This window comes from Pistacia vera, unplaced genomic scaffold, assembly GCF_008641045.1.
Source record: "Pistacia vera cultivar Batoury unplaced genomic scaffold, PisVer_v2 Contig71, whole genome shotgun sequence".
In the NCBI taxonomy this organism is placed as follows: Eukaryota; Viridiplantae; Streptophyta; class Magnoliopsida; order Sapindales; family Anacardiaceae; genus Pistacia; species Pistacia vera.
This window is the reverse complement of record NW_022196568.1, coordinates 45,849-117,463: the sequence shown is the minus strand read 5'-3', so window position 1 is coordinate 117,463 and position 71,615 is coordinate 45,849. Positions and strand designations below refer to the sequence as shown.

The window sequence follows — 71,615 nt, the reverse complement described above, 5'->3', positions numbered from 1 at the left end:
AATCCTTTATTGTTTTGGTCTACAACATTAGGAATTTGTTGAATCTTTATTTCCAAAATCGTCGTCCAACTTGAGTACTTGACTACAATAATGGGTTAAGGGAGTACAAGATTACGAAACATTTAACTTTGATCTCACAAGTTATGTTCGTTACGACAATTTTTTTCTTCATTACGATGAACTAAAACTATGGGTGTTCAAAAAAATGTAAAAACGAAACCAGATTTTCGGTTCAGTTACTGATTCGGGAAAAATTTAAAAAGGGTTAATCGAAACCGGTTTAAAAAATAATAAAAAAAATAAAAATATATATTATATATTAAATAAAAAAATTAATTTTATTTAATATATAATATATATTTTTATTTTGGATTTTTATTTGTATCAATTTTTAATGTATTGTTAGTAGTGATCAATAGATATGTACGAATGTTTAATTTTTATTTAGATATGTATTGTTTATATTTATAATTTAATTTAGGAAAAAATTAAAAAAAAAAGTTTTATAAAAAAAAAGGGAAAACCGGTTAACCGAAAAACCGATTTTCCCTTCAAACTGGTTTGATTTCGGTTTGAAAATTTTCCCGAACCAAAAAATCAGTTCGGTTCAAAAGAGCAATTAACTGGTTTGGTTAACCGCTTTTGAACACCTCTAACTAAAACTCTACGAGCTTCAAGATACCTCACTGAAAAAATAAAAATAAAATTCTTTCAAACTTCTCTCTTTAGACATTATAAATGGAGTTCATGTGTGGGAAAAATATTACACTATCTTTAAGGATTCCACATTAGACCTTTAATTATTATTAAATTTTTAATAATAATTTTATCCACTAATAGTTATACATATCTGAAAATTTTGATTTCCTCATACAATCATAAACCTTAATTCAATAAACCCTAATTTTATTTTCAAACAATAAAGACGGAATTTATGAAATTAAAAAGTTTAATCAAGATCATGTAAGAAGTCACTAAGAACGATAAAAATGAAATTTATGGCTTGTATTTGTAGGTTATTTTGTTTTTTCTTCACTTTCTTCTTCTTATGCACTCCTCCAAAATTTATAAATTAGTTTGATGCATTCAAATTTCTTTACCATTTTAGAAGTAAAAACACATGAATTGATTTCATTTCTGAACATTATATTTAAAACAAGAAGCATAAAAAATATTGAAAATATAAATAAAAAGGGTATTTTTGATGGTTGGAGGGGTTAAATTTGCATATGTTTAAATATTTTAATGGGTAAACTTAGAATTAAAGTCTTGAAAGATAAAATATGGGACGCCAATAGCATCACTCTTATGATAATTTTTGTATATTTTATCAATTGGTCTCTCAAAATTTAAAAGTTATCATTTTACCTAACTATATTAGATTAATATTTGAATTATAAGTAATACTAGACACACAAAAAAATCTTATGGGCGTGTTTGTTTTATTATTTTGAGTAGTATTTTTGAAAAAGTTGAGTTAGATTATTATTATGAGGATATGATTTGAATTTGAAAATGTGTTTGGTAAAATTATTTTTTAATCCCCTATATTTTTTAATTTAGTTAAACACCTCTTACAATAAAAGTTTTAAAATTAACAAAAACATCTCCACCCACCCATTAAATGCCGGCTGCTGGGAATATGTGAGTGAGTGAATGTGTTTTTGTTAATTTATAAACTTTTATTGTTGGGGTTGTTTAGTTAAATTAACAAACCCAAGGGTTTAAAAATTTTAAATATTTTGAATTAAATAAAATAAGATTGGATTTTGAGAATAGTAAAATAAACATATATTTTGAATATGACAGGAATAATAAAACAAACACACTTATATTTTTACAATAATGCTACGGACACCGGGACTCTACACCGAATTACGTGTCCCGTGACTCACACCAACCACATTTTACGTTCACGAATATTTTGCTAGTAAACGGCCGTTCATCAACTATGGACGGTCGTTCACTTACGATGGAATCATGTCCATATTATATGGACGGGAGTCTATTTACTATGGACGAGAGTCCACATTTAAAAGACACCCGTTTATCAGTAAATGGAAAAAACAATATAAACAAAAATAATGGATGGCTGTTCATAGGTTATGGACGGTCGTCCCTAAATAAATGACGGGCGTCCACATATAATTGATACCTGTCCAATCTTTAAATAATAAAATTTTTATAAACAAAAATAATGGACGGGCGTTCATATGTTAATGGACGCCCGTCCATTATTAATGGTCTTAAAAAATTAAAAAAAAAAAATATTAGGGACACCCGTTCATCATTTATGGACAGTCGTCCCTGAATTTTGGACGGGCGTCCGCAAATAAGGGACACCCATCCATAATGTAAATTAAAAAAATAAAACAAAACAAAATTTTGGACGGGCTTCCCTAACTTGTAGACGGGCATCCCTAACGTGTGGATGTCCGTCCATAACCTATGAATGACCGTCCTTTATTTTTGAACGGGTGTCCGTACTGTAAATTAAAAGAAAAATTAAAAAAATTAAGGTTAAAACACAATTTTGGGGGAAGTTTTTAAAATTAAAACACATCCCCTTCTTCTTCGTCTTCATTCCCCATCTCCGCTCTTCTTCTTCGTCTTCATTCCTCATCTGCACTCTTCTTCTTCTTCGAAGTTCTCNTATTTTCAAACAATAAAGACGGAATTTATGAAATTAAAAAGTTTAATCAAGATCATGTAAGAAGTCACTAAGAACGATAAAAATGAAATTTATGGCTTGTATTTGTAGGTTATTTTGTTTTTTCTTCAATTTCTTCTTCTTATGCACTTCTCCAAAATTTATAAATTAGTTTGATGCATTCAAATTTCTTTACCATTTTAGAAGTAAAAACACATGAATTGATTTCATTTCTGAACATTATATTTAAAACAAGAAGCATAAAAAATATTGAAAATATAAATAAAAAGGGTATTTTTGATGGTGGGAGGGGTTACATTTGCATATGTTTAAATATTTTAATGGGTAAACTTAGAATTAAAGTCCTGAAAGATAAAATATGGGACGCCAATAGCATCACTCTCATGATAATTTTTGCATATTTTATCAATTGGTCACTCAAAATTTAAAAGTTATCATTTTACCTAACTATATTAGAGTAATATTTGAATTAAAAGTAATACTAGACACACAAAGAAATCTTATGGGTGTGTTTGTTTTATTATTTTGAGTAGCATTTTTGAAAAAGTTGAGTTAGATTATTATTATGAGGATATGATTTGAATTTAAAAATGTGTTTGGTAAAATTATTTTTTAATCCCCTATATTTTTTAATTTAGTTAAACACCTTCTACAATAAAAATTTTTAAATTAACAAAAACATCTCCACCCACCTATTAAATGCCGGTTGCTGGGAATATGTGAGTGAGTGAAGGTGTTTTTATTAATTTATAAAATATTATTGTTGGGGTTGTTTAGTTAAATTAACAAACCCAAGGGTTTAAAAAATTTAAATATTTTGAATTAAATAAAATAAGATTGGATTTTGAGAATAGTAAAATAAACCTGTATTTTGAATATGACAGGAATAATAAAACAAACACACCTATATTTTTACAATAATGCTACGGACACCGGGACTCTATACCGAATTACGTGTCCCGTGACTCACACTAGCCACATTTCACGTTCACGAATATTTTGCTAGTGAACGGCCGTTCATCAACTATGGACGGTTGTTCACTTACGATGGAATCCTGTCCATATTATATGGACAGGATTCCATTTACTATGGACGAGAATCCACATTTAAAGGACACCCGTTCATTAGTAAATGGAAAAAACAATATAAACAAAAATAATGGACGGCTGTTCATAGGTTATGGACGATCGTCCCTAAATAAAGGACGGGCGTCCACATATAATGGACGCCCGTCCAATCTTTAAATAATAAAATTTTTATAAACAAAAGTAATGGACGGGCGTTCATATGTTAATGGACGCCCGTCCATTATTAATGGTCTTAAAAAATTAAAAAAAAAAAATTAGGGACGCCCGTTCATCATTTATGGACAGTCGTCCCTGAATTTTGGATGGGCGTTTGCAAATAAGGGACATCCGTCCATAATGTAAATAAAAAAAAAAAAAAAACAAAATTTTGGACGGGCGTCCCTAACGTGTGGATGCCCGCCCATAACCTATGAATGGTCGTCCTTTATTTTTGGACAGGTGTCTATACTGTAAATTAAAAGAAAAATTAAAAAAAATTTAGGTTAAAACACAATTTTGGGGGAAGTTTTTAAAATTAAAACACATCCCCTTCTTCTTCGTCTTCATTCCCCATCTCCGCTCTTCTTCTTCGTCTTCATTCCTCATCTGCACTCTTCTTCTTCTTCGAAGTTCTATTATGCTACGCTCTTCTTCTTCGTCGAAGATCCTCATTTGCCGTGATTCTTCTTCAAGTTCCTCATCTGCCATTATTATTATAAGGTAATTAGTCACTTTGGTTTCTCAATTTTTCTTTATTTTTTATTTTTTATGTTGGATGAATGTGTTGGATTTGAAATTTGTGTTGAATGGAGTTGGGTTGGAATATTATTTGTGTTGTGATTTCTTGAATTGAGTTGATAAAGAGAAATCTAGTCAATTTGGTGGGACTGGTTTGTGTGATTGATAAATAGAAGTCTTCACAGTTTGTAGTTGTGTTTTCTTGCATTATCTCACCTCAAAATCCTCCCAATGTGTTGTCAAATAACAACCTCCAATTGTGATTTGTAATTTTGCTTTTAAAAGCCACTTCAAAGAAATTTATCTCTTTTAAGTGTTTTTGGCTTGGAAAAAGCTTAGATTGTGTTTACTGTAGTGGTTGAATGAGTCAGGTGAGGTTGCACATTGATGTATGTGGGCTTATGCCCTTTTATTGGCACACTGCGGTAACCTTATCCCAATGGAGTTGGCACTAAAGATTGCCAGTAAAATTAGAGCTAATAAGAGATTTGTAGTGTATGTTATCATACCTATGTGGCCTGAAGGTGATCCAAAGACTAATACCATGCAAGAAGTTCTGTATTGGCAGGTTTTGTTCAGGCATATGTCCCAAAACTTATGGCCTGGAATTATTAGTTGCATATAAAATTTGAATATCAAATGGACTCATATTCTTGTTTCACCAACCTTGTTCGCTAGCATCTTCGAAAATGTATTATCTTGTATTGCTTTGAAATTGTCTTAGCATTGAGATATTTATGATAATCATGCTTCAAAGAATTTACCTACATAAATATGTATAGTTTAACCATTGACATGATATTGAATATAATGACTGTCTTGCATGCAGATTTATATTGTTGAACTTTTACTTGTGGCGTGTACGGGATTTTTTTTTTTTTTTTTTGTGAGGTTTTCTCTTTTTGATAATCTAGGGAGGTATATAATATTTTTCAATAATAGAGGTTACTTTTTTATTAAGTGATCTCACCAGGGATACATGAAATAAGCCCTTTCAAGAAACTATATATTAGTTAGATCTTGAAGCATTCCATATTTCACCATATCTAATATGCAGCAATAATTTATTACAAATATGTTGGCATTTATGGGAATATTTACTTTAATATTTTGAAGAATTTGTGGACCATCAATATGAAATTTTGAAGCAGTAGATTTTGGGATCAGGGTGGCAGTTGAAATATGAAGTTCTCATAGTTTCTGTTCCTGCCTTGTGTAGACCTAAATAGAACTTCATGATTTTCATTTTTACTACCAAATGGATACATTGAGAAGACCTCTATATGTACATGAATTTTATACTTTATCAAAGAATTTGGTTCAATTTTCTTAGCTTTCTCAGCGAATTTTTGTTTAGGCTAAGGCTGGAAAACCTCATTACTTACAAGTCTTAATTTTTTCTCTTTTATATATATATAATTAACAAAATTGACAATTGAGCATTGGTGTTACGATTATTAAGAAATATTCTGTGGTGGTTAATATGAAAAGAAATAAACCATATTTTTTACCACATTATTGTATAATCAATACTGCAAGTATACAAATTACAAAGTTAAGGGTTCAATAATATGTGCCTGTTCCACATCACAAATTTTCTGGGCAGCAAGAACGCCCATTCTTCTCCAAGGAACGTCGTTTCTTGAAGGCACGTGAACAGTACCTTCACCAAGTTTAAATTACGGCAGTAACACTGTATGTAATTATTTTCAAGTTTTGTTTTGCTTCATAGTTGCCTTTTTTTCTCGTTATCTGTGTGAGGTGGCACTTCCTTTAAATATTAAGCTGGTGATTATAGCTATATGATAGGTTATAATATTTCCTATTAATATTTATGTCTATGATGAAGTTCAATTTTCAATAATTATATTATGGTATGATCTTTTGTCCTCAAAATTTGTGCCAANTGATTTCTTGAATTGAGTTGATAAAGAGAAATCCAGTCAATTTGGTGGGACTGGTTTGTGTGATTGATAAATAGAAGTGTTCACAGTTTGCAATTGTGTTTTCTTGCATTATCTCACCTCAAAATCCTCCCAATGCGTTGTCAAATAACAACCTCCAATTGTGATTTGTAATTTTGCTTTTAAAAGCCACTTCAAAGAAATTTATCTCTTTTGAGTGTTTTTGGCTTGGAAAAAGCTTAGATTGTGTGTACTGCAGTGGTTGAATGAGTCAGTTGAGGTTGCACATTGATGTATGTGGGCTTATGCCCTTATATTGGCACACTGCGGTAACCTTATCCCAATGGAGTTGGCACTAAAGATTGCCAGTAAAATTAGAGCTAATGAGAGATTTGTAGTGTCTGTTATCATACCTATGTGGCCTGAGGATGATCCAAAGACTAATACCATGCAAGAAGTTCTGTATTGGCAGGTTTTGTTCTGGCATATGTCCCAAAACTTATGAACTGGAATTATTAGTTGCATATAAAATTTGAATATCAAATGGACTCATATTCTTGTTTCACCAACCCTGTTCACTAGCATCTTCGAAATGTATTATCTTGTATTGCTTTGAAATTGTCTTAGCATTGAGATATTTATGATAATCATGCTTCAAAGAATTTACCTAGTGAAATATATATAGTTTAACCATTGACATGATATTAAATAGAATGACTGTCTTGCATGCAGATTTATATTGTTGAACTTTTACCTGTGGCGTGTACGGGATTTTTTTTTTTTTTTGGTACTTTTATGAGGTTTTCTCTTTTTGATAATCTAGGGAGGTATGTCATATTTTTCAATAATAGAGGTTACTTTTTTATTAAGTGATCTCACCAGGGATACATGAAATAAGCCCTTTCAAGAAACTATATATTAGCTAGATCTTGAAGCATTCCATATTTCACCATATCTAATATGCAGCAATAATTTATTACAAACATGTTGACATTTATAGGAATATTTACTTTAATATTTTGAAGAATTTGTGGACCATCAATATGAAATTTTGAAGCAGTAGATTTTGGGATCAGGGTGGCAGTTGAAATCTGAAGTTCTCATAGTTTCTGTTCCTACCCTGTGTAGACCTAAATAGAACTTCATGATTTTCATTTTTACTACCAAATGGATACATTGAGAAGACCTCTATATGTACATGAATTTTATACTTTATCAAAGAATTTGGTTCAATTTTCTTAGCTTTCTCAGCCAATTTTTGTTTAGACTAAGGCTGGAAAACCTCATCACTTACAAGTCTTAATTTTTTCTCTTATATATATATAAATAATTAACAAAATTGACAATTGAGCATTGATGTTACGATTGTTAAGAAATATTATGTGGTGGTTAATATGAAAAGAAATAAACCAGATTTTTGACCACATTATTGTATAATTAGTACTGCGAGTATACAAATTACAAAGTTAAGGGTTCAATAATATGTGCCTGTTCCACATCACAAATTTTATGGGTAGCAANTGCCCTTCTTTTCTGTTTGCCTTTGGCTTGAACAAGCAAGTTGACATCCTGTAGAACTTTTAAAGTAGCTAAGATTTTCAAAAATCAGCTTTGTTTGTAATTGTTGCTCTGGAAGATATGATTGCTGTAGCATAAGCATCCGATAGCTTTAAAACAGTTTTGCTTTGATGAAAATATGATAGTAAACCTATCATCTTTTATGTTAATACTTTCTAAATGCATATTTTGACTTCCAGTTGTAAACCCTTGAACTGTAGTTTGACTAAGATTTGATTCTTAAGACTCTGCATACAAACATGTGAAAATTTTACCTATTAAACTAGATAGCAGCCATGCCTATTATCAGATTTCTTGTATTTTGCCACATTTATCTGTGAAGTAGATATTTTGGAAATGACATCCATCAATGAAGAAACATGATGCGCTCAACTATTTGTGAATGTTGGATTCCGATAATTGCTGAACATTCTATAATTGTAATTCTGCCGTTGTGTGTGGTATATACATAATGTGGCCAACATGATAAAATGTGCTTGTGCAGATCTATGGATATAGGAACTCACTTTGGGCAGAGCATCTTGGTGAGCTAGAGGCTTGCTTCGAGGAGCCTGAAAGTTTGGAATGTGTAAGGACAGTAAACCAGATCGCAGGAGACAACTGGGATAGATTCACCACTGAGAATTTCACGCGACTCCGTGGCCACCTTCTAAAATATCCTCTTAAGGTAGAGGCTGATGGGAAATTAATCTCCCTACCTGGACATGACCAATTTCCAGATACAGGTGGTAAAGTTATTGGAACTCACTTCCTGTATTTAAATGATATGTTGACCACATAATTCACATCTTCATTTGAAACACTGCTGGAAGAACATCGGAAAGACAATAAGGTTTTTTTATTTTGTTAAATGAATGTAGTAGGTTCAGGTTGTAATATTAATTTCTTGTATTTTTACTCCATTGGTGGCTGAATTCGGGTGTGTAAATCTGTAATAGTTTGTAAATTTGTGTTGGATCATGGATGTGGGTGAATTCTGGGAAGATGATGATGTGGCATAGTGGCTTGTATTAGTAACATTTGCTGTATTATTTGCTTTTTATGTATCTTTTTAGTTTGAACTTTGAAGAAGTGAATTCCTTGGCTGATTTATGATAAAAAAAAATGAATTTGATCCTGATTTGATATTTATATATGGGTTTGGATCTTTTAACTTAAATAAGGTGACAATGAAAATAACATCTCCGGTTTTTATCTAACATCGGTTAGATTGTAATAAATTAAATCAATGGTCATGAATTTGTTTTAACAATTTAAGTAATGAATTTGTTTTAACAATTTAAGTAATAAATTAAAGTTAAAAGATCACATCCCATTATATAATGGGTAATACTAGGTTTATAAACTTTTTTCATTAATTTGTTTTCATAAATGTGATGTGACAGTTTGTAACGAGATTAGTTGTCCAATAAGTCTTGTTTGACTAATTGCAGAGTTGTTACGTTAAGTTTGGGAGAGAAAATTAGTGAAAATTGTTTGTCAGTTTATCTATAGTGTTATATAATGAATAGGATAACACTATGCTAATAAACCATTTTCACTAATTTTCTTTAATAGTTCACAATTGGTTAACTCGCAATGGGTCCTGTTTGTCTAACAATGGATCTTGTTTGACCAATTACGAGTTGTCACTTCGCATTTGTGAGAAAAAGTAAATGAGAAAAGTTTGTCAACCTATCTTTATTGTAACGAATAATACCTCATTGATAAACTTTTTATACAAAATTTCTCAAATAAAAGATGATAGAATAATTTTAAATTAAAAATACAATAATATTACTCACTAACCATTCTCACTAACTTTCTCTCACAAACGTAACATATCAGTTCGTAATTGGTCGGCTCGCAATGAGTCTCGTCTACCCAATAATGGGTCCTACCTGACTAAATGCAAACTGTTATTTCACGCGTTATGAGAGAAGTTTGTGAAAGCCTATCTTTATTCTTAAAAATAACTTTTAGTTATTCACTTTTGCCCATCAATTTGTACGAGAAAGTTTGTAAGTTTATTATACTCTTATATAATAGGGTTAGAGATTCATTTAGAGTTTTTGAAATAATAAAATTTTAATCATAAGGTTTTTATAAACCTTACTTTTAACTCTATAATAGAAGTAAATATTTAAAATTTTTATATTTTTTAATATCCAAACCACTTACGTAAGTAAATCGTGACGTAAAAGTATTTAGATAAATCATAATCGAAACTACGCAAAAATATTTGGGTAATCATAATCGAAATTTGGAGTATAGGTTAACACATGCACAACCCATTTGGTTTGTCCTACACAAACTTTAATGTAAAATATTTTGAGATTAAATCTAAGATTTCTCATTCTTTTTGGTATATGTTACATTAATTTAAATTTCCAAAATGCCATAATTATACCTCCTACAACATATTATAATTATATTTTTTTCATTTTTACATAATAAAAAAGAATTTATTCCTATAAGCATTCCCTTGACACGCAATTTTATCCTTTATATACTTGCATAATAAATCAAATGCCCTTTTAATAATAATAATAAAATGTAAAGTAAATGTTAAAGATAGATTTTTCTTTGATGTCGGTGCACTGTCTGTTCCACTGTTATACCATATGCGGCAATGTATAGATAACTGACTTCTTTTATACAACTTTACCCCTACATTGGCATTTCTAACGAACCCCGTACGTTATCTGAAAAAAGAAAAAAAACCCTAATATTGCTCTCTAATTGGCGTTTGAAATGGTAAGCCTTTTCTTTGTTTATTTTATTTAATTTTTCCAACCTGTAATTACTGAAATCTGATTGCTTCTTCATTTTCCACAGGCTGATTCTCCTCGCAAAGTAAGCTCTAAATCCATTTCTCGTATCTGAAATCGCATTGATTTTGTCAGTTTTCATTCAAGATTTATTTGTTTATATTTATGTTTTGGTTTACGCTCGGAGCATGTTTACTTTTCTTTCGATTGAGGAATTCGAATTGGTCGGTGTATATATTTTTTAGATATTTGTCCTTTTTTAAGTTGAAATTGTCCATTCTGAGTATTTTTATGCGCGAGAATTATATGCAAACTGTCGCCTGATTTCAAATTGGATATTTTGAAGTAGGCTTGTTGAAGAAATTTATAAATTTTTGTTTTAGGTTGCTTTAAATGTTATAAGTATGCTTTATGAAATTTGCTACGTCAAAGTGAGCAAAGATAACTTTAAAGAGCTTCATTTTAAACATAGTTACACACACACACACCACATATTAATGTGTGTGTGGTGTGTGTAACTATGTTAAATGAGCCTTTAAAGTTATCTTTGCTCACTTTGACTTATATATATTCCTCGTTTTTGATGTGTTGCTGTGCTGTATCAATTATGCGGTCGCCTTCCCCTTTGAGAGAACGTCTAGTCTAGATCAGATCAAGGTCTAGGTCTAGGTCAAGATCCTGGTCTAGGCCAAGGCAGAGATCACGGTCCCGAAGTCGTGGAAGTTTTGTCGTTTGGCTTGGTTTATAGTCATGATACTTGTTCAATCCTGTTTCTGCCATATCTGACATTGATATTTTGTGAATGTTCTTCTCATGTGGATAATGTTCTCTGATCCAGATCAAGGTCCAGAAGCCGTGGCAGGTTAGTTTTTTTTTGTGCTGATGCCTACCACACTTATTTTTCTGTTTTAGCTTTTCTTGCCATGCCTGATGTTCTGATACCGTTCTAAAGTCCTGCATACTGTGGGCTTGTTTCTCTGTTACTCTTATTTTTTAATGATCTGGCAGGGTTGATATTACTATCCTGGAACACACTTTACGTGACTGCCTATCTACAAGAGTCACAGAAAGGGAACTCGAAAAGCATTTCTCGAAGGAGGGAAAGGTTTTTCTTTTTACACAAAACTTAGTATTGATTGGATTTTTTTCCAATTGTTTTCTTGGTCTATTTGAACGGATTATGTCCTATCTTTCTTCTATAATTTTTTAGCTTTTGTGTTAGGTTGCTTCATGTTTTCTTGTTGTGGAACCCCGTACGCGCATCTCTCGAGGTTTTGCTTTTGTCACAATGGACTCTGTTGAGGATGCCACCCGTTGCATTAATTATCTCAACCAGTCAGTTCTCGAGGGGCGATATATCACTGTAGAGAGGGTAATGTGATTTCACCCTTGGTGGTAAACTTAACCAGTTTTGATTGGTTATCTTTCTTCTTAACTTGAGGTTTTCTGGTTATATTCAGAACACCTTGCATCAGCTATGTTGGCACGAATCAAAGAGGATGAGTTCATCCATGTCAACTTTAGTGAAACAGCTTGACAATGCCGCTTAAACAGCTTTTCAAATGCATGTGATCAACTAAACATAGCAACTATTTTGCCCAACAACTATACAACCTCGCATCACTTTCAACTCTATCAACTAATCACCGACATTAGCAACAAGTTTCTAATCAGGATTTTATGTATTTCATACCTGCTTCATTTAGTGGGCAATAGTTGTGTGTCTAGATATTTTGTTATTCCCTCCTCGGTAGCTGCTATTCTCCCATATTTGGAATTTTCCTAATGAAGATTTTTCTTTTGTTTTTGAGGATGACTTATCAAATGTTACTTGTGGAAATGATGCCTGATCGTGTTCCTTACCATTACTCAGTCGTTATTTAGTAAATTTTATAATGGATAACTTTATAGAGGTGATTTTTTTTATCTTTCAGTCTCGGAGGAAACGTCCAGAACTCCAACACCTGGACACTATCTTGGGCTGAAAAGTAGTAGGGACTATGGTCATGGTGGTATAATATGTTTAGATATTCCATCCTTGGAATGATTCATTGGTTCATGGGCATCCTAACTGAATTGTTTACTGGTAAATTTGCTTCCTGCATTTGTGAAAGGTTCTCGTGGTGATCGTTATTAGGTATCGTTCTAGCCGTGATGATTATGGGTATCGTAGGTCTCCTAGCGCTCACCATATCGAGGAGGTCGTGATTATTCTCCTGTGCACTCTCCTCACGGTGGAAGATCCAGGAGGACAGATCCAGGTCGCTGCCTCATTCCCCTTACGGTAGCCCAGTAAGGAGGTACTCACGTGGTTCTAGTGTGTCTATTTGTTAATTTTTCATGTGCTCTTTCAAGGGATTGATGAAACTTTGAAATTGAATGTATTGATGTATTGATTCTCGGTTGCGACTAAACTAAGAGACGCAAATGGTTGTTTGGGATGGTTTTGTTCTCTAGGCAGTGACGTTTCTTAATCCTGTAGCTTTTTGTGCTGCTCGTGCTGGGGAGCTTTGCTAAACAAGTTAATTCATACTTCATGGCCAGATACGTTGTTATGAATGTAGATCAAATGTTTTTGGCGTTTACTTATTATGAATGTGCCATAGAACTTCTGGTGTTGCTTATTATGAGTAGATTATACTGTTTGTGGTATTTACTATTTACTTCGCTTCCCATTATCATGCATACGGCGATGATTGCATCTCAAATTGTCAATGCTGTAGAGCAAGGATTTTGTTGCTGGTGTGTGAATCAAATTGCTTATTTCGTCCATTGTATGGAACCTAGTTATGTGTTACATTAATTAGTTACGTGATTGTATCAACGTGAAATCTGTAATATCAAAGTATTGTTTACTGGTATATTAATGTGATAGTGAAACTTAAAATATGCTAAAAACACGAAGACTTGAATGCGTGAGGATTAATAGAAAATTACCTATAGGAAGATTTTAAAACTGAACTGCATATTACACACTAAATAATTCAACACAGGATGATATTGTTACAAGTTTTAGCCCAATCTACTGAAATAAGGGAAAAAAAAGTGTTATCCATAACCAAGGGTTTAGCGGTAAAAAAGATTTGTCCTATTTTTTTGTTTTAACATAATGGTTTGTTGGTTTTTTATTTTTTTAGTTTTAACATAAGGTTTGTTGGGTTTTTTGGGTTTGTAGGGTGTTCAATGGATCTTGGATATTCTCACTTTTGACACATTGCCTTTTTAAACTCAGTCTCACCAGCTTAGACAGTCATGCCAAATTAAAATTTCCAACTAAATAATTAGATTTTCGTTTGACAAACATTCTATTTTATTCACCTATTATAATTATAATTATAATAGTCAGCAATCTAATTTTATTTTTTGAGTTTTACAAAGCAATTTTCCTTCGCAATAATATAAACTTTCTTTCAACACAATTTTCAACGAAATCTAATTGCAAATTGTTAATCTTTAATCAACCATGATTCTTGAAAAGTCAATGAAGAGGGCTAAATTGAAGAGTAATGCTACGGTCATCGAAGTAGTGCACCGAATTTATGCACCGAATGACGTGATAAATTCTGACTATTGATTAATATTAAATTAAAATTAATTAACGGTCAAGATTTTGTCACATCATTTGTGCACTACTGTCAATGACTGTATATTTTCCAAATTGAAGTCATTGACTAGGAGCCCACTTTGACCACAAAAAACGCGTTTGCAAAATTGTTTGATTAAAAATGACTTTCGGGTCTTCATAGAAAACAGTACATGTTTCGTCGATTTTGAAATTTCTAGAACTTCTTATTATTATGCGAGTAAACAACCTTTTTTCCACGCAAGTTGGCTTTAATGACACTTTTTCATCAAAAAAGTTTTAAAATACTATTTTTTCATCCAAAATTAATATTTTGTTATTACACAAACCAATTTCGACAGTAAAAATTCTCTCTATCACCACCATTTTAACCTTTGACCTTTCTCTACAAAACTCCGTATATTCATACCACAAAAATCAACTATTTCTAATCACTTTGTACGTATATTTAGCTGCCATATATAGAACAACTTCTAATTATATTCATCAAAGTAGTAACGATTAGAAGAACGAAAAGAAAAAGAAAAGAAGACCGTTGATTATTAAGTCTAAGTCAAAATTAATAAAAGCGCGGGAGGCGCGGGGAAGGGTTGATCGATGAAGCAAAAATTTTAATAAGAAGTTATTTGCAAGCAACATAGAAGTTCTTGGTTTCTTCTTTGTAGGTATGTGACGAGAAAAAGAGGAGAAATTATGTGACTTTTTCACTTTATTGCCCAGAAAATTCTTGTATATTTAAGGAGAAAAAAAAAAGCTATTACAAACTACGTGAAAACTCTTCATATACATTATCAAAGTCTAAGTCAAAAGAAACTGAACCAGACTTTAATAAAAGCTATTGCGAAACTACTGGAAACCTCTTCATATATATTATCAAAGTCTAAGTCAAAAGAGAAACTAAGCCAGTCTTTAATAAAAGCTATTGCGAAACTACGTGAAAGCTCTTATATTCTGTAGAGAATGTAAAAGAGAGGGTGAAAGGGTAATTCCGTCGAACAGGTTGCGTGCGTGAACAGAAGTGATAAGATTGTGAAAAGCGTCAAACAAGAGAAGAAGATGAAGGAGATGGCGCCATGATCGGAGTTGAGGCATAAGAATCGAGAAATCAACCACTGGTTTAAAGTGTTGTTCAAACACAGTCCAAGAAGTTGTCTAAACAGTCCAACAAGTCATGCCCCATCACAACTATTATCATATTCACCATTAAACTACTGAAGCGCAACAACTGATAACACATTTGCATGCAGTGTGGCTGTACGTATCTGATCACGTCTGCTTCTGAATGTGTCAACTTTAATGATTTAAACCAATATTTAGTGTGCTTCTGGCATTACATATAACTATATGTTGCTACACTTATCTTACAGTACCAGTCAACTCAGTATGTGTAAAAATTATTGACGCATGCATGCATGGATGAGGGTCCTCTTAATTTGTTTTTATCATTTCAGCTGCAACTTACGAAATGTGAAGTGTCCCTTGGTTTACTTTCTTTTGTTTATTAAAATTAATTTAATATGAATTTGTCCATAATTTTCGATGAATTTGTCCACTTAGACAAACACCCCCCTAGTGGAAGAAATATTAAGTGAAAGCCGAATGAGGTGAAGAGCTCCATTAAAGTGAAAGCGGCATGCCAATGACAATTATGGTTAAGTTTCGTCTGATGAGAATTGAAGATGAGTTGATTTCTCATGCACAAGAGTTTTGTTTTTGTGGCCAGTGGTCACGGACTGCACCACACGCTTTCTTGCTGCCATTTCCAAATTATATTTGACTATTCATCACTCGCCCATCACCAAAACAGACTTTAGAAAGCTTTGCGAAACTACGTGGAAAGCTCTTCGTATATTCTGTAGAGAAGTAAAAGAGAGTATAAGTAAGAGAAGAACTCTGTTAGATTCATCACTTTGTAACGAAAAAGCTCCTCTTCCTTCCCATTGAAAACACAACTAATTGCTTTCTTTGAAGCTCTTATATCAAACTTTACTCATCAATTGTGTGTTTCTCTTCTCTACTTTCTATTTTTAATTTGAACATAATTAATTTATTAGAAGCATACAGTTATATATTTTTTAAACCAGCTGAGTATATTGAATTTAATTTCGTTCCGTAATCTCTTGCGGCAAAATATATTCATCGATCTATGTTTAGTTTCATCTCGTCTAGTGATTAGACCAGTCGCTGCAGTTGTGCTTTCTTTTAGGTTTTAATTAATATTGTTTTCTTATAATGTATGTTTGTGTGTGTACTACTTGTTTCGCCCTTACGCTTTTAATGTCAAATAGAATTTGAGCGTATATGCTAGTTTTTAAATACTAGGACTTAGAAGATCGACATCCCAGAGGGTAAATGTAATCTAGTTGAAGTAGAAGCTTTAATAAAAGGTTAGGATGAAACAGCTTGGAAGGGTCTTTTTTTTTTTTATTTTTTTTTCTCTCTATGTGAAGAGAGAAAAAGAGAATTTTTTTTTTTTTTTTTTTTTTAAATAACGGAAGCTGAGCATATATGCTTTTAATTTCAATCCTTAACTTCTTGCTAACATAATGTATTCATATAAGTTTAATTTCTCAGTAGCTTTTATACAATATCAGAGTTGAAAACTATATGAGAAAAATGCATGCATCTCGTAAATATATAAATGGTAAAGAAGAAATTAGTTCCTTATTTTTTCAGTTCTAACAGGGGGCATAGACGACACGTGTAACTTGGGAAAAATTAGCTTGGATCAATCAATCGTATTGCTTCCATGAGTATCCAAACAACTTCTTCTTCAGGTAATCATATTTGTTCTTCCCGTTGGAAGTATGACGTCTTTATAAGCTTTAGAGGTGAAGATACCCGGAAGAATTTCACAGATCATCTATATGATATTTTGATTCGAGAAGGAGTTACTGTTTTTAGAGATGCCGAAGAACTTGATAGAGGAAAACCCATTTCATTGGAGCTCCTTCGAGCAATTGAAGAATCAAGATTTTCGATTGTCGTCTTCTCAAGAAACTATGCTAATTCCTCTTGGTGCTTGCATGAAATTGCTAAGATGGTTGAATGTAAGAAAACAATGGGACAAACTGTTTTTCCCATTTTTTATGATGTTGATCCATCCACGGTAAGGAATCAAACAGGGACGTTTGAGCAAGCTTTTGCTAAGCATGATAAGGACAATAAACAAAATGTTCAAATATGGAGGAATGCTGTAACAGAGGTTGCCAATCTCTCTGGATGGGATGTGAAAAACAGGTAATAGTTTTTCTTTTTCATGTTTATGAATGTGTCATAATATTTTTTACTGTAATTAACCAATTATTAAAAGATCAATATTTTCATTAGACTATGGTGATTGCTTGATTATTCTATAAAAAAATCTCTTTTATTAACTACCAATCATGTCCTTATATTTACTCAATTCAAAGTTTAAGAGACGTTGGTCCTACCTTAAATAGCTGACCGTACGTGTATAATATGATAGTAATAGTAACCCATAATTCAGAGTAAACTATATAAAGAAAGGAGAAGAACTCTTGGTACTTGTAAAGTTATATAGTAATTTTTTCTCATACATTGATTGATCACAACTATTGTTCTTTTTCATTTGCAGCAGGCACGAATCAAAACTCATACATGATATTGTCAAAAAAATATCAATTGAATTAAGTCAAACAACATTGATGACTTCTAAGGGCCTAGTAGGAATAAATTCTCGCCTTAAGGAACTGAAGTTGCTGATAGGTACTGGGTCTAACGATATTCGCATGATAGGGATATGGGGAATGGGAGGAATAGGCAAGACAACAATTGCAAGAGTTTTTTATGACTTGTTTTCATATCAATTTGAAGGGAGTGCTTTTCTTGCCAATGTCAGGGAAATTTCAAGAAAAAGTGGCCTGGTTACTTTACAAAGGCAACTTCTTTTGAAAATTCTAAGGGGAAGAGATAATAACATATGCGATGAGACTGGATTGGTTGGGTGGTTTGTTCTCTAGGGCAGTGACGTTTCTTAATCTGTAGTTTTGTGCTGCTCGTGCTGGGGAGCTTTGCTAAACAAGTTGAATTCATACTTCATGAGCAGATACGATGTGTATGAATGTAGATCATAATGTTTGTGGGTTTACTTATTATGAATGTAGCTCATGAGACTTCTGGTGTTTGCTTATTATGAGTAGATTATAATGTTTGTGGTATTTACTATTTACTTCGTTCCCATTATCATGCATACGGCGATGATTGCATCTCAAATTGTCAATGCTGTAGAGCAAGGATTTTGTTGCTGGTGTGTGAATCAAATTGCTTATTTCGTCCATTGTATGGAACCAGTTATGTGTTACATTAATTAGTTATACGTTGATTGTATCAACGTGAAATCTGTAATATCAAAGTATTGTTTTACTGGTATTAATGTGATAGTGAAACTTAAAAATATGCTAAAAACACGAGACTTGAATGCGTGAGGATTAATAGAAAATTACATAGGGAAGATTTTAAAACTTGAACGCATATTACACACTAAATAATTCAACACAGGATGATATTGTTACAAGTTTTAGCCCATATCTACTGAAATAGGGAAAAAGAAAAGTGTTATTCCATAAACAGGGGTTTAGCGGTAAAAAAGATTTGTCCTATTTTTTAGTTTAAATAATGGTTTGTTGGGTTTTTTATTTTTTAGTTTAAATAATGGTTGTTGGGTTTTTGGGTTGTGGGTGTTCAATGGATCTGGGTATTCTCACTTTTGACACATTGCCTTTTAAAAATCAGTCCACCAGCTTAGACAGTCATGCCAAATTAAATTTCCAACTAAATAATTAGATTTTCGTTTGACAAACATTTATTTTATTCACTATTAATAATTATATTATAATAGTCAGCAATCTATTTTATTTTTGAGTTTACAAAGCAATTTTTTCGTACAATAATATAAACTTTCTTTCAACACAAATTTTCAACGAAATCTATATGCAAATTGTTAATCTTTTAATCAACCATGATTCATTGAAAAGTCAATGAAGAGGGCTAAATTGAAAGAGTAAGCTACGGTCATCGAGTAGTGCACCGAATTATGCACGAATGACGTGATAAAATTCTGACTATTGATTAAATATTAATTAAAATTAATTAACGGTCAAGATTTTGTCACACATTTGGTGCATACTGTCAAGTGACTGTATAATTTCCAATGAAGTCATTGACTAGGAGCCCACTTTGACCACAAAAAACGCGTTTGCAAAATTGTTTGATTAAAATGACTTCGGGTTCATAGAAAACAGTACAATGTTTCGTCGATTTTGAAATTTCTAGTGAACTTTTATTATTAGGAGTAAACAACCTTTTTCCACGCAAGTTGGCTTTAATGACACTTTTTCATAAAAAGTTTTAAAATACTATTTTTTCATCCCAATAATATTTGTTATTACACAAAACCAATTTCGACAGTAAAAATTCTCTCTATACCACCATTTTAACTTTGACCTTTTCTCTACAAAACTCCGTATATTCATACCACAAAAATCAACTATTTCTAACACTTTGTACGTATTAGCTGCCATAATAGAACAACTTCTAATTATATTCATCAAAGTAGTAACGAAGTTGAAGAACGAAAAGAAAAGAAAAGAAGACCGTTGATATTAAGTCTAAGTCAAAATTAATAAAAAGCGCGGGAGGCGCGTGGGGGAAGGGTTGGATCGATGAAGCAAAAATTTTAATAAAAGTTATTTGCGAAGCAACATAGAAGATTCTTGGTTTCTTCTTTGTAGAGTATGTGACGAGAGAAAAAGAGGAGAAATTATGTGACTTTTTCAATTATTGCCCAGAAAATTCTTGTTAATTAGAGAGAAAAAAAAAAAGCTATTACGAAACTACGTGAAAAACTCTTCATATACATTATCAAATCTAAGTCAAAAAGAGAAACTGAACCAGACTTTATAAAAAGCTATTGCGAAACTACGTGGAAACTCTTCATATATATTATCAAAGTCTAAGTCAAAAAGAGAAAATAAGCCAGTCTTTAATAAAAGCTATTGCGAAAATACGTGGAAAGCTCTTCGTATATTCTGTAGGAATGTAAAAGAGAGGGTGAAAAGGTAATTCGTCGAACAGGTTGCGTGCGTGAACAGAAGTGATAAGATTGTGAAAAGCGTCAAACAAAGAGAAGAAGATGAAGGAGATGGCGCCATGATCGGAGTTGAAGGCATAAGAATCGAGAAATCAACACTGGGTTTAAAGTGTTGTTCAAACACAGTCCAAGAAGTTGTGCTAAACAGTCAACAAAAGTCATGCCCCATCACAAACTATATCATATTCACCATTAAACTACTGAAGCAGCAACAACTGATAACACATTTGCATGCAGTGTGGCTGTACGATCTGATCACGTTGCTTCTGAATGTGTCAACTTAATGATTTAAACCATAATTTAGTGTGCTTGGCATTACATAAAACTATTATGTTGCTACACTTATCTTACAGTACCAGTCAGACTCAGTAGTGTAAAATTATTGACGCATGCATGCATGGATGATGGTCTCTTAATTGTTTTTATCATTTATCAGCTGCAACTTACGAAATGTGAAGTGTCCCACTTGGTTTACTTTCTTTGTTTATTAAAATTAATTTTATGAATTGTCCATAATTTTCGATGAATTTGTCCACTTAGACAAACACCCCCCTAGTGGAAGAAATATTAAGTGAAAGCCGAATGAGGTGAAGAGGCTCCATTAAGTGAAAGCGAGCATGCCAATGACAATTATGGTTAAGTTTCGTCTGATGAAGAATTGAAGATGATGTTGATTTTCATGCACAAGATTTTGTTTTTGTGCAGGCAGTGGTCACGGACTGCACCACACGTTTCTTGCTGACATTTCCAAATTTATTTGAATATTCAATCACCATCGCCATCACCAAAAACAGACTTAATGAAAGCTATTGCGAAACTACGTGGGAAGCTCTCGTATATTCTGTAGAGAAAGTAAAAGAGAGTATAAGTAAGAGAAGAACTTGTAGAGTTCATCACTTTGTAACACAGAAAGCTCCTCTTCCTTCCCATTGAAAACACAACTAATTGCTTTCTTTGAAGCTCTTATATCAAACTTACTCATCAATATTGTGTAAGTTTCTCTCTCTTCTATTTTTAATTTGACATAATTAATTTATTAGAAGCATACAGTTATTATTTTTTTAAACCAGCTGGTATATATGAATTAATTTCGTTCCGTAATCTCTTGCGGAAAAATATATCATCGATCTTGTTAGTTCATCTCGTCTAGTGATTAGACCAGTCGCTGCAGTTGTGCTTTCTTTTAGGTTTAATTAATATTTGTTTTATAAATGTAATGTTTGGTGTGTGACTACTTTGTTCGCCCTTACGCTTTTAATGTCAAATAGAATTTGAGGCGTATATGCTAGTTTTTAAAATACTAGGACTTAGAAGTCGACATCCCAGAGGGTAAATGTAATCATAGATGAAGTAGAAGCTTTAATAAAAGGTTAGGATGAAACAGCTTGGAAGGGTCTTATTTTATTTTTTTTTCTCTCTATGTGAAGAGAGAAAAAGATGAATTTTTTTTTTTTTTTTTTTTTTTAAATAACGGAAGCTGAGCATATCTTTAATTTCAATCCTTAACTTCTTGACTACATAATGTATTCATATAAGTTTAATTTCTCAGTAGTTCAACCTGTAATTACTTGAAATCTGATTGCTTCTTCATTTTCCACAGGCTGATTCTCCTCGCAAAAAGTAAGCTCTAAATCCATTTCTCGTAGCTGAAAATCGTATTGATTTTGTCAGTCTTCATTCAAGATTTATTTGTTTATATTTTATGTTTTGGTTTACGCTCGGAGCATGTTTACTTTTCTTTCGATTGAGGAATTCGAATTGGATCGGTGTAGTATATTTTTTAGATTAATTGTCCTTTTTTAAGTTGAAAATTGCTCATTCTGAGTATTTTTATGCGCGAGAATTATATAGCAAAACTGTCGCCTGATTTCAAATTGGATAATTTTGAAGTAGGCTTGTTGAAGAAATTTATAAATGTTTGTTTTAGGTTGCTTTAAATGTTATAAGTATGCTTTTATGATAATTTGCTACGTCAAAGTGAGCAAAGATAACTTTAAAGAGCTTCATTTTAAACATAGTTACACACACACACACACACACACATATATATATGTGTGTGTGTGTGTGTGTGTAACTATGTTTAAAATGAAGCTCTTTAAAGTTATCTTTGCTCACTTTGACGTATATATATATTCCTCTGTTTTGATGTGTAATGCTGTGGCTGTATCAGAATTATGCGGTCGCCTTCCCCTTTGAGAGAACAGTCTAGGTCTAGATCCAGATCAAGGTCTAGGTCTAGGTCAAGATCCTGGTCTAGGCCAAGGCAGAGATCACGGTCCCGAAGTCGTGGAAGTTTTGTCGTTTGGCTTAGGTTTATAGTCATGATACTTGTTCAATCCTGTTTCTGCCATATCTGACATTGATATTTTGTGAATGTTCTTCTCATGTGGATAATGTTCTCTGATCCAGATCAAGGTCCAGAAGCCGTGGCAGGTTAGTTTTTTTTGTGCTGATGCCTACCACACTTATATTTTCTGTTTTAGCTTTTCTTGCCATGCCTGATGTTCTGATACCGTTCTAAAGTCCTGCATACATGATGGCTTGTTTCTCTGTTACTCTTATTTTTTAATGATCTGGCAGGGTTGATATTACTAATCCTGGAAACACACTTTACGTGACTGGCCTATCTACAAGAGTCACAGAAAGGGAACTCGAAAAGCATTTCTCGAAGGAGGGAAAGGTTTTTCTTTTTACACAAAACTTAGTATTGATTGGATTTTTTTCCTAATTGTTTTCTTGGTCTATTTGAACGGATTATGTCCTATCTTTCTTCTATAATTTATTTTAGCTTTTGTGTTCAGGTTGCTTCATGTTTTCTTGTTGTGGAACCCCGTACGCGCATCTCTCGAGGTTTTGCTTTTGTCACAATGGACTCTGTTGAGGATGCCACCCGTTGCATTAAGTATCTCAACCAGTCAGTTCTCGAGGGGCGATATATCACTGTAGAGAGGGTAATGTGATTTCACCCTTGGTGGTAAACTTAACCAGTTTTGATTGGTTATCTTTCTTCTTAACTTGGAGGTTTTCTGGTTATATTCAGAACACCTTGCATCAGCTATGTTGGCAGCAATCAAAGATGATGAGTTCATCCATGTCAACTTTAGTGAAACAGCTTGATCAATGGCCAGCTTAAACAGCTTTTCAAATGCATGTGATCAACTAAACATAGCAACTATTTTGCCCAACAACTATACAACCTCAGCATTCACTTTCAACTCTATCAACTAATCAACGGACATTAGCAACAAGTTTCTAATCAGGATTTTATGGTATTTCATACCTGCATTCATTTAGTGGGCAATAGTTGTGTGTCTAGATATTTTGTTATTCCCTCCTCGGTAGCTAGGCTATTCTCCCATATTTGGAATTTTCCTAATGAAGATTTTTCATTTTGTTTTTGAGGATGACTTATCAAATGTTACTTGTGGAAATGATGCCTGATCGTGTTCCTTACCATTACTCAGTCGTTATTTAAAGTAAAATTTTATAATGGATAATTTTATAGAGGTGATTTTTTTTATCTTTCAGTCTCGGAGGAAACGTCCTAGAACTCCAACACCTGGACACTATCTTGGGCTGAAAAGTAGTAGGGACTATGGTCATGGTGAGTATAATATGTTTATGATATTCCATCCTTGGAATGATTCATTGGTTCAATGGGCATCCTAACTGAATTGTTTACTGGTAAATTTGCTTCCTGCATTTGTGAAAGGTTCTCGTGGTGATCGTGGTAGTAGGTATCGTTCTAGCCGTGATGATTATGGGTATCGTAGGTCTCCTAGGCGCTCACCATATCGAGGAGGTCGTGATTATTCTCCTGTGCACTCTCCTCACGGTGGAAGATCCAGGAGGGACAGATCCAGGTCGCTGCCTCATTCCCCTTACGGTAGCCCAGTAAGGAGGTACTCACGTGGTTCTAGGTGATGCTATTTGTTAATTTTTCATGTGCTCTTTCAAGGGATTGATGAAACATTTGAAATTGAATGTATTGATGTATTGAGTCTCGGTTGCGACTAGAACTAAGGAGACGCAAATGGATGTTTGGGATGGTTTTGTTCTCTAGGGCAGTGACGTTTCTTAATCCTGTAGCTTTTTGTGCTGCTCGTGCTGGGGAGCTTTGCTAAACAAGTTGAATTCATACTTCATGAGCCAGATACGATTGTTATGAATGTAGATCATAATGTTTGTGGCGTTTACTTATTATGAATGTAGCTCATAGAACTTCTGGTGTTTGCTTATTATGAGTAGATTATACTGTTTGTGGTATTTACTATTTACTTCGCTTCCCATTATCATGCATACGGCGATGATTGCATCTCAAATTGTCAATGCTGTAGAGCAAGGATTTTGTTGCTGGTGTGTGAATCAAATTGCTTATTTCGTCCATTGTATGGAACCTAGTTATGTGTTACATTAATTAGTTATACGTTGATTGTATCAACGTGAAATCTGTAATATCAAAGTATTGTTTTACTGGTATATTAATGTGATAGTGAAACTTATAAAATATGCTAAAAACACGAAGACTTGAATGCGTGAGGATTAATAGAAAATTACCTATAGGGAAGATTTTAAAACTTGAACTGCATATTACACACTAAATAATTCAACACAGGATGATATTGTTACAAGTTTTAGCCCATATCTACTGAAATAAGGGAAAAAGAAAAGTGTTATTCCATAACCAAGGGGTTTAGCGGTAAAAAAGATTTGTCCTATTTTTTTAGTTTTAACATAATGGTTTGTTGGGTTTTTTATTTTTTTAGTTTTAACATAATGGTTTGTTGGGTTTTTTGGGTTTGTAGGGTGTTCAATGGATCTTGGATATTCTCACTTTTGACACATTGCCTTTTTAAAACTCAGTCTCACCAGCTTAGACAGTCATGCCAAATTAAAATTTCCAACTAAATAATTAGATTTTCGTTTGACAAACATTCTATTTTATTCACCTATTAATAATTATAATTATAATAGTCAGCAATCTAATTTTATTTTTTGAGTTTTACAAAGCAATATTTTCTTCGTACAATAATATAAACTTTCTTTCAACACAAATTTTCAACGAAATCTATATTGCAAATTGTTAATCTTTTAATCAATCATGATTCATTGAAAAGTCAATGAAGAGGGCTAAATTGAAGGAGTAATGCACCGAATTTATGCACCGAATGATGTGATAAAATTCTGACCATTGATTAATATTAAATTAAAATTAATTAACGGTCAAGATTTTGTCACATCATTTAGTGCACTACCGTCAAGTGACTGTATAATTTTCCAAATTGAAATCATTGACTAGTAGCCCACTTTGACCACAAAAAACGCGTTTGCAAAATTGTTTGATTAAAAATAACTTTCGGGTCTTCATAGAAAACAGTACAATGTTTCGTCGATTTTGAAATTTCTAGTGAACTTCTTATTATTATGCGAGTAAACAACCTTTTTCCACGCAAGTTGGCTTTAATGACACTTTTTTATCAAAAAAGTTTTAAAATACTATTTTTTCATCCAAAATTAATATTTTGTTATTACACAAAACCAATTTCGACAGTAAAAATTCTCTCTATCACCACCATTTTAACCTTTGACCTTTTCTCTACAAAACTCCGTATATTTATACCACAAAAATCAACTATTTCTAATCACTTTGTACGTATATTTAGCTGCCATATATAGAACAACTTCTAATTATATTCATCAAAGTAGTAACGAAGTTAGAAGAACGAAAAGAAAAAGAAAAGAAGACCGTTGATTATTAAGTCTAAGTCAAAATTAATAAAAAGCGCGGGAGGCGCGTGGGGGAAGGGTTGGATCGATGAAGCAAAAATTTTAATAAGAAGTTATTTGCGAAGCAACATAGAAGATTCTTGGTTTCTTCTTTGTAGAGTATGTGACGAGAGAAAAAGAGGAGAAATTATGTGACTTTTTCACTTTATTGCCCAGAAAATTCTTGTATAATTTAAGGAGAAAAAAAAAAAGCNGAGTTTTACTACTTGCACGATTTCGTACACTTGCGAATAGCCTATCACTTACCATGGACTCCCGTCCATATTATATGGACCGGAGTCCATTTACTATGAACGAGAGTCTACATTTAAAGGACGTCCGTTCATCAGTAAATGGAAAAAACAATATAAACAAAAATAATGGACAGTCGTTCATAGGTTATGGACGACCGTCCATAAATAAAGGATGGGCATGCATATGTTAATGGACGTCGGTCCATTATTAATGCTTTTAAAAAAATAAAAAAATTTAGGAACACTCGTTCATCAGTTATGGACAGTTGTCCCTTAATTTTGGATGGACGTCCGCAAATAAGGGATGCCTGTACATAATATAAATTAAAAAAATAAAACAAAATTTTGGACGGACGTCCCTAACTTGTGGATGGGCGTCCCTAACGTGTGGACTGGCATCCACATATAACGCACACCCGTCCATTATGTGTGGATGCTCGTCCATATCTTATGGACGGTCATCCATAACCTATGAATGGCCATCTTTCATTTTTAGACGGGCGTTCGTACTGTAAATTTTTGTGAAAAAAATTAGGTTAAAAACAAATTTGGGGGAAGTTTTTAAAATTAAAACACCGTCACTTCTTCTTCGGTCTTCTTCTTCGTCTTCATTCCCCATCTCTGCTCTTCTTCTTCGTCTTCATTCCCCATCTCTGCTCTTCTTCTTCGTCTTCATTCCTCATCTGCGCTCTTCTTCTTCTTCGAAGTTCTCATCTGCCATGCTCTTCTTCTTTGTTGAAGATCCTCATCTACCATGATTCTTCTTCAAGTTTCTCATCTGCCATTATTATTGTAAGGTAATTAGTCACACCGAATTCTCAATTTTTTTATTTTTTTATGTTGGATTAATGTGTTGGATTTGAAATTTGTGTTGAATGGAGTTGGGGTGGAATATTATTTGTGTTGTGATTTCTTGAATTGAGTTGATAAAGAGAAATCCAGTTAATTTGGTGGGACTGGTTTGTGTGATTGATATATAGAAGTGTTCACAATTTGCGATTGTGATTTCTTGCATTATCTCACGTCAAAATCCTCCCAACGTGTTGTCAAATAACAACCTGCAATTGTGATTTGTAATTTTTCTTTTAAAAGCCACTTCAAAGAAATTTATCTCTTTTGAGTGTTTTTGGCTTGGAAAAAGCTTAGATTATGTTTACTGCAGTGTTTTTGGTTGAATGGACTCATACCTCGTTAGTAAATACGGGTACGGCAAAAAAAGGGTATGGGAATTATACGGGTATAATACGGCCATAAAATTCGGCAAATGGTAAAAAATACGTTTATAAAAATTCGGCCATAAAATTCGGATACAGGAAAAATACGGTACAGGTATATACGGGTTTAATATGGTGTATTGTCAATAATACGTTTTGAAAAATACGGCAATATCAAGCTTAGTTTTAACACTTTTATAGACTATCTGGTTAAAAGCAAAGTATTCAATTAATCAATAACACAAATACACAATATATAACTGATATTCAAATTATAGTCTCCAAACTCAAACACAATATTTAGCCAAGATTCAACTATAGTGTCAAATTAAACACATAAGTCATAATAAAATCAAAATTCAAAGTCGAATAAGAGCTCCAAACAAATAAAATTTTGTTATAAAGAAGAGTTGAATGATCAAAACTCCGTTACAAGTGAGGGCAAAATGATCAATTAACATTATGCATAAAAATTTAATATTCTCCCTAAATCAAAATTTAATATACAAAGTTCTTAGCCTCGTCCCTCTTGTTCACCCTATAACCCTTAAAAACATCTAATATCCTCCCTAATCTTTATGATTCTAAAACGCTTTAACTCAAAAATTAACCAGAAACATAAAAAAATAAAAATTCAAACAAACAAATCGTCGGCCAGGTTGCAACTAGTGGCAACACCCCTGACCACCGAACAGCCAGTCCTCCCCCACTTCTCCTCTCTTCATTGCGCCTCCCAGTACCTCCCCTCCGCTGCTCCGGCCCACCTCCAATTTCCTTGCTCCTTTTGCCCAACACCTTAACTCACAGCATCTCCAGCATAGCACCACCAACCCACCCACTTCACTTCTCACCGTCACACCACACCCCTCACAACCTTGCTACAAACCCAAGTCAACACAAAATATAAAAGACATATCACAAATTGACACCATTTTATTCAAATCAACACCACAAAAACACAATCGAGCTTTGTTCTATCCTCCAAATCCCCTTCTTCTATCCTCTTTTAGAAAATGCCAAACAGTTACTCTCTTCATAACTGGAAAATATTTCATGATTATGGGTTTATAGGACTGGGTTTTAATTCTTTTTTCATTTTTTTTTTCGATTTTATGACTATGCAAATAGAGATGGAGGATGAATTTGTGTGGAACAAATGGGGAGGTGTAATTTCGTTAAATCTTTGGTTATATGGAAAATCTTTGTTTGGAAGAAATCGTAAAATTTTGCTGTTGGAAGGTTTGAGTTTTTGTGGGTGTTTGGTGCTGTAGATTTCAGTTTGGTGCTCTAGGCTTCAGCTTGAGTTTATTATTTTGTGTGGAATAAATGGGGAGGTGATAATTTTGTTAAATCTTTGGTTATATGGAATTCTGGATCATAATCTTCTCAGCTTGCTTTGCCACATTCTTGTTCAGCTCCTAGCGCCGTTTAACTGCTCAAGTGTGGCAAACTAAGGTCTTCAATCGGATTCTCCACCAGCACTGAGCCTGAGAAGCCTCCTCATCTGAATAAGCTCTCAATCGGATTCTCCCACCAGCACTGAGCTGAGCTGAGCTGAGGAAGAAGAACTGCTGATGCCAAAGAACTGAAGAAGAACGACTGAACGAGATTTGTTTTAATTTTTTGTAAAAACCACCAAAACGACGTCGTTTGGGGGGTGAGATTTTGTTTTTCTTTTTCAAAAATTCGCGAATTATACGCGAATTATACGGGAAAACTTATTATACGCGAATATATGGCATATTTTATAAATACATATACGCACGTTTTATACGCGAATTATACGATTGTCCATACAATTCGCGGATAATACGCGTTTTTACTAATGTGACTCATATCTTGTTTCACCAACCCTGTTCACTGGCATCTTCTATATTAAGGTATATCAGTGCATAAAGAGATATAATGCTCCCTGCTTTTAATTGCTGCGGGCAGCATTGAAAAAGAAGCTATTAACCACCCTTGCATGAAGAACGTATGAATGTGATTGGGATGGTTGGATTTTCAAAGCCAGAAATAGAAGTCAGTATTTTGTATGAATTTTGGGAGTCTGGATTAGAGCATTATTGCATGTGTGTGGGGTATTTTTATTTTTGGTTTAATTTATGGTAGCATTTTTTAACTTCAATTCAATGATGTTGAAAAGGAAGTTGTGTGTATATAGTAATGTGTTTGTGTTATAGATATATTATATATATATAATAATATATATATATATATATATATATATTTATATAACTGAATTTTGGGTTTGATTTAGTGAATCATTTGTTATCATTGATTAATTTAAATTCAATGACGTTGAAAGGGAATTTTAAGGTTGGTTGTTTTTTAAGGCCAAGTTAGCAACTCTTAACAACATTGGATTGAAAAGAAATCAATTGTTAACAAATAGTTTCATAGATTATGTTACAATATCTCAACCTAATGTATATACATATAGATTCAAGGCCTCCACTTTTGACACAAACTATGATACAAGTTTTTAGCCACTAGATTAAGACACTTCCAAAATAGTTGAGATTCAATTTCACTTGCACAATTGATGTTATCTTGGAAATTATGCACTTTGATGCAATCTTAACCATTTTTATGCATTTTCTAGTGTTTGAAAACTGTGTCAAAACTTGTGTTACAAAAAGGGCTCTTGAATATATGCGAGTTCTTTCCTTGGGATGTCTTTACATTTCAAAAGGTCTTGACCAGACATGAGAGTTGTTTGATATATTTCGGCTCTGGTTTTATCTTTCATTTCTTGGTATAATTATATAATTTTCTTGATTTGTGTTAAATATAAACATAATAGAAAAGTTGGCAAGCAGAAAGCATTTTCTGAGTGCTTGTCAACCTTGAACACTGCCAAAAATGAATTTCACGCTTTAAATACCCTGGCACCTTTTGAACTCTTTTCTTCACTCCTACAAAACTGCATTAGTTGTTCTCACTCAAATACTATGTTATATTCAGCACAATTGCATTTGTTGTCCTCAATCAAATTAAATAACCCTCAAGCTGGATTATAGTCATGTGCTACTAATTTCAACTCTTAAGTACATTTGATTGGAAAGACTAGCATCAATTATATGGTTTCCATTTGCATCCTTACTGAACTCACACATGAAGAATTGAAGAGAACAAGATACAGAGAGGGCTGAGGTTGAAGGAGCTCTGGACTGATATGAAAATTGAGAATTGACTAAACATCTTTTATATTTTCAATCAAATCTTTTGTCATGATGTCTTTGTTTATTTAAGCCTAAGTTATAGGCTGATCATTTAAGTGTTGCTTTTTTCTACTAACTGGATCTCTATTTACTAAAAGCTTTCATGTGATGGTGTTGATTAAATAAGTTCCTTGTTTCAAAGTTTTCATATTGTCTTATTTGCAGACTAACAGTAAGGAATGATGATGAATTCAGTTATGACTGATTATGATGATGAATTTTTTATGTATACAGGTTTTAGAAGAAAGCAGAAAATGGTGAGAGCAAAAAATACAACCATTCCTCATAAAGACACATCGTCATCTACAATCAATTTTCGAGACTTGCAACATAAAAAACAACATGAGGAGGTGTCGAAAAGACATATTTGCCTTGAAAGAAGTTTGGATTTAGGACTTATAACAAGTTTAGGTTTAGGTGATGAAATCAATGGTTGGATTCATAATTTGAAATGGGACTGGTTGATGAGTATTATCTATGATGGATATAAGCATCTGATCTATGAGTTTTTTGGTAGTTTGGAATTTCTGGAGACAGATACTGATGAGTTTCTGATGTATACAATGTTTTTTAGATTAAAGAATCAGAACTTTGTAGTGAGACCATAAGATTTAGCAACCTAGATAGGATTTGATTTTGAAGGTTTGAATAATGTATCTAGAACGTGGGATTCCAAATAAGCTTGGATAGATGTTTCTGGGATAGGGACTTACCATCCACATAGGTGTAAATCTACAAAGTTAAAGAATCCTGCTATGAGAGTATTTCACAGATATCTGACTTACACATTTAATGGTAGGAAAGAGACAAATGGAAATATGACGGTTAAGGATTTAATGTTCATGGAAGCAGCACTAGCAGGGAGGCAAGTAAATTCAGTGAAGTTATTGATTAAAAAGTTGGGAGAGTTTCAAGTAGAAAAATGAGAAATATATTGGGGGATGCTTGTCACGTTAATATGTGAGAAGTTAGGTATTGAGATCACCCCTAATGATGCAGCAAATAAGATTAAGTTTTCTGCAAATAATGTGTTAGAGGATGTGACATTGAATAAAATGGGTTTGATTAAAAAGAATATGGCAGGAGAATGGTTTGTGATTAGAGAAATGAAGGGAGATGCAACGGTTCAGGAAGGTGTCAATATTCCAGAAGGGGTCAATGAAGGACAAGTCTATGTGCGCAAAAGAAAAAAAACAAGTATTGAACCTGGATCATCTTAGAATGTAAAAGATATGTCTTTTCATACTTTAGACGAAATAGTAAGCAGATTTGAGTGGATGAAAAAGTTTCAAGAGGAGCATTTTTCATGTATTGAGAGGCAAATGCAAGAACAACATGATCAATTGCAAAGTGATTTCAACTCGTTCGCATCAAGAATAGAAGAAATAATTGACATCATTGGGGAACGCATGACAAAGATTTTCAGCATGATTCTCAACGACCTCATCCTCCTCTAGTCAACCTCCACCCCTTACACCATGATGAAAAATTTCTCAACAGCCTCTTCCTTGTCAACATTCTTGGGAAACTCACTATGAATGTTAATTATGTGTACTTCAAATACTAAGTTTTATGTACGAAGATTATATTTGCCTTTTGTTTATAAATAGATTAATTTCAGCGGATGTTCTTGATAAAGATTGTCTTTTGTTTACAAATAGATTTGCCTTTTGTTTATACATATCTCAACTACTCTTTTGAATGCATATGTATATGTAATACTAGACATACCAAAGACATCAAAATTCAAATCTGAAATAAAATGCATATCCAAAATTCCATCTACAACCGGAGTCTACAATGTGATGATAAAACATTCATAATAAGTTATATTGAGATCATTATCATGAATTCACAACCCTATAGCAGATAGCCTACTCATACACAACCAATGACCAAAATACTAAAAACAAAACAACTGAATCAGCATACAACTCAACTTCATTCGGCATAAATTAACCAAAGCATGAATAATTTCTACCAAATACAATTCTATATGCTTCAACCTGTCAACAATATCAAACATCTCCGAACGAGACATTTTCATCATTTACAAACTCCTATCCAGTATAGAAATTATTTTGTCCTACGAGATTCTGAACTAGACCAGTGGATAATTGTCATTGTTTAACAACCACAATTTAGCACACGTTATAGAAAACTTAAGCTAATTACAATTATACAACATACATAACACATACCTGGGTAGTAACAACATCATTCGACAACACTTGAGTTTCTGCATCGGCCACGGAAGTAGATGAAAGAAATTGTTCTTTTTCTCGCTCTACTGATGATCATTTTCCTAAAAAGTAACATAACACATTAATAATCAAATTGATATTATTCTAAACTTCAAATAAGTAAATAATGTTTCAAAAAAGAAAACTCATGTAAGAATAGGTGTATAACTCATACCAATTCTTTGTTTTTGTAATTTTTTCTTTATAACCCTACGTATAATTTCTTTAACCTTCGATTGCTTTCTTCTATATGGAGGACGACCTTTGCTATGAACTACTTGTGGACTAATAATTAGACTATTCCCCTCTTTCGGAGGATTGTCCCCATCTTGACTACTCAAACCGATTGTGGAAGAGATGTTCACTTTGGTACCAAGCCCTCCCTCACTTTCCTTTTGCTCCAACTTTTTTCTCATGTCAATCATAAACTCCGTCAACATATTATAATCTTCCTCATTGTTTGATGCCATATCGGCTACTGTCAGCATTAAATTAGACAACTTATCAAAATGTTTTCCTTCAATGTTAGTGCTCCACCTATTATAACTCACCTTATTTTCGTATGACATCTGTTTATATTTTTTCTCCAACGCCGTAAAATGTACTTTTCTGGAATGTGTGAAACCTTTTTATGAATCAACACCATAATGACATGTCTGCATAAAATCCTCCTGAACTCAAACAAATGACAAGTACAACAAATATCACACGAATTTTCTTCAAAGTATACCGCAAACGGAACACGGTGACTACTATCTCCAAACCAAACATCTTCCAAAACTTTATACTCCTCGTATGCATCACATTTATTCAGAAAAGATAATTCACAATAAATCTTCCCCACAATCTCTTCTTGAAACTCTTTAAACTTTGCAGTTGTGTATGCACTTTGAAATTATTTCTCAATAGGATAATTAGTTATGCATGGTATCCAAGATTTGAAAGATCTAAAATCAGTCTACCTTTCTTTTTCCACTTTATCTCGTAATGCATTATCATATTATTCCATAAATTGTTTTAAAGTAGTTTTGGAATTTACATACCCATCAAAAAATGCATGCATACTTTCACTACGTTGGGTAGTAGACATACGTGCCCAGAAAGTATCTTTAAGAAATGCAGGCACCCATCGTACTCTTTCTTTGTATAATCCACTAACCATGCATTCTCGTGAATGTTGTGCACATCAACAAATTGGTTCTACCGTTCTTTGAACTCTTCACGCGTAAAGGAATTATACACAATATTTTGCATAATATTTTGTAACTTAAACTTTATAGTTTCATATTCCTTATACCCTTTTAACTTTTCAGGCGGTTTCTTCATTATATGCCACAAACACCACCTATGTCTTGTACCAGGAAAAACAATCTCAGTTGCATTTTGCATGACCTTATCTTGATCAGTAATAATTCCATTAGGAGCAACATCCATGCATTCAAGCCAAGAACTAAATAGCCATACAAATGTCTCAGTGTCCTCATGGGAAATTAACCCACAACCTAACAACGTCGAATGTCCATGATGATCAACCCCCACAAAAGCAGCAAATGACATATCATACTTGTTCGTCAGATACGTTGTGTCGAATATGACAACATCACTGAATTCTTTATATGCAGCCCTACATTTAGCATCATCCCATAACACATTCTGTAATCAACTCTCTTCATCTACATCAATCATGTACCAGAAATTTGAATTCTTCTTTTGCATTTTCATAAAATACTCAAGTACTGCCGAAGCATCTCCAACTCCAAGTCGTAACCTTCTCACTTTTTCAATGTAGTTCCTACAATCTTTTTGTAGAAACGTCAAATTCCCTACACCTCCTGCCTCAACTGAACATGACTGAAAATTTTTACACGATTTAATCCCAGCCACATCAATAACTTCAAGTCGCCTTTTCACATAAGGTTGTATCATTCAGTTAACCTTGAAATATCTTCTTTTTGTTGGACTTATAAGATTATGGTTATGTTCAAGTACAACTGATTTAATTTCCTATTTGCATTCACCATTCAAAGCTGCACTAATCCGACTCTTACAATCTGTTTTGGCAACAGGTTGCTTTTTCAAGGTATTTCTTGACTTACATCTCTCTTTCCCAAAACAAAAACATGCCAATGTCACATATCTCATCTCTCCATCATCGTGTTTCTTTGACGTATGTATCATTGCTTCAAATCCCATTTTGTTACCATACAGTTTGTAATACTTTAACAGACTATCAACTGAATCAAACACCATTCCACTATGAAGCCCCACTTCTTCCTCTGCACATCCCATATCTTCTAATTCATCATGTTCATTTTCCTCATTATTTAACAGTTTTATAATAGACAAAATTAGAATGTACTAATACAACACATCAAAAGAAACAATACGATATAATAAATTTAAAATCATTTTAATGAAAAAGTTAAAGTTTCAAGCACAATTTACCTCAACATCATTGAAATAAGGCAAACTAGACTCTTCCATATTCTGTAATTTAATGCAAAACCAACACTATTGTTCGTGTTCACGAATCTGATTCACAACAATCACCAACAAATATTCTCTATCAGTTATTTTCTATTGTAACATATATTCAATCCAAAATAGAATACAAAACTAAATAAATGCATAAATTAAATAAAAACCACTTAACAATCTTAGCAAATCTTTCTAATCTGAACCAATTTTGATCTTCTTATCTCCATTTCCACTGTAAACAATTGTTTTACGAAAAATTTATGGCTTTCGTTCTTGTCACGGTAGCTGGTTGTTGAGGAAGAAACGACTATTGAGGAAGAAACTCGAGAAGAATGTAGACGTAATGCAGACACGAAGAACAGACGGGAACGATGAAGCAGAAGGCGACAATAGGTATAAAATGAGTTTTTTCTTTTTTCTTTTGCTCGAAGAATTTTGGTGCTGGTTTTTGGAGAAGTCGTATTGGAGAAGCTAATGTTTTTCGCAAATTAAAAAAAAAAGTTAATTAAAATAACATTTTATTATAGTATGGACGATCGTCCATATTATATGGATGACCGTCCTTTCTATATGGACGGGCATCCATAAGATATGGACGGGCGTCCACACATAATGGACGGGCGTCTGTTATATGTGGACGTCGGTCCACATGTTAGGGACGCCTGTCCAAAGTTTTGTTTTATTTTTTTTAATTTACATTATGGACGGGCATCCCTTATTTGTGGATGGTTGTCCATAACTGATGAACTAGCGTCCCTAAATTTTTTTAATTTTTTAAAAGCATTAATAATGGACAGGCATCCATTAACATATGAACGCCCGTCCATTACTTTTGTTTATAAAAAAATTATTATTTAAAGTTTGGACGAGCGTCCATTATATGTGGACATCCGTCCTTTATTTATGGACGATCGTCCATAACCTATGAACGGTCGTCCGTTATTTTTGTTTATATTGTTTTTTCCATTTACCGATGAACGGGTGTTCTTTAAATGTGGACTCTCATTCATAGTAAATGGACTTTCATCCATATAATATGGACGGGAGTCCATGGTAAGTGAATGGCAGTCCATAGTTGATGAACGACTGTTCACGAGAAATTTTTTTGTGAACGTGAAACATGGTTGGTATGAGTCACGAAACATGTAATTCGGTGTAGAGTCCCGGTGTCCGTAGCATTATTGCATTTGGTAAATGATTTTTAGCCCCTATAGTCTACTTTTAGTAAGGATTTAATTAAAAAAAAAAAAATTCTTCTTCTTAAGCTTTATATTTGTAGTCAACAAAGAATTAAAAAGAACATCAATTCAAATTTATTTGTATATGATTTAAATTTAATGCTACTTATTAACATATAACAATGGTATATTAATTTCAAACAATTCGTCAATTCTAATATAATTTATAGGACTTTGTTTTGATTTTGAGAAAAAAATAGTTTATTGTCACTACTTTCACAAAGCCTTTTTCAGAAGCAAAGCATTGCGAGGGCTGAGAGTGCTAAATTAAACTTTAAATTACATATTTAACCTCTTTTCAATTGGGAATGGGTGTGATGATCAATTCTGTGGGCAGTGGGGCTGACGAGTACTTCCCCAAATTTCTTGAAAACAACGTCACAAAATTAACTTTACTGAACGAATTGTGTTAGCTTTAAACTTTAAAGCCGTTCAAAGATATCACTGATAAAATGTTATCATATAATCAATCTATTTAATAATTCATTTCATTTATGGCTTGTTTAGTTTACTGGCCAAAATTGTAACAAATAAATTACTTTTTGGGAGCGATTCATCCTTCCCAAACACAGCATACAATACAACTCTCTATTATGGTACGCTGTCCAAGCAATAATGTTAGGGACACCGAAAATTTTACACCGAAAATGTGTACCGGCCTATGTATAACACGTATCTGATTTGTTTAACAGTTTTTTTCTAGTGAACGGCCGTCCATCAAATTTGGACGGCCGTTCACTCACATGGACGTCCGTCCATATTATATGAACGGGCATCCATATACAAGGGACGGGCGTCCCCATTTAAAGGACGTCCGTCCCTGATTAAAATACAATAAAAAATTTTATAAACATTAGGGACGACCGTTCATAAATTTTGGACGGCTGTCCCTTACGTTTGGACGGGCGTCCATGCTTTAAAAAAAAAAAAAAAAAAAAAAATTCGAAACCCTTATACTTGTCTTACTTCACTCTTCATTCTCCATCTCCTGGATTCTTCTTATATTACTGCCAGTTGCATTAATTGCTTTCCTTCTTTTGCTTATTGAAAATGGCAATAATCAATCACTAACAACGGCATTTGTTACATTCCATTTTTTTGGTCAAATCATGCACAAAGAATATCAACTTCGTCTTCATCCATGGCACCCTTGACATCAACAAGCTTGAGGAGTGTGTCAAGCTTAAGGGTAGCATCACCACCGGTTTGTCCCAACATCATGCGGTTCCTAGTCTTAAGTACAGCCTCTAGAAGCTTTAGAAACATTAGTTATTTCTCAATTCCTACAAGCAGCCTGAACAGAAGAAAAAAGAAAACATGAGACTTGGCCAACCATATAAGCACAATAATAATTCATAAGAACAATATGCAAATTAAAATACATTTTCATGGCGAGGATGGTAAGAATAGCTAAGCACATACAGGGGAGAGAGAGGAGAGAGAGAGAGAGAGAGAGAGAGAGAGAGAGAGAATCAAGAAACCCAGATTTATATGGTGATGTTGGAATGCCAATTAATGCAACTGGCAGTAATTAAGAACTAACATGAGAATCAGGAGATGGGGAGAATGAAGACGGAGATGGGGAATGAAGACGAAGAGAAGACCAAAGTAGAAGAGGTTTAGAATTTTTTTTTTTTTTTAAAGCATGGACGGGCGGCATTCCTAATGGAGCCCATCCAAAGGTAAGGGCTGGCGTCCATTCCTAATGGATGGCAGTCCAAACGTAAGGGACGGCCGTCCAAAATTTATGAACGGTCGTCCTAATGTTTGTAAAATTTTTTATTGTATTTTACAGGGAGGTCCTTTAAATGGGGACGCCGTCCCTTATATATAGACGCCCGTTCATATAATATGGACGGGCGTCCATGTGAGTGAAAGGCCGTCCAAATTTGATGGACGGTCGTTCACTAGAAAAAAATTATTAAACAAATCAGATGCGTGTTACACGTAGGCCGGTACACATTTTCGGTGGAAAATTTTCGGTGTCCTAGCATTATTGGTGTCCAAGTGTATTACCATGATAAGAATTTGTGAAATAACTCCGATGAGAAGGAAAAATAAGACGCTAAGAGACCCTTTTGGTCGAACCCTACACACTCTAATATCATTTTTCAAACCTACTCTCATTTTGAGTTTAGAGATAGATAAATAGACATATTCCATTACATCAATTGGGGGTGTTCGTAGTGCCTGATGGGGTTAAAGAAAAAAAAGTAAGTTATTCATCAGCCAAACATTCTTTTAACGACTAGATCCAATCTCTTAGTTTTGGCAGAAAGGAAAAGGAAAACGAATTTTTCATTCTTCCTCTCAGGCATGGGAGGATTTAGAAAATCCTATTAATTGTAGCTTTCTTCAAACCTCCACGAGAAGCATGAAAAAAAAGGCTCAAATGGCTATCATCCTAGAATGAAAGAAAGAAGCAATCTCATAGTCTTTGTCTATGAAGATATGGTGCTAGGTTTTTTTGTTTTTTTTTTCCTCCTTTGAGACCGAACTTAAACTTATGCTTGAGAGATAGTCGTCCATACACTGATAATGGATTATTGTTAAAAAGCATTTTATTGTCCTTATAAAGGGTATTTTCACCGGGAATTTCTTATTTTTATAATTTATTAATTTTACTTCCTCAGTAAGATTAACAAAATTAGCTTGAATGAAGTTAAAGTAGATGAATTTAGTTAAATCAATTGAATTATTTTAAATTTGTAAATTCTTATAACTATTAATATTAAAATCTTTGATAAGATTATTTTAACTTAGATATTTGATTTAAATTATTGAAATATATTAGTTAATAATGTAATTAATATTTTGAGACAATATAAGGAATAATTATTTTTAATATAAATTCAGTTATTTCTTAATTATTATATTGTCTCGGATAAATAATCATGCATTTTGGTTAACTTTGAATCCATACATAATGCCAAAATGAAATCCGCCTCTCCTTTCATTTTTCCTTCTTAAATTTCCCTTTGTTTTTATTTTTTTTTTATTTTTTTCAATTTTAATTTTATTTTTTATGGCCCTGAGCGGAGCTCCGTAAACTCAAAATAATGGAATCCGCTAAACTCTGAAAAGAAAGGACGAAAAAGATCAAACACATTTGACAATCAATTGACTTGAAATGGCTCTCCTTTTCACCTTGCCATCATCTCTCTTCTCCTTCTCCTCCAAAAACCCTAAACCCCTCCTATTGTCTTCCTCTAAAACCCATTCTTCTCTTTCATTCTCACTCAAAAACCCCACCAAAACCTTCACTCTTCGTTCTTTAATCTCTCACTCTTCTTCCCAGCCTGACCCCACTCCCAAACCCGATTCAGAATCCGCCGCCGAAACCTCGGCTTCGATCACTGACGAATGGGGCGAAAAAATGGAGCCCGAGTCCGAACCCGAACCCAGCAAGTTGCCGGATTCGGACCCTCCCAAGAACGAGGACGAGTGGGAGGAGGAGTATGTGAGCCAGGGCAACGGTACCGCTGCACAGGTGGCGGGGGAAGATGATAATACTGAATTGGCTGATTTGAAGAGGTGCTTGGTGGACACGGTTTATGGGACGGAGTTCGGGTTTCGGGCCGGGGCGGAAGTTCGGGCCGAGGTTTTGGAGCTTGTTAATCAGTTGGAGGCGCTGAATCCTACTCCAAGCCCCGTGGAGGCCGCTGGGGTTCTTGATGGCAACTGGGTCTTGCTGTGAGTTTCTCTTTATCTAATTTTATCTGTTTAATTCTGAATTTAACTCAACAACAAGAAGGAAGAGAAATAGAAACAAATTGAATTTTTATTCATTCAATCATTAGCCTGATTCTGTAAAAGTTAGTATCAAGAGAAGTTTACGAGAATCATCACTGTCAATGTTGGCTAATTTACAGTTGCCATATTGCTTGAGTTCTGAGAGCTAATTGGTTCCAATAATTATTTATATATTAATTCATTCTTTTTACTGTAATCTGTATTTGTGAACATTCGCATTAACCAATAGGTGAAATCATTCATTTTAAATGGTTTCTCTTCTCCCTTTTTGTGGTTGTTTATTTATGTGTCAAATCAATATGGGAGGGGAAAATGTTGTGTCCTGTTTTCCTTATCTTGAAAAATATTTCCATTTATCTCCCTAAGTGGCTTGAATATATGCTACCCGTCTGTGTGTTTATTCCTTGCTATGAGCGATCATCAAACAAAGTTGTTTTTTGACCTAGTTAACCATTCAACTGCAATTAGGTTTATATCTTTGTGTAGGTATACTCTTAGTTAGAAAAAAATACAACTTCTTAGCAGAACGTCAGTGAGTACAAATCTTTTTTATCTTCCACTTGTCCTGTTGTGGAGATGGTTTGAGTCTATTTCTTTGAAAAAAATCTAAAACCAGAAAAGAAGCTCCTTTTTTTAATCACATTAATCCAAAAAAAGAAACCAAAAACCTCTTTAATTAGCTAAACTGCCCACTTAACACATCTCCAACGAGTCAAATTAAGATCGATACATGAATTATTTTCACCTTTTGAATAATGGGACATCATGAAAATCTAAAATTTTTAGCTCCAAACCTTTCCAGTCTTTTCTCTTCTCCAGCCTTGTTTATTTGCCCTCCAGTGAAGAATTCATTGAACAAACACATATATAGACCAATTGTCACTCTTGTTGGTGTTAAGAGCTGTGTTGGGTGTATAGAGGAAGTAGATCCTGAGCAATGATAAGGAGAAAAAGACAAGAGAGTTGATCTTTAAAAGAAATGATTGCAAGTAGTTTTAGACTTTTAATTCTAAACTCAAGGACGGCGGTTGGCATGTTTCTGAACCACTGGTAGTTGCCTACTATTTGTTAATTAAGCCAATCATCAGGGGTCTATGAATTTTTGCATTAATATGTTGAAAAGTCATTTTAATAAATAGTGGATATTTTATAAAAGCGAAAAGGAAACAGTTTTTTAGGATATATGCTGATAAGACCTGCACTAGCTTTTCTCTTTGACTTGGGCATAGATTACATAACATTAATATGGGGATTAGATTCACTGGAACTTGTTGCTTCTTGCAAAACTGTATGATTATTGGAAATGTTTTTTGCAGTTTAGATTTGGATGCCTAAAATGAAATTGGGAAGCCCTTGATGAAATTTGGTGATACCGTAGCATATTTTTTCTTTATGTTGATGTTACTTCTGGTTTCAAACTTATCAGGTACACAGCATTTTCTGAGCTGTTACCCCTTCTGGCGGCAGGTGCAACACCTTTGTTGAAAGTGGAAAAGATATCTCAAACAATTGACACTGGTAGCCTCTCCATTGAGAACTTGACTACATTGTCTGGCCCTTTTGCTACGTTCTCTTTCAGTGCTTCTGCGACCTTTGAAGTTCGAAGCCCTTCTAGAATTCAAGTAATCCTTGAACCAAACTTGAATAGTTGTTTATGAAATTAATTCCAAAGCAACCTTTTTGTTGTGGAAAAATAATAAATGAATCAATAAGAAACTTTTTTAAACTGATTTCATTATGATAAATTATGGATTGTTTTTGGAACCTGAGGTTTTTATAACTGGATTTGTGGTGAACTAAGTAAAAATAATTTTGAAAAACAAAGCCACTTGAAAAATGAATTTGAAAGAGTTGATGATATAAAAGTATGCTTATCATTAAATAAATTAAAAATAAAGAAGAAAAAAGATTACCGATATTTCAGGAGCTGTCTGCAGCGCTTGGGGCAGGTTAGAATATATATGTAAACAGTGCAAAAATCTTTGATGTAGTTTGCTAAATGTATAGTGAGAAAATGTTAGTTGCAATACATAACTTCCTTAAAACCTCTGAGAACTTCAGTACTGTAAATACATGAGTACCATATCTTATGAATCTTTTCTAACAATGTTCAGGTTCAATTTAAGGAAGGTACCTTCCAACCTCCAGAGATAAAGTCAACTGTTTCTCTCCCAGAAAATGTGAATATTTTTGGACAGAACATCAATTTGTTGCCCGTGCAGCAATCTCTCTCCCCACTGCAGGAGGCTGTAGCAAATATTTCTAGAGTGATTTCTGGTCAGCCACCCCTGAAGGTACCCATTCCTGGTGAACGGACCAAGTCCTGGCTTCTTATTACATACCTTGATAAAGACCTTCGAATCTCAAGAGGGGATGGTGGTCTTTTTGTGCTTGTTAAAGAAGGAAGTCCTCTTCTAAACTAGTAACCAGGTACATTCCATTGTGTGTTATAGATTATTAAATATGCATACTCCTCATCATATATTTTAGAGGTTTTATTACCTAATACATAAAGTAAAGAGGGAATCTATTCTTGTAATTTTACATCGATCGGGCATTTAAATAGTGTCGATGATACTTTGACTGCAATTCTTATGTTCTGTTTACCCGCTGAGAGCCTAATGGAAAATGAAAATTTTGAAACCTTTCTGTGTTAGACGTAGTTGTACCAAGTAGAAGTTTCTTTTGATTGTTCTTTAGAGTCCAAGCGGATCATAAGGTGGCCATACGATATCTGAAAAGGAGCTTAACAGTTAACTAAGTCCATAATTCTTGCAGTTTGATAGTTCACTAATATGCGTCAATTTTGCATCAAGTATGAAACAGCCCACAAGTAAATAAGCAAGACATGAAAAAGAGTGACAGCACAAAACGGAGCCCGAATCTGGGCCATGATATAGGCTTTACTTATCTTGATTGGAGGCCTAAATTTGCGTTAAATCCTGAGTTGGTGCCAGGGGACATCTCATACAAACGTCTGAGTTTGATAGAATTACTGAATTAGCATATCATTATTTGGATCCAGCACACTCTCCTTCATCATGATTCCAAATTTCAACAAATCTTTTGAGTCTTCTCTAGTTGAAGATCGTATTTTATGAACTCAATCATGGTACAGTGGACTCCTTCAATTGGCTAGAAGTCAAGAATTAAGAAAAAGAAAATAAATTAAATTAAATCGAATTAAATTTGATAACAACCAAAAAAATGATTAAATTTTAGTGGAAAAAAAAAAAGATAAGACAAATAGATGGCAGCTAACATAACAGCACCGTCCTTGAATGAAATGTACTCACCATTTGTTCGTGAATTTGCCAACCACATCATTAAGCGCACCGTTTCACCTATACCAAGTGCCAACTCACGTCCCGACACTTAATATGGTGAAATGTCAAATTTTAAGTGGGTGATAGCAACTGCCACGTGTTAGCCGATAAGAAGTGAACCCGCTTGGTTTAAGCCTTAAACGGTTGACGAAGTCTCTTAAATTTAGAAAAAAAGACGTGCGCCGGTCACGCAATTCCCGCCACCTCTTACGCGTATCAACTTTCTTGCAATGAAAATTACAAAAAATAAAATAAATAAAAAAATATTTTTTAAATAATATAAATGTTTTGGTTTTGTCTCGGGTGTTGACTCGTTACCAACTGTTGATTTTTTCAGAGGGAAAATTCATTAATCGATTTTCCCACTACGTGTTCATCATTTCAAGACAAAGAAAGCATCCTGTTTGAGATTACATTACATTACTAATTAGATCTTCTTTTATCGGATCCGATATTTGGGTCATCATCATCATTCAATTCAATTCTCTGCATGTTAATTCGGAGGATCCATCAAAAGCGGAGGAAGAAAGAACGATTTCCCAGGCTTTTTTGGATCTTTCTACTTCTCTCTCACCCCTAGAAATCTTCATCTCTTTTATAACACAACATCAAGTTTCTAAATAAAGAAAATACACTGAATTCATATTCATAACAAAGAGAGAGAAAAGAGAATTAGGGTATGATCCAAACGCAGAATTTTATTTCCCTTCCTCTTTCAATGCTTTTGTTAAGAGATTTGTAGTGTTTATTTTTTTTTTTTTTTTGGTCATATAGCGGTAGTTGTTAATATGAGTAACAAGCTAGATGATGAGCAAATCGCGGAACTTCGTGAGATCTTTCGTTCTTTTGATCGAAACAACGATGGAAGCCTAACGCAGCTGGAACTCGGCTCACTCCTTAGATCCTTAGGGTTAAAACCGAGCTCTGATCAGCTGGAAACCCTAATTCAAAAAGCTGATACTAACAGCAACGGGCTAATCGAGTTCTCGGAATTCGTCGCCCTCGTGGCGCCGGAGCTACTCTCCGGTAAGTCACCGTACAGTGAGGAGCAGTTGAAGCAGCTGTTTAGAATGTTTGATAGAGATGGCAATGGGTTCATTACTGCAGCTGAGTTAGCGCATTCGATGGCGAAACTAGGGCATGCGTTGACAGCGGAAGAGTTGACGGGGATGATCAGGGAGGCCGACACAGACGGGGACGGGAGGATCAGTTTTCAGGAGTTCGCGCAGGCGATTACTTCGGCTGCTTTTGATAATTCTTGGGCTTGAAACTTTTGTGTATGCAAGTTTTGTGGTATGAACAAAGTTTGTTTTTGGTTTTTGCTTTTGTTGGTTAATGCACGGATTACTTGTTAATAGTTACGGTATAGTTTCTGTTCCTGCTGTGGTTGATTTAGAACAGTGAATATTTCAGATATGGTTATTGAATTGTTGTGTAAATAAGGTTTCTTTGAACGCAAACGAAGGTAGTAATTAAGAGTTAAATTCACCGATTTGATAATAAAGTTATTATTTTTGGATTAGTATAAGATTTTGACATCAAGGATTTGTTGTTGTAGAGCTGTCATATGATCATTGACATTGATAAAAGGATGCTTATAATTATGGGAATTCAATAGACAGAATTACAGATTTGACCAATTCTTGTGCACTTGACTGAGCTTAATTTGAAGACTTATACTTGCTCAATTGACTTGTTCATTGCTTTGTGTGTAGAGGTAGAGGGAAAGTTGTCAATGGCTGTTTACTTTGCAGCTTGATAATTGATGATATGTTTTCTTTACTCTTTAGAAACTAGTTAATCCTACTGTTACATTCGTTAGAGGCCTCTCAGTCTAGTTATCTACATGGGAGCATAGATATGAAGTCCCCTGGTTATAACTTAATTGGTTCAAACTTAAATGGACAGGTTGGATTAGAAGTAGGTACCAATTTCTAATTTTTTAGCCTTTAAGCTCTATTGTAATTGCGCAAGAGATTTCTTTTGGTGTGTTCTGTGTGATTTTTCCGCCAAGCTCGATGAGTTGCAAAGTATTAAATCGACTCAGAATGAGTCCGACTCTACCGATTTTCCGACCCAACATAAGCTCATCGACATATAGCTCAACCCAACACAAACTAGTTATGAATAACCCGAATAATCATTCAATTAATTCACATATAACTTCATATCACATATATTATGGGGAATGATCAGATTAATAGCAATATCTGCACAATCACAAAACCCAATCGCGAGAATATCGGAGTTACAGTTCAAATCAATTATAATCTCTTTATTTTCTCTATTTACTTTGTATAAACCTTGTATATAAACCTCTCAAATGATGAAAAAGAGGTTAGAGAATTTCTATAGAACTCTTATTGTAAGCTCTCACAGCAAATATAAGAATAGTAGACGTAGGCATAAGAGGTTACCTCGCTGAACTACTTTAAAAATCTTATTGTCTTTTACTTTATTGCATTTATCATTTATCCATCGTTGATTATTCGTAATCATGACCACATCTATTCCGGTTCCACCAAAGTCAATCATATTTCTCTGATTGGTGTGAATTTTCATATCAACATAGTGATTTGATGTATACCTTTTCACATGATAATCAGGGGCTGAACGTTATTTTGTGCTGTGCCCTCTTAGTTTTATTTAGGTAAAGCTTGGCATGCTTTAATAAATTCATCAAAATTTATATTGATAACAAATGGCAACACAGAAGAAATATAATAAAAGTGATCACTTTGGATGACCAGAGGTTGTGGCAACAGTGTTTCACAAGGAGAATTTAAAGTTTAAGCCCACGTTTTGTTTGGATTATGGCGGTGGTCACATGATTAATTACCACAAAGCGATCCATTCAATTTCACTGATTTTTTCACCCTCCAAATTTTATGTCTACGTTAAGTAATCACAAGAGCTGGTATCATCTAACAACATTAATGCATTGAAATAAAATAAGAGCCTATGATTAAGAATAATTTGATCATATTTATTGTTTAATTCAATTCAATTAAAAAAAAAAAAAGAAGAAGCTTATTTCAATAATTAATTAGCGGCGGCAAACGGCATTACTCTAATCACGGTTAAAATTCTAGAACTCCGACGCAGACGGTTTACATATGGTATTAATGGTGATGATCAAGTTTAACAAGAACATGATTCTCGATTTCTTTTTCCTGAATCCATCTTTATGGATAAACATGTGTAATGATGAAATAATTATTGATAATTAGGGATGCGCTTGTTTTGTTATTTTAGATAGGATTTTGAGAATAATATTGGGTAGTTAAATAGGGTGAGTATTACAAGGTAAAATTTAAAATTTAACAAAAAAACCCATAGGTTTGCTAATTTAATTAAACACCCCAATGTATAAATTTTTTATAAAATGACAAAAACACCAATCCACACCCCCCCCCCAGTGTCAGATTTCGGCCACCACCGTCGGAATCTGATCGAAAGATGGCGTTACAACGCAAACCACCACGGATCTGGTCGGAAAAGGCCAGATCTGGCCATTGACAGCTGCAAAAGGCTTAAATTCCTTTTCCATTAAAATTCTTTACCACAATTGAATTTCAGAAAGTTTCTCTGACAAGTGAAAAATAGAGCGAAACGAAAAGGCTTTTGACATACCCAGCTACATTGTCAAGTCAAATATTAGCAGTGAAACAGTAACACAAATCTTCTAAGCTGCTCTCATTTTCCAGAAGTCCAATCCAAATAACAAATACCGCCAAGTATGAGAAAGAAAATTAGAATTTTTGGATGTTTTTGAAGATATGAAAACAGCAATGTAGATGCATCATGCCTTCTTCTTTTTGGATTTGAGTGTCACAAACCCGATAAATATGCATAAGAAGCAGAGAAGCACCACTCCAGCAAATACTGGTATCAATATGGCATACTCTTGGGGAAGGAAATATTGGTGGATGAAGTGATCACTGTCTACAAATGGCTGAAAATACAAAATACGCAAAATTAACAACGGCCTAAACCTAACGAAAAATTCACAAAGAAGTACAGATACTAACCAGGATGATGACCCAAAAAGTATAATAAGTGAAAATGGATAAGCTGATAAAAGATAATAAAAACCCAACTGCTCGATCTGCTAGTTCCATTCTGATTCCACAGCTCTAAAATTCTGCAAAGAAAAACTTCAGATCATAGCATTGATCAAATACAGAGTGATTCAAATGAACATATCAAGCAAATTATTTGAGAACGAAACATATTTGACGATGTTTTCCACAGTAACAACCAAAGTTTCAGCTTAACTGATAGAAAGTTCAGTTAGCGACAGCCAAGATCACCTTCCACTCTTAAGTCTTTTAAGTTCAAACACACTTTTGGAACCTCCTCTTCTTCCATTGTAACTCAATAAATCGATCACAACACTACATATAATGGTCGAAGGCCTTACAGAAACAAAAATTTTAACCGTAAAACATCATATAACCATATACCAATACAATTAAAAAAGATCACTAAAATTCAATATCCAAAAATCCAAGAGCAAGAATTTTCAAACCTATTTGAACACACAGAATCTAATTAATCCTCATCCAGTTGCGCGGCCGACGTCAAAAGACGAATTTTTAAGCTAACTAAACCCTGTGATCTCCACGGACTATAAATTCTCAGTCCATCTATACTAGTATTTTAATAAATCATATGATACAACTCAATACCTTCACATCAATTCCATTACTGAAACCTAAGCGACTAAAATGAAAATCAGATAATAAGGAAAATAACTAAAGTAATTACACACTGCAAACCAGATGCACTTCAGAATTATACCATTCTACTTAAAATTCACAGCATGAATATCATAGCTAGCTAATCATCTTGAAACTATATTACAGTCACGATCTCGAATAAATTTCAATTTCAGGTATTCAAAATTACATAAATCATCTTGGTTTCACCACAAAATCAAAATTTATTCAGAGAGGTAAGCAGATTACCTTTAATTCTCAAGTGAAAATCCCAATAAGAATCACTGGGTTTTTGTTTCTCAGTCTTCAATGCCGCCCACGCCTCTCTTGATCATCCGACGCTCTCCTCTATTTCACTGTTTTTCTCTCGATCATCCGACGCTCTCCTCTATTTCACTGTTTTTCTTTTGTTTTTGTTGTTTTTTTATACGTTGGGCTGGTTTGGGCTTGATGATAGGCCCAACGTTTTTACTAAAAGCACTTTCACTTCTTCCACTTTCTCCATTAGTGTTGTTCATTTTACTACCATCAAAATTAATTTGAATTTATAAATGAGTAATACTATACTCACAGATTTTTTTTCACAATTCTGACATAGTAATTTGTATTTAGTCAGTTAAAATTTATCAAATGGTGCTCAAGCAAGACTCATTATTATCTGACTAATTGCAAATTGTCTTGTCTTGTAAAAGAAAGTTTGTGAGAAAAGATTGTTGGTATAAACATTTTCCTTTATAAATATACAAAAGATTATCTCAAAATTATCCATCAAAAAATCTTTTGTAATTGTATCCTATGTTCCCAGTGATTAAATTATATCCTCCATCAATTGAAAATTACTTCATAAACTTAATTTCAAATTAAAAATACTCTTCTTCATTAAGCAACTTGTATCCTCAACTTTAGCTCCTGAATAGTTCGTGTGTTACACTCCTCTTTTCAACCATCATCTACTTCATAAACTTAATTTCAAATTAAAAATACTCTTCTTCATTAAGCAACTTGTATCCTCACTTTACCCTTGGCAAGTCTCGTGTTGCACCACTCTTTTTAAACACCATTGGGTGCCTAATGGTTAAAAAATAAATAAAGATCTAAGTTTACATGATTTTCCGAGTTCAACTCCTCATAACTCCTAATAGGCGTGATTATTAGACCTCGTATCCGACTAATAGTTTCACGGTCCCAAAAGAATAATCGAAGTGCACGCAAGCTAGCACAGACACCCTCGATCATTTGAAAAAAAAAAAAAAAAAAACTTTGCTTCTCAGCTAGACCTTTGGACCTCAACCCCCATAAGCTTTTTTATGGTAAAAAAAGATGCTACATAAGCAAATCCTTTACTCCCTCAAAATCTCTTTTCTGATGTAAATATGCTTGCACTTTGTTGATGTGCAAATTGCTGAGCAAGTAAACCGCAGGGGAACACTAAAACTCATTAACATTAAATAAAAACGTGGTTTATAAGATTGAAAGCACGAAGTTAAGAATGTCAGCTCAATCCTCTGCTTAAAATAGACCTGGTTCATCCCGGTTTGATTGCCAGGTCTGGTGTATTTACAGGATTGACAAGTACAATTAGAAAACAACAATAATATTCATAACTATTTTTGCGATCACAATAACCTGAATCTCCCCAGAAAATGCGGGTCAAGAAAATTAAAAGTCAGAAAATCAAAGGGAACTTAATTTATTATCCATGAGCACCAAAGAAGCATAACAAAATGCTTGATCCTTAGATATGTTAGTTTCCATGGCATGCAGTCCTTTGATGATACAGCATCAAACCAAATCTCCCTTAGATGAATCTCAAAATTTAAGAGTCCAAAAACACAAATAAATATGAACTTTTACCTTTAATTTTGCAGCATCCACAGCATTATATCCTTCCTAATAACTCCATCAAACCCACCTCTTTTGTAGTTCAACCTTGACATATCAGCCCCACTGTTGTAGAGATGCCTACACTGGGTTATGGACCCAGCTGTCCTTGGTGGTCGCAACATCATTGCAATTGAAGGAAAGTGTTTAGGTCGTATATTTGTTAACGAGGTGAATAGATGCCTGTCTGAATCCTGGTTTCTAGATGTACTGATCCCATTAGTTTTTGGCTTGGAAGATTGTGTTACTTGGTTGCTCATGTTCATGTTTGGACCAGAACCATGTATGGGTTTCTCTGATGAACCACGGATTTGAGCAGAAGGCTTCATCCGGTCAAGCCATCGCAGAATCCAGTTACCAAGATTTCGACCAACTTCTATGTCCCTTTCTTGTATCTTCCGGTGAAACTTGAGTGCCACATCAAATACAGCACGTGTTCGTCTGTTGAAAAAATGAAGAAATATGAAAGCTAGTTTGTAACAACAATTCTGGCACTTCAAAACTGGTGGTGGTAACACATTGATTATTTTTCAAAAAAGTAGAAGAAAAATTACAATTCCTAACGGTAATTAACTCAGCATTGGTAGTACAAGAACAGCAATACAACAGGTAAGCCAGCAGAAGGAATGCAATGTTCAGTAATATCATGCTAAAATAGCCAAGGGTTCGAGTAGTCCAGATTTTTTTTTTTTTTTTTTCATAATGCAAACCAAATTAATTCATGAAGTCCAAAGCACCAAAATGCTTACACTAATTTATGCAGAGAATATCACAGATATTATATTTATTCAATTTCTGGATGACCAAAAAAGTGCTTCTTGGCTCGTCATTGTTGTGAAGTTAATATAAATGCCAGCCAAATACACTGTGAAAACTCTAAACTCAAACATCTAATTATAAGTTCCAAGCCACTACCTAGCTAATTGGGCAAGCATATGAACAGAAAAAAAGGCTCTCTACAAAGTCAATTCCAATCTTGTGACGCTCAAACATCCAAAAGCAACTAGATAAATCAAAGCCCATTAAAAAAACTCCCAATAAACTTAAGCCAAAACATCTCACTTGAAAAGCACACACCATCGCTCTAGCCAAATGATATTTAAGCTCATTACAGCAAAACTAAAACTAAAAAATGATATTATTATCAGATTCAAGGAAAAGTCCCTTTCAAAGATGCCTGATTGTTTTTCATATAAGAAAACAATTTGTTATTAAAAAAACTTTTATTTCAATAGACGGCATGGCACTCACAGAGATGCTTCAAAACATGAATTAAAATTTATAAAACACCATTGGAGACTCTGTGCAAGTTAAGAGAGAATACAAGGGGATCAGAGGGATAAATTTCGGCTAAATAATCCTAATATAACTCATACATAACCAACAAAAGATACAAGCTTTTATGTAATTTAATAGCAAAGATTACTCCCATGACAAATATAAACACACTTCCATACAGAATCACTAGAATAGCTCATGTTGCTAGCCTCCTTTAAGTACATCATAATTAATTCTTCCTAAACCACTTCTTCCTAATTAACTTAACCTAACTTGGATATCTTTAAAGTTGGCGGCCGCACCTTAACTGAGCCTAAGCACAGCTAATTCACCACCAACCTTCCACTTTATCCTTATGAATTACTACACTAGAGGTAGTTCTCAACATTGTTATCATCACCATCATGTTTCGCTTCTCATTCAAAAATCACAGGCTCTAATTATTCACTTGCAGTTTATCAACAAAAGCTAACAACATTCCCACAAATAGATGGCAATACTAATTAATAACCTCTCAGTGTGAGAAAAGGTACACTTATTTTCTGGACATTCATTATCAAAACTGTCATTTTTCAATTCCCATAAATTGAAAATTTTTAAAATTTAAAATACCATCTACACGTTCCAAATTTGCCATTGCCATAAATATCTTACAAAATAGTTGGAAGAAAGAAAAAAGATCATGCAAATAGAAACTCGCTAACTTTCCTCCAAAACAATACTTTATTTGCCATTATTACAAAACCAAAATCCCTAATTTCTCACTGATCATCAAAATAAAAATAAATAAATAAAATCCACAACAGAAAATCAATAACACAAATCAATGTCCAACAAAACGATGAAAACTCAATCAGAAAAGAAATAAAAAAAAAAAAAAAAAAGTAAACCTGTGAGCAAACTGGCGTATCTTAGGGTGTTTTTGGCTTATAATGCGACGCTGAATCTTCAAAGCGAGTCTGTAAGTCCGTTTAAGCCCCAAGAAATAGGCCGTCGCCAAAGTGATCTCCCATACCACCATTCTCTCGCACTGTTATTTGTATCGTTAACGTTCTTTACAAGATTTTGTGTTTGTGTTTGTTAAAATTAATTTCCTATTACTTTTGGTTAGATGATTCGTTTTCCGCAAGTAAGAAATCTTGTTTGAAGCCGCCAGAAATTTCGACACTTACCTGCTGACGGTTTTGGTTAGTTTTCTACTTTTCTGTGAGGCAAGTGCAAACATCGCTTCCCGTGGGATTCATCACAACCGTTGATCTCTACCTCTCGATCTATACCGTTGAACTAATTGAAATTGGGCCTATTTGGGCCGATGTCATCGAACCCATATCAATTTCGTCAACTTTATAAACCTATTTTACTACGTGGAAACTATTAAAATTCTAAGAATTTTTTTTTTTTCATAACTTTTAAAAAAATATATATTTTATAATCAAATTTATTTTGTGTAAGATTTCAATGACTGAAAATAAAATTTTTGAAAGAAAATTTTCTAAAAAATAAGTCTTGAAAGAAAATTCAAAGACTTAGACGATAAACTTGAAGTTTATGTTGTTCGTGAATCATCGCCTAAAAGTATGGCAATGTTGTTTCTCCAAAGTAAGCTTAAAAATCGTTAACAAAATGATCACGTGATAGATAATAATAAGTCCCATAAACATGTTATCATTATTGATATTGGTGATTTTTCGTTATCGATCATTACACATTATTATTCTCCAATCAGTATTAATAAGAAATAATGGTTATAATTATAGATATGTGAAGCCTTTCTAGAGGCTTCAATTATAATGCATTGATGTAAATTCAAATTAGTTTGTATATGCAACGATAATGAATTATATGAGTGTTTCATTTGTTTCAGAAAAGGATAATACAAATTCGTGCATTTTCATTATTTATAGGAAGCCCTAGATTTTGTTGGAAATGTCAAAATGAGACCTTGGCTTGAAAATTTTTACAAAATTTTTGTTAAGATGAGATATTGTTTTTTCATCCTTGAAAACCATAAACATTTAATCTTTACCTTGAAAACACTTTGAGGTCGTCGATGGTTGCGTGGTATTGCTTGAGGATGTGGAGGTCTTGTGGCATTGCTAGATACCTCATGACACCTATGAGGCCTCATGGCATCGCTAGAGGCTATAAATGGCCTCGTGACACTAACAAGGTCAAATTTGACGTTGAAGGCATTACTTGAAGTTGAATTCTACTCACACGCGTTGTTGGAGGCTATCTCCAACCTCTTGACGACATTGGAAGACAAATCCAGCCTTATAAAGTCGTGAGAAGCTGGATTTAGCCTCTTCGGAAGTTTTGGAAGTGAAAATAAAAAGAAAAAGAAAATTAAAAAGGTTCAAAATACCCTTTAATAAAAATTGAAATGTGAACTCTATCCTCTCCATCAATTTATTAGGGAAAATTAAAGGGATGAGCATTAAGGTTGCGTTTTCAATTGAAATTTAAAGGGATGAGCACTAAGGTTGCATTTTCGATAAGTGCATTAGTTAAACCTAGGGTTGTCGTTGTAATTCCCTTATGTTTTTTTACATGTTTTTATATCCTTATCAGCGAAAAGTTTACATTAGCACCAACAAAAAGGTTTCCATTTTATTTTATTTCATTTTTTAAATTGCAAATAAACATACAAATTGTTTTAGAAATAACTTTTAACCACTGATTAGGAACCCCACCCCAACGCTTTAATCAGTTAGACTGGGACTCGGGGCCTTCATCGGTTTAACCGACAAAGGTAGAAAACCTGTCCTCAAAATTACAAACACCCCCTGCTCCTTCCAATCACTCCCTCTCACATTCCTGCACTTTCTCCCTCATTCCGGTGAATTTTAGTGACTAAAATCACTCTGGAACCCTCCATTGGCCTCACTGACATCTCCCCACCGAAAACCCCAACACCCCCGACCTTAATTGCTCGCCAATCGTCGTCAGCCACCCTTAGGGTTTCGCAATTTTACTTTTTTTTGGTTCGTTCTTGATGCTGAAAATCACCCCGACCCCTCCATTTGCCTCATCGGCATCTTCCCACCAAAAACCCCATCATTCTGAAGGCCAATTGGCCGCCAATCGTCACTTGTTTATAGGGGTGTTTTTTATTGGATTTCAAACCTAAATGGACTAATGTGTATTTACCAGAGATGTGTATGTTAGATTTTAAACCTACAGAATAGACGGTTAAACCCTTGATCAAACCGGTTAGACAGGTTAAACCGTGACCTGATCATCTGACCTAGTTGTCAAACAGGCCAGGTTCCTAATCATTGCTTTTAACATTAAATAACCTCATCTAAATAGGGATTTATAAAAATGATCTAAATTAAATCTATTTCTATGTTTACCTTATTTCTATCTTCTATCAAATTAAGCAAATCTATATTTACTAAATTAAAACAAAACGTTAAAAAGAAAATAATAAACAGGGAAGTAGTTTCCAATTAGAGTGGTTGACAGAAAAGGAGGTAGCACTACCACCTGGGTTGAAATTTATGGGTAATTAACTGGCCATCCAACAACTAAGGTAACTAACCCTTACTATATATAACGTCTCTCAACAAACAACTCTAACATTCTATTATGTATCTTAGTCAATCAATTAATTTTTTTTTAAATTAATACCATCATATCATTTTAATTCCTATAAATTAATTCTATATAAGATACTGACTCATGCGTCTGCATTATTCATAAATAAATAAAAAATACACTAATTTGTATTTTCTGTTTCACGGGTCCGACTCAGTCTCAGCAAAAGCCATAAAGCTCCTCCAACAACAGACCGGACCACTTCACTTTTTTTTTTTTTTTAAATATTCCATTAACTGAATTATTATTAATAATTAAAAAAAACCCAAAATATATAACAGAAATATAAAATATAGAAAAATGTGATGGTGCCGGTAATGTAACGGTACCCCAAGACCAGCAATAAAAAACAAGCCACGCTTACCTGTTCTTACCTCAATAACTCAGAGGTCAGAGCACAGCTCAACAGCAGCTCGCTCTCTCGCTCTCTCTCTCTCTCTCTCTCTCTCTCTCTCTCAGCCATGCATAGACAGTCTCTAGGCTCGCCGGTTTCCAAGCTCCACAGCCATGGTGGTGGAGTTCCTAAAGAAGATTCTCGTGTAACTGAACTCGTTTCTCCATCTTCTTCTTCGTTCACCGACGACGACCAAAGCAAGACGACGAAGCCTCGCCGCTTCTCGCTCTCACCGCCGCCTTCCTCATTGTCATCTCACTCTAAATCTGAAAATCTCGTTCACCTCATTCCTCTTCTCACTCTCTTTTGCTTTCTTGTCCTCTATCTCTCCTCTCACTCTCCCTCTCAATCAGGTAATTTTTGTTTTGTCAATCGACGGCTTCGTTTTAATTAACTGAAGTTTTGTTTGATTTTTTTTTTTTTTTTTGGTTGTTGCTGTTGTGTTTCAGATTTGGCTCAGTTTAACGGATTCAAGCGGCTTTCAACGCACACAGGTATAAATATAATGCAGGATCAATTCAGCTTCATTTTTGGTTTCTGAAAGTATTTTTATTGTTTTCGTTAATTTATTTATCTGTTTTCTGATTGTAGATTCCAGTGAAATGGAAGATGTCAGCCGATATGTTGAGCTGCGGAGAGGCGATTTTTTGGCGATTGGAAGTCTGAGAAACTTACAAGAGATTGAAAAGCATGCTCCAAAATATCGCCCCCACCGAAAAATCGCCGATTTTTAATGCACATTTCCTGGTTCATAATCTATCCCTTTGCCTTGCTGGCTTGCTCCAGCTCCTTCTTATCACTCTCGCACGTGTGCTTACGTCTGACTATTTTTTTCACGTGTGAAATAATATGAATTCATTTGTTAGGAAACCATTTCGCTCAATTTTATGGCGCTTGTTGAACTGTTTTTTTGTGTAAATTTTGTGGAGAGAAAGGAAATAAATAAAAATAATGAACATAATTTGTTAATAATTTAATGTTAACGTGCGCTTGAGAGGGAGGTGGCGTAAGTTAGCGGTAGTGATTGGAATCCAGCTGGATGTTCCGACCGTTAGTTACTGCAACCTCGAGTTCGGAAGACAGCTGGAATGATGTGGTGGTGGTGGAACAGAGCGCATTAACAACTCTTAAAACTCTCCTCTGAGACTAATCTAACAGTCAGATGTAGGCTCGTTTGGTGATGCCTCCAGAGTCCAATTACACGTGTAATTTATAGTATTGCATTTTTAATTTAAGATAATTAAAGTTGTTTTGCATTATCATATTTTATTTTCCATGTTGATTATTCGTGAATAAAATAATTTTAATTTTTTTAATTTAAGAAGTACAAACGTGAATCTGCCACCATAAATTGTACCTAAATGCCTTGTTCAGTTCTGTCTGACGAGTAATTATTTAGTATTAAATCCCTTTATTAATTATGGTAATTATTGTTATTGGAAGTCAAAAGTTTCAGGTTTTGGAACAAGGTAACTTTATGGTAATTGGTGAAGAGAAATTTTCAACGTTTTGATTCTTTGAATGAATTGATTAACAAGTAATATATTAAAAAAAAAAAAAATAATTTTTTAATTTCACGAGAATTATATACATTGTTTTCCCTTATATGCATGTACACGTGTCGAAATCTGAACGCAGTACTAAAGACAACGCGATGACATAAAAAGTGTCGGTCACGGTGGAATCTTTAACCTCGGGTTCTCATTGTTTTTGACTTTTGACAGCGAATGATCAGACCACTGTAATTCCATGATGATAATCACATGCCACGACATTGTGACAGGTGTCATTATAGCCCACTACATGTATCATGATTTAAGTGGAACTTTTATTCATTGGACCCACCACAAAATATGACATATGCAGTAGGTCCAACGGAAATAAGAAAAAGAAAAAGTGTTTTCTAAAGGCGATGACGATAGATGCTGATGTACTGTATCATGTCCATTATTGACCTTCCGTTGAGATGAGGTGCGTGTGATGGACGGTGTGTGATTGGGTTTGAAAGTTTATAACTTAGCTTGTAAGGTGTAGATGGAAGAATAATTTTTAATGTAGTAAATAATTGAGCATATAATTAATGATTGTGGATCCATCCATCAAAATAATGATGATGATCATCATGATTAATCCAAGCCAAACTAATATGCCACCTCACACTTTCCTTTTCACAAATTAATTTGATGGTTTTGGATGACGATTTCGTGGGCTCCTCCATCACGAGTGGAGCTTAGCTTAACGACATCTTCTCGTGGTTTGTTTGATGCTCATAAAACATGTTATACCCTTGGTAAATTTCATTTCCTAACCTAAATTTAATAAATCAACAAGTAAGTAGCCAAGGTGTTCGGTTCCGAGTATTCTACATTTTTTAAAGAAATCAGAACTAGAACTAACGGTCCCTTGAAATTTAAAACTGAAACTAGAACCGACGGTTCTAGTTCCTAGTTACCCAGAACCAGAATCTGTAACAATGGTTTCGGTTCTGGGTATCCTGTAAAATTACATGACCCCCCAAAAGTTTTTAAAATGGCAAAAAAAAAAAAATCCTTAAAAACTTACAAATACCCCTCACCTGGTATTTGTTAACAAAAATAAAATTACAAATTACAAATTACATTACTTTGTAAAAATAGATTCTCAAAAGTCAAACAAACTTATTTTAAATGTTATGAAATATAAATATAAATGTATTATTTTCTACAAAAGTTTTTTTTAACCCCCTACTATTTAATTTTATTTTATATTAGTCTCAGTTCCTGGTTCCGATTCCAAAAATTTGAAACCGGAACCTACCAGTAGATGGTCGGTTCCGGGTAGGAACCAGAACCAAACCTTAGGTACCTGCCAGTTCCAGTTCTAATAATCGGTTTTTTTTAACACCCCTACCAGCAACTGCATTAGGGTATAAGTGATAATAGCTAGAGGATAAGGTTGATAATACTAGTAGTAATGTATTTGATAATTTGACTATTTGGGAGTGTTTCTGGATAAACACTTTCTATTCAAATAATTTAAAGGCTTTCTACAAAATTATGGAAATCGTTTTGTCAAAAAATATTTATCAATCATTTATACATATATTTTAAAAAAAACAAAAAACACTTTAAATAAGAGTGTTATCTGGAAGAGTATATACCAAATTCGTCTACAAAAATACATATAAAGAGCTTAATTAATCCCAAAAACCAGTTGTGTTCAAAATTTCAACCAAAGAAGATTAACTTATAATAATTTTAATAATTATTTAAAAACGTTTCAACATGTACTAAAAATGTGTTTGACAAGTAATCCTCTATCATGGGCTCCCACAAGCTTATAAAAATAATTAAAATTACTAAGTGATTTACAGAATGTTGTATTATTAGGAATCTTATATTAATGGAAAGATAGATTACCTTGAAGATTGTTGAAAATATTTAAGAAAATGTATTTGATTGGTTGAAATAAATTAGTGGGTATTTTATTTAAATTACTAAATTGTCCTCATATTAAATATTATTATTTAGATTATTACATAACCCCATATATTTAAAACTTAACAGAAACAACCCCATAATAAAAGTTTCAAAAATCAACGAATGCATTCCCACCAACCTAACCACTGCCAATCGCCGGCACCCGATAACCCAATGGCCTTTGTGCATTGCTTTGGCCATTTCCGGCCATTGATTTGGCCAGAATGGCTAGTTTGTGACAAATTTGGCCAAAAAACAACCAAATTAATTTGGTCATTTTTTACCTGAATAGACTTGGCCATTTCTAGCCAGATCTATGGCTATCTGACCCTTTTTTGACATCAATATGGCCAGAAACGACCATATCGGAGACTCCTAGCCGCGACCGATGGTGGTTGGCTAGCTGTCAACGGTGGTGGCTATGTGGCAGTGATGATTTGCAATTTGTTTTAAATATAAGGACATTATTATCCAAAAACTTAATTAAACAGGGGTAAAATTGTAATACCGAATTAATGTAATTTTTTTTTTTTTAAACAAGAGCATTATTGTTCAAAAACTTTATTAATAAGGAATAAAATTGTAACAAAACTAAGATTACCATGTAATCTTAAAATACTTAAGAAAATGAAGATAATCATATTACCTCTTATACTATCAACAATAATTACTATTAGTTTTGAAAGATTACAGGAATCTTATATTACTTGACAACCAAACTTGATAATCAAGTAATATAAGATGATATTATCTCAGTAATTCAACATTACTTCCAACCAAATACACCCTAAAAGATATTCAAAATTCCTATTTTATTAAACTTATTTATTCAGAAACAGATATACTTATTAATTAAGAAATGTTTTGCATTTTTCATGATTAGCTATTATTAAATCTTTTACAACCTTAATACTCACCCTAACACATCCTTTAGCAATAATAATTTTTGGAATATATAAAATGGCCGAACTTTGCTGGGTTTCTACAGTAAAACATTGCGGTATTTAATGACACCGTCAAAACGGTTGCATAGATCGCTGATTGGTGGTGAGTGCAACTATGTCGGCGGTGCCAACTAAGTTAATTCAAAGATATTTTATTAAATTAACCTTTGTAAAAACTGTAGTTGAATTCTAGTAGCTAAAATAAATCTACTTTTAGATTCATTTTATAAAACAAATCATTTCATAAACCAGCTTGTTATATAATTACTTTTTAAATTAGATTAAACTTCATATCCAAGTGGTATTAAAGATTGTTTAAAGCAAAGTCTAAACCTAATCTTTTGGTGCTTTATTTTGTACATATGCTTCTTTATAAAGACATATTGAATAAAATTTCTAAAAAGATATATATATATAAATGGTATCAAGCATCAAGCAAATCTTTTGTCCGACAAGAAAGCTTTTACTTTCTATTGGAGAAATTTTTTAATAAGATAATTATTTCAGTAAATAAAAAATACATCATCACAAAATTTAATAATTGGAGATAAACTAAAATAAATACTATTGATTATTAAATTGCAAATTGTGATATATAATGGTAATAGATAAAAAGGGTTTGATTTTTTTTTTTTTTTTTTTAACTGTAACCCAATGTTGATAAATAGAGTTAAAAATAAAATCATCCACGAAGTCAGAAAGTTTGCGACAACACCCCTGAAATCACGATTTGATTGAGATTATGTAACGAAAATATCTCAAAAAATTTCTTTAAAAAATAAACACTTTTTTTAACGCAAAAGACTAATCATGTTTAACAAAAGGAATTACTTGTGCTGTAAATCCCCAGGAAAATTTTATCCAATAAAAAATTAATAAATAAAGCAATAATTATTTTGGGAAAAAAGTTTTTCTCTTTTACATTTCCCCCCTTCATTTATCGTACAAATATTCTAAGGTGAAGAGTGAAGACCTGAAAAGATCTGGACAAAAGCATTCCTAGAGTCCCACATGCACATGAATATTACAGCAAAGTAGAAAGGAAATTATCAAAGCAGAAAGGAAATTATCATGTCAGGATCATAGAATCTCGAGAGAAGAATTCACATACCATGATAATTTTGGTACTTGGATGACGTGGCATACCCTTTCCATGTTTTTTCCTGCAATTCAAAACCATGATAATTCATAGGCTGGGACTATTGAAAGTATCCAGAAACTAGAAATATTTAGTGAAAATACCATCTCCAATTTTTTGTTCAAAGTGTCTGCCGTGAGAAAGTTTCCAAGCAGTGCTATCTGCATGAGTTATATGTTTCTGTTTAATCAGAGGGAGACAGATAGATATGAGAAAACCCTGCATTCAATATTTTCAGTACCTTTTCACCCAGTATGACTGGTGGAAGTACCTTGTAAGGACATGTGCCGCAGCGAAAAGCGTCTCCTAGTCCACACTACAAAGTGAATAAATTTATCAAACTCAAGCTACCGGAAATATGCTGCATAATATAAGAATTTAGGCAAATCTAATACTTCCAAGATTGTGAGAAAGATGACGAATGATGTTCTAAAACTCTGGTAATTTTAACACTTCTAAATGCTCCTAGGATACTGAATGACAAATGATGCTGATAGAAACCCACTCCAACAACTCAAACAATTGGGTTAGGCAATGCGTCTTTCTTGGACTTGGGTAGAACTTTTCTTGAAAAATCAGCTTGCTAAGAGAGGGTGCTCAAGCCTTTTATAATCCACATGCCCACTCTTTTCCCTTTCAATGTAAGATCTTAACATTCCACCATGCTTCCACAACCAACATCTACGTTGGTCTTTTTACCCCGTCAGCCTTTGTTGGGGTAGCAACTCGGGCCCAAGGTCAGCATGCCACGTATGCGACGCCCATGGGCACAGGATCATGCTCTGATACAAATTGATAGAAACCAACTTTAACAACTCAAACAATTGGGCTGGGCAATGAGTCTTTTATGGGCTTGGGTAGAATTTTCCTTGCAAAACCGGCTTGCTAGGAAAGGATGCTCAAGCCTTTATAACCCACATGTCCACCATTTTTCCCTTCCTCCGATACTCCATTAAGGCTGAAATAACGCTCCACTTGAAGATCTATCATGAGAGTGGGATATCCAAGATTGAATCTCGACCATCAACTCTCGGATGGTGCCCATTTCAACTCCCATTACTCAAACAATTGGACTGGACGCCTTTTGTAGGCTTAGGTAGAACTCTTCTTGGAAAACCGGCTTACCAAGGGAGGGTGCCCAAGCCCTTAATATCCCACATGCCTATCATTTTCCCTTCCAATGTGGGATCCTAGCAGATGCTTTGTGATAACCTAAGAACAGCACAGCCAAAGATAAAATCAACGACTAATATTTTTGAATCATTTCTTTTGCATGAGTTATCACTTGAATGAAACCCTGCTAAACAAACAAGCCCGTTTTGTACTTCATCTGGACCCAACAATATGAGAAGTGAGAACACTATGAATCTACGGTAATTCCCATGAAACCTCTCGGGTTCATTTAGGCTTTTGAAAACTGTTGGGTGTTGGTAAGATTTCACGAAAACTCAGGGGAGGTNTTTTGAAAAATTGGTTTGCTAAGAGAGGGTGCCCAAGCCCTTTATAATCCACATGCCCACCATTTTCCTTTTCAATGTAGGATCCTAACATTCCACCACGCTTCCGCAACCGACGTCCACGTTGACCTTTTTTGGGGTAGCAACCCAGGCCCAAGGTTAGCATGCCATGTACGCGATGTCCCGTGGGTACAGGATCATGCTCTGATATAAATTGATAGAAACTCACTTTAACAACTCAAACAATTGGGTTGGACAATGAGTCTTTCATGGGCTTCGATAGAACTTTGCTTGCAAAACCGGCTTGCCAAGGGAGGGTGCCCAAGCCCTTTATAACCCACATGCCCACCCTTTTTCCCTTCCTCGGATACTCCATTAAGGCTAAAATAACGCTCCACTTTGAAGATCCATCCGTACGGGCCTTCGCCTCTCCACTTTGAAGATCCATCCGTATGGGTCTTCGCCAGAGAATATCAGCATTTCCAGTTTTTGTCCACCAACTTTGCTCCGATTCTGGCCACTGTTTCCAGACCCACCTGCACTGTTTGGATGTTCTCCTTCATGAGAGTGGATATTTCCCGACGAATGAATTTCTCTCCTACTAGCTTCTTCTTCGTCTTTCCTTCGTATCCAAGATTGAATCTCGACCATCAACTCTCAGATGGTGCCCATTTCAACGCCCATTACTCAAACAATTGGGCTGGGCAATGGGCTTTTTATGGGTTTGAGTAGAACTCTCCTTGAAAAACCAGCTTACCAAAGGAGGGTGTCCAAGCCCTTTATGTCCCACATGCCCATCCTTTTCCCTTCCAATGTGAGATCCTAGCAGATGCCTTATGATATCCTGAGAACAGCACAGCCAAAGACAAAATCAATGACTAATATTTTTGAATCATTTCTTTTGCATGAGTTTTCACTTGAATGAAACCCTGCTAAACAAACAAGCTCGTTTTGTACTTCATCTGGACCCAACAATATGAGAAGTGAGAACACTCTGAATCTACGGTAATTCCCATGAAACCTCTCAGGTTCATTTAGGCTTTTGAAAACTGTTGGGTGTTGGTAAGATTTCACGAAAACTCAGGGGATGTCTCGTGAATTAACCTGAATTCTATGCTGGAGTGATCATTTGAGGTTCACCATAACACAATTGGGTAATTATGGAAATTCATTAAGTTTTTGGTTTCTTTTATTTACTTCAAATAAAGTTTAAAAAAACTTAAAGATTTACACTTACAACATAGAAATATATGAGAACCAACCTGGGTACCTAGAGATTCCAGTGAGAGGAAACTTAATAATCAATAACCAAATAAAAGTTCATAAAAATACATACATTACCACATGCTGATTGAGGATTGTTCAGCTGATCCCTGGAGAGTCCTAATTTCTGTACTATCTCCTCAGCCTCAGCTCTCCCACAAGTTCAATTTTTGCAAGCTTTCCTTGTGCTTCCAACTTCACAATCACTAAGTGCACAAACAATTTATTCAATGAATGGTACATAATTTACTTGCAAATTTCACACAAAAAGAAAGTTCACAAATCAGAAATTTTGATTTTTGCTATCTTACTAGATGGGAGCTGGGGTTTCTTCAAATCCTCTTCCGTTAAGAGGGCTTCTTCATCAATCAAATCATAGTTATCATTGATCTGAACTTTGGACAAACTTTTAGGGGCCTTCTTTATTGGAAAGGATGATCCAATTTTCCGAGAAGGTTTCTTACCCTTAACCTATGAGAAAAGAGGGAATATAATTTCAAATTGTAATTTGTAAAATAAATTATTCAAATAATCATACTCTCAGCCAAATGATAGAAACGATGGCAAAGTTTTGATATCCTGATATTCATCTTGTTGATGGAACTATGGGAAGTTGGAACCTGGTGCAATGCTTCCCAAGTTCATCAGTATGATAAACAGTATATCAAACAACAAATTCTTAACATTGTACACAAAGTCAATGGTAGAGATTTGCACACACCAACTAACATTTTTGTCTTAACATCTTGAACAAGAGAACAACACAAAAGGAAACTAAAGCATACAAATAAATTATCTTGGGTTAACAAGAAAAAAAATAAACGGAGTCCATTGATTGAGCAGTAATGTCACTATTTTTTTATTCAAACAATTGAAGTATACAAGTAAAAGTTGAGAAAACATTATAATAGTTAAAATAGAGAAGGTGCCCATCTCTTCAAACGGAGAATGTCTGTCAATCCTTTTCTTGTCAATTTAATCCTTAACCAGTAAGGACTCTTTTGGATATTCGATTACAAACAGAACTTCACAAAGCAGAGGGAAAATATAATGTCATTAATAACATCAGGTGAAAAAGAAACTCATCCCAAAAGATTGACCAACGTCAGGTGGTGCAAGTGATTTTAGTTGAAGACATTATGATTATGTGTCTAGAAATCCTACTAACAATAACTTGTGCTCAAGAACAGAGACTGCCTGTGAGAAAGTCCATATGAGATTGCCAAGAGATCAATGAAAAAAACACTGCAGAACATTTACCTTAGCTGCATCCTCTTTATCACATTTTATGTTCTTGTAAACCACAGTTATCCCACCAGGTTTTAGTACTCTTGAAATTTCTTCAAACAACTTATCAGGAGGAAATTCAAGTGATCTACAGCTGGAAATGACAATGTTTATACAGGTAGACTCCACTGGTAGCTGACCTACATAAGATGAACAAATGTAATACCTGGATGTGAGCAATAAACTACCATATAAAAATCGAACAAGGAAAGAAGGAAATTACGCAGAAAAATCCTGAGAATACGGGATCTTTTTATTCAATTAACATACTTGATTCATTTAAGAGCTAGTGGAAGTCTAAGCCACTGGTTGATAACTAAATGATTCACCAACGATTTTGCCCCAATGACAGATATCAAATCTTGAACTGGAAATGAAACAATAATAATTTTCATTGGGGAGAAAGAAAGTAAGAAGCTTAAAGGCAACAAAGCACAAAGGTAAATGGTTCCTCAATAATACATACATGATGTCATTCAACAAAAACATGACACGCTACAAAGAGATATCAAAAAGAGAACGCTTGAAAGACCACACAGCAGTGCAACACAACAATATTGTGACCGAAAGGAATTGAATTAAAATGAACAAAGTGAAACCTAGCAGAGGACTAGTAATATTAGTTAGAGAAGATACTTGAGTGATGATTTGGGGGTCACATTGTTCAACTGCTTCATTACTGATCTCCCTAATTACATTTAATTACATTTAGAACTTCACTCACTGGCAGGATCTCATCTTCTGTCAAAGCCAGCACATCTGTCTTCATTGCTCTTTTATCCTACAAAAGAATAGTATTAGCTACTCTAAAAATGTAATTGAACGTAGCACTATATATCACCATGTGACTTTAAAAGCAAATGATTTCCTTCTAAGGTGCAATCAGGTAGTTTTGCTCTACACCACCACACTTAGCTACACAATTCCTTCCTGCTATCTTGTGGAGAAACAAATCTCTGTTCCGACTAGCAAACATATTCGAAGGAAAAAGCAAAAGCTTACCTTTTGAGCCCAATGTTTGACCATTTAGAAGTGAAAAAGCATAATAAATAAACTTTTTTGAGCCAAAGAACAAAACTCTAGCCACCAAGTTGCAAGAAATTTGTAATCTGTTTGTAAAGCTAGAAAGTATAAATGAAAAATCACCTGTTCTTCAGGGATCTCGGAGATACAAGACAGAATGAGGATGCATTCTCCCAGAGAAAAACCCTATAGTCAAAGGTTTGAGAAAGTTTTACTTTAAAGAGGGTGATTGGTGCTGTGATGGAAACAAAAGATTTCCACGTGAATTGAATGGAAAAAAACAAAACATGAATCCATAGCTTTCTCCACCTGTGATTCTCCCATTCATTCAATTAGTGACTCATATGAACCAAGTAGGTAATTTGCCCCTACCTTCAGGTTTTGGTTCAGTGGGTAGTAAATTTTGTGGCTTTACTTTAAGGTGTTCCAAATTCATTTCTAAAACTTTTCGGTATTGGCAAACCCCCATCAGTCCCCCTCACATGGAGAGTGTTATTAAGGGTTCATGCAGTCATCCTCAATCAAATACCTCTCCTCACCAATCATTTTCTTTATCTAAGGTACCTAACCCCTTAAGACCACAATAATGATCCCTTAACTCCTTAACTCCATAAGAAAAAAATTGAATAACAAAAAAACAAAAAAACATACTGAAGAGATTTGTTAGGTCACCTGATGTACAAGATGTGAGATTAATGAGGAGGACTGAGACGGAAAGGGCTTTCAGAGATCAGTCACACTGATGAGCAAAACTCAGATAAAGAGTAAACATGCTGGATAGCAATCATTCGCTTTCTAGAGATCTTAGAAACAAAACCTTCAAGATTAAATGGGTTCCACTAATCAGTTGAGAGGATAGTGTTTGCAAGGGGGAATTGGATGGAGAAAGGAACCTAAATTGTTTTCAATAGCAAATAGAAGTCAACAACACTGAATATTTACGAGGATATACTATGAACACAGTAAGTAACAATACAAAGAAACATCCTATCAAAAAAAAAAAAAAAAATCAAACAAACAACGTCCCTTGTCAAAACTCTAAATATTTGCAAAGGTAATAAATAATAACCATAAGGAAGAGAATGAGTCAATGAACATATATAAGAGAGACGGAAAAACGTTTTCTAAGTGTCTTCTCAAGATAAATCCACTAACTCATTGCATCGCAAGCCTTCAAACAGCTCTTTTCCGAACACTCAGACTTGAAATTTCTCCTTTTCAACTCACAAACTTGAAAGAAACTCAGAATATTCTATAACACCTAAAATAAATACCATCCATTGAGAAGGTCCATGTAACAATTTAAAAACAAAAGGAATCTGTCTCGCCAAACTAAACCTAGGTTTATCGAAGAACTTGGTTCATCTGGACCCTATATTTAATTTTCAATTCTTACTCTTAACATTTAACAACAGCTAATTAAAGTTTAATTTCAAGAACATTTGTGCTACACATTCCACTATACCAGTACGAGACAGAGTTAAACAGAATACGTTTTATCAAGTATTGAAGTGTGCAAAAAGAACAGCTACAAACAAAATGCAGAAAAACAGATGAAATTGTGCAGAGACTAGAGCTAAGAACTTAATGTAAATACTTGAAATTAAATTAAAAGTAAGGCTTATTAACTCAGCCATAGAGAAATTTACCTTTGAAATTGATGGAGGGAATGTCTAAAGAGAAGACTCTGAAAGAGAGAATTATTTGTTATGTTTAAATTTTAAATTTAATGGAGAAAGAGGGTGACGTGGATGAACCTGACAACTGGAGACAAATTACATGTTGACGTGGCTGCCAAAAGTTAACAAAGTGCGCTTGCAGGAGATGTTCACGTGGAGTTCGGTGAGCTAGAGCGTGGGAACACGTAGATGTTGTTCTTAAGCGACACGTTTTAAGTGCCTATATGGAACTTCAGAAAATATGTATAGCAAGTAATGAGGTTTGGTTGGCTTCAAATTTTAATTATTACTCTAATCCAATGTTTTAAAAATTAAATACTGTTTATTTAATAACATATAATCAACACAGATTTTTGACACAAATTCATTTTTTTTTTTTTTGTAACCAAAATGTTCAAGCCAATTTACACGCATCTCGACTAATCTTTGAGTAAATCACAGATGTTCATATAGAGAATTGAATTTAAAACTGTGCATTTATTTACACAATCCCCAATTTGTCGTAATCATCTGGACTACTCGCGGATGAGTTAAATTCATAGTCACTGATTCATGGTAATCCAATAGTTAAAAAACTGTTTTAGTTAACATTAAAAATAACTAATTCTAACTTTTCATTAAAATTCATTGGGTAACATTAGATCAAAGGCTAAGAATTTCAGTTCAAAACTGGTTTTTCCTTAGAACCAATTTGGTTCCAGTTTAGGGATTGGAAAACCAGTTCGGTTAAAAAAAAAAGGGTATTCGGACCGATTAACCGGTTTTGAACACCCCTACCTTTGAGAATAGCATGCCTGAGAAAAATATTTTATGAACAATCAAATTTAAGTAATTTATTGACTATTTCTTAAAAAAAAAAAAAAATTCTTAAAAAATTTAAGTAATAGAGATTAATTGTAATAAGGATAGATTTTATTTTTTATTTGAATTTTAGAATAGTATATTTATTTACCTAATTAAAAACTTACAGTTTTATTTTTTAAAAGGAAATAGAATTAAAAATGATAATGGGCATTATCAATTTGCATTAAAAACTTATTTTTCTTAATAATTTCAGGATATACAAGGATTTGGATTTAAAATTTTTGTCGTTTCATAGACAGAGAGCCAGCTCAAGCGAAATTTAGGCTTGAAAATTGTAAAATTAGATCTTTTATATTTAATAAAATAATAATTGAACTTTTATATGAATTAAAACGAATTTTATTATTTCCTCTAATGCCTCTTAATTAAAATATTATTTAATGTGATATCATTTAATTGTATATCCTTGTATATCAAATTTACATTAAAACTTAGGTTTTATTTTTCTTTCACGAGGATATGCAAGGATTTAGATTTGAAGTTTTAGCCTTTTAATAGATATATATAGACTGCCCAAAACAAATTTTAGGCCTAAGGGAGAAAATTGTAATGTTAGATCTTTTATATTAAAAAAAAAAAAAACTATTTTTTTTATATAAATTTATATTATTTATATTAGATATATAATAACATACCCGGTAATTAGAAAAGAAAAAACTATATTGAATTTTAAATTATGATAGGGAAGTTGAACTAATTTTCTTTTCTAATTCAGGTTTCCTTTATACCTCTAATTTTATTTTATTTTTAAACAATATTAAGAGAGTAAATGAATAAGAAAAATATTGAAACACAGAATTGACTTTTAATTTGAACAATGGAAAAAAAAAAAAAAAAAGATAACGTTACAAAACATTAAGGTTAACCATAAATATAAAATTGGAAAGTATATTCATTAAATGAAAATATTAACGTCTGAAGAAAAGAGGATAAATATTCAATTAAATGATATCAAAATAAATAATATTTTTGTTAAGAGACGTTAAAGGAAATATTAAAATTTATTTTATCCTTCATAACGTCTACTCCCTTATATATATGGCACTTACATTTAAATAATAAGATGGTACTGTAAATAATATAATAATTAAGTACATATACAAAAACAACATATATAAACCTAAAATAACCATGGATTAGCTGAAGGTTATTGCGATTAAGGACTAAATTAGAATTAATGATGAATATGGATGAACCATTATTTTAATAATGATTAATTTGTAAGGGTAAAAGTTGTTTTTAATTTTAATTTTTGTGTTTTTAGGACCATATTAGGGTTTGATTGTGTTTTTAAGTATTTGGTTGACTTTATAAATACAAGTAAATAATGTTTAATATCTCGAAGAGACATTGTTAGTTTCTGAAATCAAGATAGGGTTTTTAACTAACCCCTGGGTGGTCAAGTATTTCGATAGGGACTCTTGAGTTCGTCTCTCTTCTCGGGTGCTAATAGGAGTGACTATTAAAACTCTTACCTTGTTAGTAGTTCTAAGATCCTAAGGGATTAATTGAGATACGTGTAAACAGGCTCAAATACTCCAGTCATTGAAAAAAAAAAAAAAAGTTCTACTTTAGCTCGCAAAAATTAGGGGGAAGAAATTCATGTATATTTAACCTTGGAAAAAAATATTTGAGATTCAAAACACGAAGAATCTAATATATCTATATTTTCAATAATTTCATTGTAATAAATCTATAATTAAACAAACCATTCCGAACAAATATCATAAACATCACATGAAATTAAATTGTGAGAAATTATTTTATCAATTAATTGATTATAAAATGCGAAGTATAAGAATTGGCAAGGATTTCAACCAAAATATTCATAAAAAGATTACTTTTATTATGTGATGAATAAACATCTTAATTTTGGAGGGTTGAGAATATTAATTACAATAACACGTGCCACTCTTTATACAACGACATGGAGGAACACAAGCGGGGTCACACAGGCTGATTTGAGCAGTTCCTTGGGAAAGAAGATCACCACAAATGCAAATGCCATCGGTACATAAACGTTCCCCAATTATACATTTTATAGTTTGCAATCATCGTCACTAGAGCACTTCAACACTCGTTCATCTCCTTCTGCCATTGATAGTTGTATATCTACAAACCATCAAATTTATTTGTAAATAATCAATAATAAAGAATTCACATCGTAAAAAAATAAAATAAAATAAAAGATTTGTCTTGACTAACAAGATGAAACGATCAAGAATATAAAGACCAACTTTAGTGAAGACTTCTGCATCTTTTGAGAACTTCTAATTAGCAATAAAATACTTGAGCCAAAAGAACTTGACAATATTTACAATAGAGGTGGACATTTGGGACTGGACCCAAAAAGCCAACCCAAAAACACGAGCCTAGGACCAGCCTCACAAGGACCGATCCTAGGGGATCCGATCCTAAAACCTAGCCCAAATCGTGGAGGAGAGCCCGGGCCCAAACTCTTTTTTTGTTTTTTTAAATGCCACTTGACAAATTACCAAAACCCCCTTTTTTTGCAAATTTACATAAATATGGGGGCTAAATTGATATTAAAAAAAATATTGCATTGAGCAGCCAATGGTTGACTGACCGTTGGCTACTCAATACAAAGGTCAGTCAACCATTGGCTGCTCAATGCAATATTTTTTTAATATCAATTTAGCCCCCATATTTAGGTAATTTGAAAAAAAGGGGGTTTTGGTAATTTGTCAAGTGGCATTTAAAAAAACAA

General features: G+C 33.7%; 7 protein-coding genes and 2 pseudogenes across 8 annotated transcripts; 6 read left to right on the top strand and 3 right to left on the bottom strand.

The window, feature by feature from the left end:
- The first annotated feature begins 11,316 nt into the window (after positions 1-11,316).
- On the top strand, positions 11,317-12,694 carry LOC116114335 (annotated as a pseudogene).
- Positions 12,695-17,041: 4,347 nt separating this feature from the next.
- LOC116114334 (TMV resistance protein N-like) lies at positions 17,042-18,275 on the top strand. The gene is made up of 2 exons (XM_031400483.1): positions 17,042-17,532; positions 17,891-18,275. Exons 1-2 carry the CDS (start codon positions 17,042-17,044, stop codon positions 18,273-18,275), a joined length of 876 nt encoding a protein of 291 aa, XP_031256343.1.
- A 3,681-nt stretch (positions 18,276-21,956) lies between these two features.
- Positions 21,957-24,645, top strand: LOC116114401 (serine/arginine-rich splicing factor SR45a-like). The gene is made up of 7 exons (XM_031400540.1): positions 21,957-22,024; positions 22,575-22,697; positions 22,814-22,837; positions 22,985-23,084; positions 23,206-23,355; positions 23,933-24,008; positions 24,117-24,645. Exons 2-7 carry the CDS (start codon positions 22,579-22,581, stop codon positions 24,326-24,328), a joined length of 681 nt encoding a protein of 226 aa, XP_031256400.1. The 5' UTR covers positions 21,957-22,024; positions 22,575-22,578; the 3' UTR covers positions 24,329-24,645.
- Positions 24,646-39,826: 15,181 nt separating this feature from the next.
- On the top strand, positions 39,827-43,230 carry LOC116114403 (probable plastid-lipid-associated protein 3, chloroplastic). The gene is made up of 3 exons (XM_031400541.1): positions 39,827-40,514; positions 42,001-42,196; positions 42,689-43,230. Exons 1-3 carry the CDS (start codon positions 39,952-39,954, stop codon positions 42,995-42,997), a joined length of 1,068 nt encoding a protein of 355 aa, XP_031256401.1. The 5' UTR covers positions 39,827-39,951; the 3' UTR covers positions 42,998-43,230.
- Positions 43,231-44,197: 967 nt separating this feature from the next.
- Positions 44,198-45,422, top strand: LOC116114423 (probable calcium-binding protein CML18). Its single transcript, XM_031400566.1, has one exon. The coding sequence runs from the start codon at positions 44,689-44,691 to the stop codon at positions 45,166-45,168; it is 480 nt and encodes a 159-aa protein (XP_031256426.1). The 5' UTR covers positions 44,198-44,688; the 3' UTR covers positions 45,169-45,422.
- A 1,891-nt stretch (positions 45,423-47,313) lies between these two features.
- On the bottom strand, positions 47,314-49,114 carry LOC116114427 (dolichol-phosphate mannose synthase subunit 2). 2 transcript variants are annotated; one of them, XM_031400574.1, is made up of 3 exons: positions 48,871-49,114; positions 47,932-48,057; positions 47,314-47,855 (listed from the first exon to the last, which is right to left on the bottom strand). In XM_031400574.1, exons 2-3 carry the CDS (start codon positions 48,019-48,021, stop codon positions 47,703-47,705), a joined length of 243 nt encoding a protein of 80 aa, XP_031256434.1. In that variant the 5' UTR covers positions 48,022-48,057; positions 48,871-49,114; the 3' UTR covers positions 47,314-47,702. The 2 variants fall into 2 exon arrangements, with proteins under 2 accessions (XP_031256434.1, XP_031256435.1); XM_031400575.1 differs by having other exon boundaries at positions 47,932-48,044.
- Positions 49,115-49,982: 868 nt separating this feature from the next.
- On the bottom strand, positions 49,983-52,896 carry LOC116114414. Its single transcript, XM_031400554.1, has 2 exons — positions 52,671-52,896; positions 49,983-50,943 (listed from the first exon to the last, which is right to left on the bottom strand). Exons 1-2 carry the CDS (start codon positions 52,799-52,801, stop codon positions 50,478-50,480), a joined length of 597 nt encoding a protein of 198 aa, XP_031256414.1. The 5' UTR covers positions 52,802-52,896; the 3' UTR covers positions 49,983-50,477.
- Positions 52,897-55,786: 2,890 nt separating this feature from the next.
- LOC116114428 lies at positions 55,787-57,057 on the top strand. The gene is made up of 3 exons (XM_031400576.1): positions 55,787-56,127; positions 56,224-56,268; positions 56,366-57,057. The coding sequence occupies exons 1-3, from the start codon at positions 55,842-55,844 to the stop codon at positions 56,506-56,508; spliced, it is 474 nt and encodes a 157-aa protein (XP_031256436.1). The 5' UTR covers positions 55,787-55,841; the 3' UTR covers positions 56,509-57,057.
- A 4,222-nt stretch (positions 57,058-61,279) lies between these two features.
- Positions 61,280-66,256, bottom strand: LOC116114333 (annotated as a pseudogene).
- Positions 66,257-71,615: the final 5,359 nt, after the last annotated feature.

Coding starts and splice junctions, on each gene's coding strand:
- LOC116114334 (XM_031400483.1), top strand. CDS start 17,042: ATGAGTATCCAAACAACTTCTTCTTCAGGTAATCATATTTGTTCTTCC. Junction 17,533..17,890: donor GGATGGGATGTGAAAAACAG/GTAATAGTTTTT, acceptor TTTCATTTGCAG/CAGGCACGAATCAAAACTCA.
- LOC116114401 (XM_031400540.1), top strand. CDS start 22,579: ATGCGGTCGCCTTCCCCTTTGAGAGAACAGTCTAGGTCTAGATCCAGA. Junction 22,698..22,813: donor CGGTCCCGAAGTCGTGGAAG/TTTTGTCGTTTG, acceptor TCTCTGATCCAG/ATCAAGGTCCAGAAGCCGTG. Junction 24,009..24,116: donor TAGTAGGGACTATGGTCATG/GTGAGTATAATA, acceptor CATTTGTGAAAG/GTTCTCGTGGTGATCGTGGT.
- LOC116114403 (XM_031400541.1), top strand. CDS start 39,952: ATGGCTCTCCTTTTCACCTTGCCATCATCTCTCTTCTCCTTCTCCTCC. Junction 40,515..42,000: donor GATGGCAACTGGGTCTTGCT/GTGAGTTTCTCT, acceptor CAAACTTATCAG/GTACACAGCATTTTCTGAGC. Junction 42,197..42,688: donor GAAGCCCTTCTAGAATTCAA/GTAATCCTTGAA, acceptor AACAATGTTCAG/GTTCAATTTAAGGAAGGTAC.
- LOC116114423 (XM_031400566.1), top strand. CDS start 44,689: ATGAGTAACAAGCTAGATGATGAGCAAATCGCGGAACTTCGTGAGATC.
- LOC116114427 (XM_031400574.1), bottom strand. CDS start 48,021: ATGGAACTAGCAGATCGAGCAGTTGGGTTTTTATTATCTTTTATCAGC. Junction 47,856..47,931: donor CTTTTTGGGTCATCATCCTG/GTTAGTATCTGT, acceptor TTGTATTTTCAG/CCATTTGTAGACAGTGATCA.
- LOC116114414 (XM_031400554.1), bottom strand. CDS start 52,801: ATGGTGGTATGGGAGATCACTTTGGCGACGGCCTATTTCTTGGGGCTT. Junction 50,944..52,670: donor ATACGCCAGTTTGCTCACAG/GTTTACTTTTTT, acceptor TTTTTTCAACAG/ACGAACACGTGCTGTATTTG.
- LOC116114428 (XM_031400576.1), top strand. CDS start 55,842: ATGCATAGACAGTCTCTAGGCTCGCCGGTTTCCAAGCTCCACAGCCAT. Junction 56,128..56,223: donor TCACTCTCCCTCTCAATCAG/GTAATTTTTGTT, acceptor GTTGTGTTTCAG/ATTTGGCTCAGTTTAACGGA. Junction 56,269..56,365: donor GCGGCTTTCAACGCACACAG/GTATAAATATAA, acceptor TTCTGATTGTAG/ATTCCAGTGAAATGGAAGAT.